The sequence below is a fragment of the Vigna unguiculata genome, chromosome 11 (genome assembly GCF_004118075.2).
Source record: "Vigna unguiculata cultivar IT97K-499-35 chromosome 11, ASM411807v1, whole genome shotgun sequence".
In the NCBI taxonomy this organism is placed as follows: Eukaryota; Viridiplantae; Streptophyta; class Magnoliopsida; order Fabales; family Fabaceae; genus Vigna; species Vigna unguiculata.
In genome coordinates this window covers 38,504,132-38,574,684 of record NC_040289.1, presented here as the reverse complement: position 1 = coordinate 38,574,684, position 70,553 = coordinate 38,504,132, and the positions used below count along the sequence as shown (strand labels likewise).

Genomic DNA, 70,553 nt, shown 5'->3' with positions numbered 1-70,553 from the left:
AGCGAGAGGACCGTGGTTGCAGAAACCGTATTCCTCTTCCGCTTTCGCGAGAAGCGTCTTGAAGATCGGATGATTGAGGTAGGTGGCGCGCACGATGAACCTCCTCCGGCTGGGCCCCACGCACACCGCCACGTGTCCCGCCGGAACGTCCGACGCCGCCAGCCGCGCCTTCCTCCGCCACCGGAGAAGCATTTGCCGCACGCGCACAATGCGCCGGATTTTGCTGCAGTTCCCGGTCGTCGACGGCGACATTCTCTAACAGTCTAAAGAAAGAACAAATAAACAGAACGGAACGTAGCCGAGTTTGAGTGCGTTTTGTTTTGGAATTTGGATTTTGAAAGTTTGAAGAGTTGCGTTGAGTAGGTAGGTGGAGTGGTAGATGTGAAGGAGCGCGTGGGGTATATATGGTTTGGGCAATTCGAAATGCCAATAAAGTTTGAGATAATTACGAGATTGTGCCTGTTGCCTCCGTCGCAGTCAAGCCCATGTGGAACCCAGTGGGGTGAGTCATGTGGGCTTGGCCTAAGCCCACTAGCCCTGCTTTCTTATCTTGCATTGCAATTTTTCTATGCATTGTACTAGGTCTCCTTTTAGAAAGCTAAAACTATATCTCCACTTTTTATCCCTAACACCACCTTTTTCTCTTCTCATCAACCTTTTTTGTCCAAATCAATTTTTAATTCAGTCACTTCAAACAATTTTGGAAACTAAGATTTTTAAAAATATATATATGTAATGTTGAAGTTTAAAAAGTATTGTACCTATCTAGAGACTAATAATCAAATAATAATGAAAATTATTTTTTGAGTTGTCTTGTTTTAGTGGGGTTCAAGTCACTATGTTAAAAGTGAAGATGACTGTGATGAGATGAGTCGGAGCTGAGCGATGCTTCAAAAGACAATGCAACTGTTGTGGAGATTTTTTTTAAGAGCTGTTGTCAACATAATTCGTGGCACTTTGGATCCATGTTTAATAAGAGTTGAATTCATGTTTAATACATAAAATAAGAGAAAAGAGATCAATCCCATGATACACTATACACATTCCAAAGTTGTAGTTTTTAAATTTTGATAGAAAATGAAATCCGTCTTTTATACAATATTTTGATTTTCAAATTTAAAAAATAATTAATATAATTATTTTAATCAACGAAATCATATCTTTATTACATGTTATATAGTATTTCATATTGATAATTGAGTTGAAACGTGTTAAACAGGATAAAAGAAATGGTTAAATATGTTTTTGGTCCCTCAAATTTTAGTGAATTTTGGAATTAGTCCATCTTTGAAATTTTATTCGAAATTTTATACCAATTTAGTCATTCATTTTTAGAAATGCGTAGATTTAGTCTTTCTTACTAAATTTTAAGTTTATTTGACATTTTAAACGTATTTTATGATAATATTTGAGTTAACATTGAAGCGAAAATGTGTTAAACAGTGTAAACAATTCAAATACTACCATGAAATACACTTGGAACATCGGATAAACCTAACAAAATTTGGTTAAAAAGACTAAATTCACGCATTTTTAAAAATGAAGGACTAGATTGGTCAAAAATTTTAAAGAGTGACTAATTCCAAATTTTAATAAAACTTTAGAGATCAAAAACATATTTAATCCTAAAAAAAATTCAAACATCAATTTAAAATATCAGTTAACAAGTCAAAATAATTTAACGAGTTAAATTAAGATTTTATCTATTAATTTCTAAAATTTGAAAATCAAATTTTGAGAATTTTAAGTCAAAAACAAGTTCCAATTTATCTGATGTTTCTTTAATGAAAAAAATCGCAGAAACTAGATATTGTGAATCAAAATGTCTTTTTTTTTAATTTTTTTTTTGAGTTGGAATAACAAGTAAGAACAATTAAGGCTTAACTTTGTTTGTAGTTTAAGTTACTGAACATGCTCACGTTACATGTGCTTTGCCTTAATTAATTATTATGTTTCCTCATGTCTAACATCGAGATTATGGGAACTCAAAACCTGATCTTTGTCTTCTAACTGCATTAGATCCCAACTACATAATCCTGTTGCAAAGTTTGCAGCTTTCATTATCCTACGAATTAGTCATATATTTTACTCATAATGTTGTCCATTACCAATCAAGGGCACAAAAATGGAAGTGAATGCGAATCGTTATGATTAGATTAATAGTGATAGAAACACAGTGCCTCTGGCTTTTGTGGACATCGACCAACAAGAAAACTCATTTCTCTTTGAATTGATAAATTATTTGCTTTTAGAAACCATGATTTTGATTCCAAATGGTTTAAAGTGTAATTAACAAAATAATTTAATTAACTACTCATGAAACATGAAATGGAGAGATGAAAAGAAGAATGAAAAGAAGACAAAGGCGATGAGATTCGGTGATAGCAGTGAGGTCAAATCAAATCAAATTAATAGTTAATTGCTTATTAGTAACATTAACAAAGGATTTTGAAGAAAGAGACAAACATTAGGGGACAAAATCAACTGCGATTCACTTTGTAATGTTTCATTTTCTTAATCCCATGATTTTCCTGTCCCCAGAATCGTTTTAACATAGTAATCCTGATCAGAACACCGGCATGACTGAATATTTTCGAATATATGCTGCCTCATGCATTAACAATAAACAGAAAAAAGAAAGGAGGAAACAGTGGAGAGAGAACGTTAACGTTTTGCAATTTTTTTACTAGCGTCACCACTCTAATGTCACACGATCCAAATTCTTCGGGTTTTTTTTCCATCAATTGTGTGATTTCTTTTTAAAAACACATCTTACTATTATTATTTTGTTAGTTGGGAACAATCAGTAGTTACTGGTAAAGAATAGTTGAACAAACATTAAATAAAAAGATATACTTCGTTATCATTTCATAATTATTATTTTAACGATAATAAAAATAATATTATTCTCATTACAATTATATTATTATTATCATAATATTATTGTAATTAAAATTACTGTGTTATTGCAAGATTGAAGTTCAAAGTTATTATAATAATTATAATAATAAAACTAAAACAGTATTTTGAGCGATAAGTTCAATTTAATTTACATAATTATTGTAAATTTGATTTTTCTACTTTTCTATTTCTTTTAAAAGTTAACATACAAAGTTTCAAACTACACCAATTAAGTAAAAGAAGGAATTCTTCCTCAATTTCTTTATTTTTTTTTTACCTTGTAAATATTTTGAATTAAATTCGGCATGTCAGCCAATTTTGGTAGGAGAAAACTCAGACATCTACAAGTTCGTCTGCTGTTGACTACATTAACCTCTCACCAAAACCAAATCATGGGCCTCTTAATAATGACAAATATGAATCACGGGCCTGGCTTAACTAAACTAAAAAAAAATAAAGAGTCCCTTATTCTGGTTCCTCCTGTTCTTACTGGAAAGTAGTGTTATTTCTTCGAGATGGAAAATATAGTTTGAGGCTTTGAGAATTATTCATTAAGTTGATGATAAAGACCAAGAGAAAATTCATATATAGAAGATTCTTTACTTTAATATTCGAGTGATTACAAAAATTATGGAACATTTAACTATTAAATGAGAGAATTAAGTGAGGATTTCATACAAAAATAATTTCTATCTTCAAACTTTCTAGTATTAATAAGGCCTAAATAAATGTATATTGTCCTCTTTTGAGTTTAAAACGTCATCACGATTTTGACATTAACTAAACGATTTAGAGAAAAATGTGTATTCCAATTGTTAATAACCTCGAGTTTTAAAGAAATATAAGACTATTGATGTACCTGAACAAGTTACGTAAAAAACGAATAAACGTTTATATTGAAATCACTACAAGAATTCGTCTTCTAAATCTTATGAAGAATCATCTTCGTTTTTAAAATTAATTTTTCATTCTCCCTAATTGATTTAGGACTAAAAAAACAATTTAAAATATAATTTCGGATATGACAATCAATACATAAACAAACTAATTAACTAGAACAAAAAAATATATATATGATAATAAATGGCTTCTGGATATTTGTAAGCATGCACCAACCGAATATATGATAACCCCATCCTACCCTACTCTTGTACTCAAACGTATAACTAAATAATACAAATATCTTAACAAATTGGGTATTGCCTAAACAAACCAATTCCAAAGTCAAATTTGATATCACCAATGGAAGATTAAACACATATATTCGGTGTTTTACAATTGCTTAAACTGAAACTCTCAATCGTTCCCGCTATACACCACCATTGGAGAAGAAAGGAGAAGCTCTTACACATAAAAGAGATTGAGGCAGCATTGTATTTTTAAAAATTAGAGGCTGCATGGGAGATCACGAGGGTGAATGAAGAATGAGCATAAAGAAGAGCAGGCATTCCATGCCGCTGAGTAATATATAGAGCTTAGCAGAAGTGTGTGATAGACTCTTACATAATATAAGTAATTCTGTACTTAAGGTTATACCCATCAAGCATATTAAATCTAGACAATATTTAGTGAAGAAATAAAATCTCATTCGAAACTTTGCAGGACTGAATTCCTTGTGCAATACGTAGAAATGATGAGATAATCCATTCAGTTACCTTTCATTCAGAGTTAAGGAGATTGTGAAGGAATCTAACTAACAATACGATTTTATTGCTACTCGCCGGAAATTTATTTGAGGAATCCACAAATTCACACCCATAGTGAATAAAACAACAGCACTTAGAATTTTAACTTCTAAACCACACAAATATTGGTCAAGCCAGTAGACTTCGGGTTGTATTAGCTCGAGAACAAATGTGGAGAAAGATAACGGCAATACAAACCACCATTAATAAAGCACGTGGATCAAATCAAACTACTTTGTAAATAAATATACTAGTGCGTTAGCCACCTAAATTAAAGTAGAACGTTTCACATAAGACAGCTATAACTTAACGTTCCAGAAGACCACAGAAACTATTGACTCGAACTTGAACACAAGATCATAATCGGAATTAGATGAACTATTTTACTCTTTCAACTGTATAAATTATAGAAACATACGATGTAACTACAATACCAAACATGATATGATTTAATGTGTGATACATTCCAAAAACAAGTGCACTTAGAAAAAAAATTCCCCTTTCTATATATAGACACACACACACACACACGATAAGGAAGGAGAGAACTTAGATTAAGTCTTCTGGAACAAGATCTAACAAAAGAACCAAACTCATTTCACAAACAACCATTTCAATCAATCACACCAATCAAACAAAAGCGTAATGGAAGAATACACTTTAAACTTCCATACACAGCACATGAAAAACAATGAGCGACTTAATTTAAGAATAAATTGCAAAAATTTTCAAAATGCATAACTATTAAGCAAATAAGACATGGTAAGCATTTAGCAATCTTGCAATATAAACATGTAAAAAAAAGGCATCGTATTTATTAACAAAGCAAAAATCTTGAATATTTTTATAATGCACTAAACTCAATGCTTCAATATTGTCCAAAACTTAAACCAGAAAAAAAATGGAAGAAGACATGGTACAGTTTCTTGTCATGAATTATTTCAGTTATCTACTCCATCCTCAGAAACATAACGGCCAAGGGATCTCTCTCCTTTTCAGTGATGAGCCTTCTCCTGAGCTTTTTTATGAGACTTGGCTTTTGCCTGAAAGTAAAACAAACATGACTAAAGACCACTGCCGACAAAGAAGTTCTACAGAGCACAGTGTAATCATAACACGTAGATGTCGGAGCAAGATAAAGCATTCCAAATTAAACAAATAACATGTAAAAAGAATACAGTAGAAATACAACGCAAGGCACAAAACAATGCATGCCATTGAAATTGCACAAATATTACAAAATTATATAACAAAACAATAACAAATTTCAACAATTAAGAATATAAAGCCTTTTCGAAACATGGGAAGACTACTCACAATTTATCAATATCCTACACCAAAACATCAGCAAGCCACCCAACAAATTGATTCAGTAAAAGGCCTAAATTTAAGTTAAGGCTGTAGATCTGGACTGAAATCAGAACTAGACACGAAAGAATCGGCAAGCCGGGGCTTTGATTAATCAAATCACCAACAACAAATCTGTAATCTTCATTCCAAAAACTTAAAATCACTTAAACAATAAAGTGTCTAAAATAACATAAAAAACTGATTGACCCCACTGAACACGAACGCAGTGTTTAAAATCAACATGTGAACGGCAATCCAGAATTTCAGATCAACCTAGATTCATAAATATTTTTAATGTAAATCCAATCAATGTTTTTTCTGGATCGCCGAATTTAAGTTTCAGAAATGCATACCAACCTCACTAAAAGAGGAGTCAATTATCGATTGAATTTAAAAAAAAAAAAAAAAAGAGAGAGAGATTCGCTAAATACCTTAAGGTACTTAAGCTTGATGCTTCCGTAAACAACACCGAAGGAGAAAGCGGAAGCTCTAGCGACCTACCAATGAATTAGGTTTTAGAGAAAATCAGCAAAAATGTTGTCACTGAATTTAGTAACTCGTATTCACGAGAAAAGAAGAGAAAACAGTAATTGGTACCAAAGCTAGGGTGCTGGCACCGGAATAAGGTCCTGGAGGAGGTGCCATTAGATTGAGTGATGTCGGCGCAGGTGTGGTGGAAGAGAGAAGAAATGAACGATGGAAGGTCACTACTCCGAACGCAGATGATGAAGAAAACAGTGCTTCACAATTACGATTATGGAACCCTAGCCGAGGTAGGACCGAAAAGAGAGGGTGACTAGTTCGCTCAATGGGCTGAGACTGAGTTCCTGCTCGTAGCCCAATAGGCCAACAAATCCGTAATCAGCCCAATTTGAATTCAGAGTCCAGACCAAACCCTTTATTAATAAAACACACAAAAAAATTAAAAATAAAAAAAATGTCAGAAGTGGGATTTGAACCCACGCCCTCTTTCGAAGACCAGAACTTGAGTCTGGCGCCTTAGACCACTCGGCCATCCTAACTTTTGATTATATATTACAATTATCAATATTAATTGGTATCTTTATGATTTAAAATGAAAAAAAAAAACCAATAGTGTCAAACTAGGTTGTTGATTGAGAATTGGGCTAGGTTTCTGAATTTTTTTATTGTTCTTTTCCCTTGATTTTTGCCTCTTCATTAGCAAAACAAAGTCAATGACATACAGCTTCAGCTATAAGAAACATAAGATATATAAGTTATAACCAACACAAGCCACACATAATAAATTGTTTCGATTGGTAATCATGTAATGGAAAATGCTTCGGAGAGGCAAAATCCATCTCTATACATAAAAGGATTATGCATTTGGTTTTTATTGGCTTTTGAAATAATTATTATGATTTACTGTGCTAATTTGTTTTTGATAATTTACATTTTTCAGCAAAAGAGAGGTCATCGGAGACTCTACTTCTTCTTTTTTTTCTGTTAAAATTGAATTCATTAAATTCAGAGATAGAGGGATATGAAGACAGAAGTATTAAAGAGAACAAGACAAGAAATAAGATACCCACGCTGTCCCTAATTTAAAATTTAAAGTTTAAAAGTTCAACATTTTACTTACAAACTAGATTTTCCACTACTTTTTTTTTTCTTAGAGATGCTAATAAAAGAACGGCTTAATTATCATTTTGATCCCCTAATTTGTTGGGTTGGTTCATTTTGGTCTCCTTATTATTTTTAGGTTCAATTTGGTCCTCTAATTCTTTAAAAGGTTCAATTTGGTCCCTGCCGTTAAGTCAACTTTAACACCGTCTCCGTACATGCCACGTGTCATTTTGTGGAATTTTCAATTTTTTTTTATTTTTCTTTTTAATTTTTTTTTAAATTTTTTTTTAAATTTTCTTTTAAAAAAAATTAAACTGCCACGTGTCACCTTATGGTTGTGACACGTGTAACCTTATGGTTGTGACGTAGCAGATCACGATTGTGCCACGTGTCAAACTAACATTGGTTGTTTTCAATTTAGTCCCTCTTTTTACAATTTTGATTCAATTTAGTTCCCCAATTTTTTAAAATGATTTAATTTTGTCCTCTCCAATTTGAGACCAAATTAATAATTAAGCTTAATTACAATTTATACATTCATGTTTAAATAATTTTTTACCATTTATACATCAAATCACTCCCTAAATACTCATGTTATTTCATTTGTTATATTTTTCACTTGTAATTTTTTACACTTGAAAGTTTCTATACATGTAAAAAAAAATAATAATTTGAATAGTTAGATTGAGTAATTTAATCTATAAATATAATAAAAATTATTTTAATATGTATATATAAGTTGTAATTAAGCTTAATTACTAATTTGGTATCAAATTAGAGAGGACAAAATTGAATCATCTTAAAAAATTGGGGGACTAAATTGAATCAAAATTGTAAATAGAGGGACTAAATTGAAAACAACAAATATTAGCTTGACACGTGGCACAATCGTGACCTGCCACGTGGCAGTACATTTTTTAAATAAAAAATCTCAAAGTAACACGTGTCACAACCATAAGATGACACGTGTCACAACCATAAGGTGACACGTGGCAGTTTATTTATTTATTTTTTAAAAAATTAAAAAATTAAAAAATAAATTAAAAAATAAAATAAATAAAAAATTGAAAATTCCACAAAATGACACGTGGCATGTACGGAGACGGTGTTAAAGTTGACTTAACGGCAGGGACCAAATTGAACCTTTTAAAGAATTAGAGGACCAAATTGAACCTAAAAATAATAAGGGGACCAAAGTGAACCAACCCAATAAATTAGGGGACCAAAATGATAATTAAGCCTAAAAGAACTGGATGTTTATATTATATACGGCGAACAGATTGTTTCAGCGATTCATGAAAAAAAAATTATAAAATATACTTTCATAAATGTCACAAAATTCAATCTTACAAAATTAATTTGTAAGATAAAATTTACGTTCACTTATATGATGTAAATAATATATCCAACAAAGATGAATCTTTCTAAGATAGACAATAACATATGTTATTAGGACCATGCTAAAAAATAATATCAAGCATAATTCAACCTCACAGATTACATTTATTTATATATTTTAAATTAATTTTATTTCTAATCAAGGAACTGTTTAAATTAAATTGTACATTTAAAATAATCATAAGAAAACATTATCTAAATAGATAATTAATGCTTTTTTTTTAATTCTATCACAGGAAAAATGGTAACTTAAATTTACTATGTTTATATCAACCGTGACTGTTAGAAAATGGCATTTTAAAAGTGATAGTGGTTTAAAAATAGTGAAACTCGATTATTTTAATATTAAAAGATTTTAGTATAAATAGAATTGTTATAAACGAGTTTCATTATTTTAAAACACACCATCTCTCTAGAAACCACTTTTCTAGAGTTCTCTGACTTCTCTCTAGAGGTTCTGTCTCTCTGGTCGTCTGATTGAAGAACCGAGACCGTAGGATTGATCCTCTCGACGAGCTCTTCAAATTGGACCGATCAGTTTCTCCGTTCGCGTAAGTTGAGTTTTCGCTCTTTATTTTAGTCTTTTTCTGTTTTCTGTTGCATGCAGGCCCTCCTCCGCTTGCATGCGACGTTTTAATCATCAGTATGAGTCTCTGCTGATCAGTGAGCATAACGGTATGTCCTGATCGTTCTTATGATGTTTCTATGTGTAGATAGAGCATCCTGTGGAGTTAGAGGTGTTGACGTTTTTAAGGCGTTGACGTTTATAAAGTTGTCTAAACAAGATAACAGGTAAGGGAAGCTAATTGTTTTACTTGAATTTCATCTAGAAATCATTCTGATGACTTTGAATTTGCATGATTGATTGTTGTATGAGTGTTTGAATTGTGTAATTGAGTGTATGCTTGGATTGTGCTAGATTTCTTTACTGTTGCATGTGAGAACAAATTGGGAATCTGGTATTTTCGCCTAAGCGAGTAGCTTCCGCCTGAGCGAAAACACCAAAAACTCATCCCCTATTTTTGCGCGAGATCTCGCCTAGGCGAGCCAGTCTCGCTTGAGCGAGAGTCACTCTCGTCTAAGTGAGACAACTTAGCCTGAGCGAGAATTCGCCCAGAGTTTGGGTTGTTCTCTGTTTTGAGCCTCGCTCAAGCGAGAATGACTCGCCTAAGCGAGAGAGCCTTTTTGCCTAGGCGAGACCTTCTAGCTTGGGCGAGAAACCCTGCAGTTGAGTGTTATTTCTTTGTTTCTAATGGATGAAGCTATGTTTGAATGTTAAAATATGAACTTAGTTATAATATGCATGAATTGTTATGACTGGTAATATGTGCGGTGAAATTGCATGAAGTTGGAATATGAGAAGAAGTGGTTGAACTAGGATTTCAAGGGAAATTCTAAGAGGAATGTTTTAGTGTATGTAAGGACATAAGGACTCAGTTTTGGTTGGTATCCTGATGCTCCTAGTAACCATTAAGACTCATGTAGAGTATGATGGATTACGTCGGGGGGAGTAGCAGGAGGTCCTGGTCTATGGACCCGATCCGCCATAGAGGTGATGGGACTTACCCTGGAAGTGGTTGGGTGATAACCCCTTGTGTCCAAACTCTGCAGAGTTTGGGAACCATCGCAGGTGCAAGCCACCAAGAGATCCGATGTCGCTTACATAATCCGGATATTGAGTCTAGAGTCATGTAAATGTGTTGTGGTGGTCTATACGATTCTGGTGATAATGAGAAATATTGCGTGGTTTCTGTTTATAATTGAACTGCATGATTCCTTAATCAGATTAGCTTACCCTTGCTTTTTGTGTTCCTGTCTTGTGTTGTATGTTTCCTTTTGCGATAATCACCTATTCGGTGGGAGCAGATGTGGTTGCAGTGTCAAAGGCACTTCTGGAGGATGAAGAGCCATCGTGTTAGTGTTAAAGAGGAGGTTTCCCGTGGGAGCTTTAGCAGTGGTCAGTAGTACAGAGTTTATTAGTTTAGTTTAAGTGTATAAGTGATATATTTTTATAGTCATACCTTTTGTAAGACTGTATTAATATATTGGGTACACTGGATTATCTGTTTTGGAACTATGATGAAACTCCCTATTTTTATTAGTTTTAAGCTGCTGAAATTGGGATGTTACATTTATGGTATCAGAGCAGTTCGTCCTTAGGATGTCCTGAGGGTTGTGGGTTTGTCATGTTTTTTTTTTTTTGTGTTGGAGTTCGAGTTTAGTAGAGTTTGTCTTTGAAACCGAAAGTATTAAGAACAGAAAACGTCTTGATAAAGTAATGAGGGTGCACACTCATGACTAGATCAAAGATTATTTTCCTTTCTTAATTTTATTGGTTTGAGAAAATAAGAGAGATAGAGAAAAGTTTTGGCTATCAATAGATGTTAGAGTTTTGCTTTCTGTGTCCATGTTTGTTTTGTTGCACCTCTGTGGTTTGCGTTTAGTGTTTATAGTGATAGAGGAATGCAGATTCAACGTCAACTTGACATGCTTACCTTTGTGAGGGTTGGATATAGCTTTTGAGATAACTTTTTGTCTCAAGGATATAGGTTTGTTGTATGAAGTAGATCGATGAGCGAGGAAAGTTAAGCTTTGGGTTAATAGACTGGATAAAGAGGTTAAAATTTAGCGTCAATGTTTAGACTAAGGAAGCTTCAAGGGCAGGCTCACGAGATCAAATTTCACAAGTTTTCCAAAAGGAGTTGAGTTCAAAGGTTAGAAAAATTGAAGATATCAGTGTATGCCAGCGCAACAATGTTTGGGAAAAATTAAATTGGTTCTACATCATGGCAATTCTGAGGTTCAGAGTTATCTAGATACATGCAATGTTAGGAGAAGTGTCATTAGATATAGTCGTAAGACCATATCTAGTGCTTTATTGGATTGGTGGAAGAGAAACAATTGGTAGATCCTAGGTTACAGAAACTAATGAGATTGTTTGGCATCGAGCAAGCTAATAAAGATAAAGATCGTGAAGTGTAAAAAGACGACAAATCCCTAGTGGGAGGTTAAGACATATCAGAGTTTGAGGATCAGTTAGGTAAGATGATGTTTCCTAAGTAGAAAGAGAAATAATATGTGGATGAGAATGAAGTGGCATAAAGGTTTCATATTAGGTTCAATAATCAGAAGGAGATGCTTGGATCTTTTCATTAGACAGCGGGATGTTTCAAGGAAAAATAATTCATGAGCATAAGCATTGACTTTGGGGCTGAGGTAGAGAAATCCAAGTGTGGGGAGAAGAAGTGAACCGTTAAGTTTGATCTTGTGGGAACGATAAAAGCTATAGAAGGCAGAGTACCGTAAATAATGAAAAGAGAAGAAAAATCTTAAGTAGTTAAAATGGTGTCTACGGTAGTTGGTGTTGGAATTGTTAATGCAAATTATCAAATTCAGAAGGTGGTGTTTGGGATATGAGTTTTGGTTTCGTTCGTGATCATAAAACCTTGGTGTCGTCAATATGGTAAATGAGTCATGGTTAACTGCAAGGAAGAGTTGGAGTTTGAGCTAGTAGTTTTTCTTCTATGGCGAACAAGTAAATGTTTCTTGGACGTGTGGTATGTTTCGAGGTGATCAAATGATTCAAATTCAAAGTTAACTTAAATTGTTTCCTTTACAAGGTTTGGGAGCATAAATCTCAAGGGTGACTTGGTTGTTTTCCAAGCTCATTCTGGTGGAATGTGGTATCATAGGAAGTAATGTTCCTTGTTTCAAGAAGGTGAGTAAATGGTTGTGCATCAATGTATGGAACAAGTTGAAAAGTGAAGACAGAGTGTTATCGGTATGAGTGTTTATCTAGTAAAGGCCGCGAAAAACATATGCAAGGGATCTTAGTGGTGAAGCAGTTTTAGTTATGTTATGAAGCAAATGTTAGAACAATCACCGACCAACGGTGGGATTCATTATGGCATTGATATATGAAACGTAACCAGTATCAATAGTTTTACATTGGATGGTTTTGCTAAAAGTGTGGAGTCAAGACAACAGGTGGAGGAGTCCTTAGAAAAGCAATGGTTTAATCGCAGTGTATCATCGTTAGTAATCTAGTCTAACAAAGTTTGGAAAGAGAAGTAATTATATGTTAAGATCTACGACTGTAAGTGGTTAAGATGAGTGGAAAATGTGTTAAGGGAAAGGAAGTTCTAAGAGTGACTTTAAGTAAGGTTTTACAAGCAAATTATTATCAAGGTTTCGTGACAAGTTTCTCAAGTGTGAAGAGAGTCGTCAAGACGTTGAAGAAAAACATGATCGGCGCTTTAATGATTGATTATTCTTTTGCAGTTTATTGTGGTTAAACACATCATATGTGAAAATGGTTGTTGATCAGAGTGACGCAGCGGAATAATGGTGGGATATACTTATCAATAGTGGGAAAACATAAAAAGAGGGGGTATCTTACTCTTAACCTGGTGGTTGATGTGGTAGTGAGTTCTCTAAAACAACAGATGTGTCAGTGTTATGAAGATTTGTTAAAGATGTTTAGTGATCATCAACAACTAGAAGTATGGAGTTGCATAGAGGGAAATGGATAGGAAACGAGAGAGCAAAATCAAGTTATGGTTTTGAGTTGTGCTATCACCGTAGAAGTGGAAAAGTGCTAGTATATGTTTTAAGCGGAAAGAGAATTGCAGTGGTTGGTTCGACAATGAAGAGTAAGAATTGGTGGAGAGATGGTTGAAGATTAAAGGGTTTAATAAAATGCTGAGAAAGTGTCAGAATTTGGGGTCGTTGTTGCCGCAAGTGAAGGGTCTACTCTGGAAGTGGGATAGCATTATTATGGACTTTGCTGCCCTGGTCAAAGTCAGTATGAGAAACATGATGTCATGAGGATGGTGGTGAATAGGGTGGTCAAGAATGTTATGAAGTTGTGTGTGACCAAGTCAGATGAGTGGTACCTCAAGGAAGAAACTAGATAATGAGAAGTGATAACAATCGCGTTCTAGGTTGAGATCGGTTGCAAATCTTTACATTCTGGTAAACACCTACTAGAAGTAGTGGAGAACATATGGAAGGTGGGTCAGCATATCAGGCATAAGTGGGTTGGTTAGGTGTCAATGATCATTCAAGTTTTAAGGTGGAAGGTGGAAAGTTACTTTGAAAGTAGTGACTAATCCAATCTATATTGTTAAACATATATCGCTTAGCACAGAGACAGAGTTTTCAGTCAGTTTAGCTGTTGCAATCGTTAAGTTAGTCATGTCTAGGTCGTTGTTGTAGAGAACATGAGGAGAGCATGGTTTTCTTTCTATCTGACGAGTGAATTTTCGGGGACGAAAATTTTTCTTGTTGGGGAGAATGTAAGACCCTAGAAAATGGCGTTTTAAAAGTAATAGTGGTTTAAAAATAGTGAAACTCGATTATTTTAATATTAAAAGATTTTAGTATAAATAGAATTGTTATAAACGAGTTTCATTATTTTAAAACACACCATCTCTCTAGAAACCACTTTTCTAGAGTTCTCTGACTTCTCTCTAGAGGTTCTGTCTCTCTGGTCGTCTGATTGAAGAACCGAGACCGTAGGATTGATCCTCTCGACGAGCTCTTCAAATTGGACCGATCAGTTTCTCCGTTCGTGTAAGTTGAGTTTTCGCTCTTTATTTTAGTCTTTTTCTATTTTCTGTTGCATGCAGGCCCTCCTCCGCTTGCATGCGACGTTTTAATCATCAGTATGAGTCTCTGTTGATCAGTGAGCATAACGGTATGTCCTGATCGTTCTTGTGATGTTTCTATGTGTACATAGAGCATCCTGTGGAGTTAGAGGTGTTGACGTTTTTAAGGCGTTGACGTTTATAAAGTTGTCTAAACAAGATAACAGGTAAGGGAAGCTAACTGTTTTACTTGAATTTCATCTAGAAATCACTCTGATGACTTTGAATTTGCATGATTGATTGTTGTATGAGTGCTTGAATTGTGTAATTGAGTGTATGCTTGGATTGTGCTAGATTTCTTTACTGTTGCATGTGAGAACAGATTGGAAATCTGGTATTTTCGCCTAAGCGAGCAACTTCCGCCTGAGCGAAAACACCAGAAAATCATCCCCTATTTCTGCGCGAGATCTCGCCTAGGCGAGCCAGTCTCGCTTGAGCGAGAGTCACTCTCGTCTAAGCGAGACAACTTAGCCTGAGCGAGAATTCGCCCAGAGTTTGGGTTGTTCTCTGTTTTGAGCCTCGCTCAAGCGAGAATGACTCGCCTAAGCGAGAGAGCCTTTTTGCCTAGGCGAGACCTTCTAGCTTGGGCGAGAAACCCTGCAGTTGAGTGTTATTTCTTTGTTTCTAATGGATGAAGCTATGTTTGAATGTTAAAATATGAACTTAGTTATGATATGCATGAATTGTTATGACTGGTAATATGTGCGGTGAAATTGCATGAAGTTGGAATATGAGAAGAAGTGGTTGAACTAGGATTTCAAGGGAAATTCTAAGAGGAATGTTTTAGTGTATGTAAGGACATAAGGACTCAGTTTTGGTTGGTATCCTGACGCTCCTAGTAACCATTAAGACTCATGTAGAGTATGATGGATTACGTCGGGGGGAGTAGCAGGAGGTCCTGGTCTATGGACCCGATCCGCCATAGAGGTGATGGGACTTACCCTGGGAGTGGTTGGGTGATAACCCCTTGTGTCCAAACTCTGCAGAGTTTGGGAACCATCGCAGGTGCAAGCCACCAAGAGATCCGATGTCGCTTACATAATCCGGATATTGAGTCTAGAGTCATGTAAATGTGTTGTGGTGGTCTATATGATTTTGGTGATAATGAGAAATATTGCGTGGTTTCTGTTTATAATTGAACTGCATGATTCCTTAATCAGATTAGCTTACCCTTGCTTTTTGTGTTCCTGTCTTGTGTTGTATGTTTCCTTTTGCGATGATCACCTATTCGGTGGGAGCAGATGTGGTTGCAGTGTCAAAGGCACTTCTGGAGGATGAAGAGCCATCGTGTTAGTGTTGAAGAGGAGGTTTCCCGTGGGAGCTTTAGCAGTGGTCAGTAGTACAGAGTTTATTAGTTTAGTTTAAGTGTATAAGTGATATATTTTTATAGTCATACCTTTTGTAAGACTGTATTAATATATTGAGTACACTGGATTATCTGTTTTGGAACTATGATGAAACTCCCTATTTTTATTAGTTTTAAGCTGCTGAAATTGGGATGTTACAGTAACCCTCGGTATCTTTTTCAAAATTAGATTCCTATTTTTAAGTTATTTTAAGTATAAAAAGTTATCTCTCTTTAAAATTTAATCAGGTTTTATTTGATGAATTGATCTGGTATAGGTTATACTTTTGTTGAATGGAATGATTTAACTTTAGAGAAATATTACATGTTGGAAACTATAATTAATGTAGGTTAAAGCTTTATATGAATGGATTTGTAATATAGAGTTTAATGTATGTGTAGATAATACTGGTTTTATTGAAAGTTATTTTGTTTTCTTAACTTAGTATCATGTTTATTTTGATATTTGTGTTGTGATTAACGTATTTTAAAACGTGAGAAACATATTTCGGGCAAATACAAAGGTAAATATAGATATTGTTCTGTAAATGAATTGTATATATAAGGATTTTTACTTTTTAATATTTTGAAATACTTTATGTAATATTTATTTTATAAACTCATTTGTTTGTATTTTATTATTATTATTATTATTATTATTATTATTACACATACACGTGGGCAAATTTCTGTTTTATAATTTGTTTTAGTTTAAAATAATTATTATATATTCGTCTCCGGTTTAAAAGTACATTTAATATCAATAATTTGTTCTACATAGATTTTTTGGTTGAACTTGATTTATCATAGCTTTTTTGGTTGAACTTGATTTGATATATAAGTCTATTTAAAGATTTTTTTTTTATCAGCAGCACGTTAATATTTACAAAAGTACACTCATACACTAATTTCTTTTGTGTATATAAAAATATCTATCGAGAAAAGTTTATAATTTGTAGAGTTCTGAACGTTTTAAATAGATAGTTTTCAAAAGTTAATTTGATTCAAACTACGAAACGATACAGAAAAGTAGTACAACAAAGATACTTAAATTATGAGACAGTTTTTCATTACATGCATTGTTTAGTTGATAATAAATGAATCACAAGTAAAATGATGAAAAAAATTCACTACAAGGCTCTTTTAATATAACACATTAATTAGTTAATAGTAGTGTACTGGTCGTCCCAGACTCGATTCATAAAAGTCTATAAGCCTAGGAATTTGGGCCTAATTGATATTTTATTAAGATATTCTTTGTATGAGATATTTTGGGTAAGTCGGTTATGATATTTATAACTTTTTGCCTATAAATAAGGGATTAACCCTCAGGGGGACAATTTTCTGACTTCAGTATGCTCTTAGGAAAGTTCTTACAACTTTTGTCTTCTATAAAATTATTAAACTTTTTGTCGGAACAATACACAAAATATTGTTCTTGCTAAACACCTAATCGGTTTGAAATCGAACGTCGGCAAGAACAAGTAGTATAATAATAATAATATAATAATAATTATTATTATTATTATAATACTATATGACGAAATTCTGTCATGGTTTACACAAATTATATTTCTATTTTTATTTTTAATTATAAAAGAGAAGTTAGAGATTTGACAAAATAAAAGTGAGTACAAATGTAGAAGGTGAAACCTATTATGACATCATAATTTGACGTGTTGTTTTAGGTTTTAAATTTCAAAATTAAATTATTTTACTTAAAAATATATAATTAAATTTAATACAAAAAATAAAGTGACAACTCATGAAAATAAAATAACATGATAAAAGACATAGACACAAATGCATATCATTATCGTACAATAAAAATATTATCTTCTAAGCATTTTATATTTGAAATAAAAGACCGTCTCGTGATTTATTGAGTAAGAGAAAAGATTTTGTCCTTACTTCATAATTGATGGATTACATTTTGTGTCTCATTGGTTTTCTCAGAATCAATCATAAGACAAACATAATATGTCCAATTTCATAACACGGGTTTTGGTAAATCAACCGAACCTATGCTTGTCCAGAGATATTGTAAAATCTCCCAAAATTTATGTTTGCCGATTAAACTTTCTTATAATATCCACAATTGCGCAAATATCAAGTTATGGTATAACATTTTAATCAGGATAGTGCACAGTGTAGATTCCATGGAAAGATGTCGGTGAGGCCTCATTCTTGAATCATTGATTTTGACTTCCAGATGATAAATTGAACAATCTAGATTAACTAACTCCGAACGCCATAAAAAATTAGAACAGATTCATGACATAATGATCATTCTTTACAAAAAGAAAGTCTGAACAGTGTTTCTAAATGTCATCATAAAACAAATCATGTCCAAATAATGCTTACAATTTAATAATATATATATTATATATACTGAAATTAAATATGCTCTATAATTCAGATATAGGACAGGAATTAGAACTTGTATATGAACTTTCTGTCCGAGTTGGACAGGTAATGGGAATCAAACTTCATACCATGACAATTAAGGAAAACTTTCTGTAAATATGCGAAAATGAGTGCAATTAAACAGCAGCGAATATATAACGAACCAACCATCCAGCTGCAGGAACTCCTTCCCAAACTATTGTTTTATGTCGGAATTGGAGTTGCCATTACCATTCTGGTGGTGGTGCTGCTGCTGTTGCTGTTGATGTTGAAGATGAATGTTTTGTTGGGATGCAGTGGGAGGCTGCTGCTGCTGGAACATCAGAGGGTTCACAGAATGCTGGGGAATCAAACAGCTAGAACCATGTGAATCGCCACTCAGTTCAGCTGTAGCAAGCTTTAGTCTTTGAACCTCAGCAGTAAGGGCCTCATTTAGAGCTATTAAAAGAAAATAGAGGGTTAGGAATTAATCAGAAGCAATCAATGGATGATTCTGTTAGTTTCCAAACCAAAGCACACTAATGAAGACGTGTCACTTTCAAAAACTGTCATTCTTGCAAGAAATTTACATAATGAGCATCTATGCAAAGGAATGCAGAAGCACATTCTTATCCAGCCTGATGAGAGATCCTAAAATGTGGATTGCTTCAATAATACTCATGTTAACTTCAACAAATATGTTGTGTAAAGAGAACGTAATTGACTTGGTTATGGCTCACACAGCATTTCTCAACTGCCCCGCGAAATTTGGACATAAATAACTGAGTAGGTTACTTATCAGCAAAGAATCGGTCATCTCCTCCGCATCCTACTATATAATTCCTACATGGCATTCCTATAATTCCATTTACTTTGAAAGCACTTCAACCGAGTTGTTCACTAGAAAGACCATAATACGATGAATATAAAGCATTTCGGATTCAGTGGCCTATTATTGTTAGAAAAATGATTAGATGATGCATTTAAAATAATTAGAGCATTATTAGCACTGTATCCGAGCCATAAAGTTCCCCTAATTTGAGAAAATGTAATAAATGGATCTGAAATGAACTAATTATTATCCCGAAAAAGATAGTTGACGAAGGCTGATGAATGATTTTTATATACGACCTTGTCCAGGAATCCCCTTTAACGAGAGTGACAAGAATGAGACTCCTAACCGCTGGATAGTAAGTCATGGTATCATATCAAGAACCAACTCGCCGCCTAAGAGTTTAAACAGTTGAGTGAAAAGTCATGATATATTGTTATAAAAATATTACTAACAATAAAACCAGTCACCGGAAGTAGTAGTAACAGAATGAGATCATGTAAAGGCCTGGTCTTCATGCACAAAATTTACTGGAAGAAAATAAAATTGAGTATCTAACGTAAACTAAAACCCCAAATTAGATTGAGAATCAAATCTACCCAACAACTTGAAGGAGCTACGCGAACGACTTCTATACATCTATACACTACTGTCTATTTTATTGTCAATTGCATGTTGATTCCACTCCACAAGCCATCTGCTGAATCCTTTCACCCCTACTCTCGCACTCTTTCGCAAGAAGTATTCACAATGCACGTTGAGATGAAATATAATCTCAAATGTGAAGACTAGATCAACCAATACTACAAGTGAAAAATTAACTACTGACACCTAGCACAGATCAATAAAACAAAATAGAGAGAAAAATTGTAAAACTACGAATAAAAGAGCAGCAATACCATCTCGGAGCTTTGCTTGTTGTTCCATGGATTGAAGGCGAAACTTCAACTCGCTATTCTGGTTGGTGAGTCCAGCAGAATCTCTCTGCGTTCACATAATTAGGACGAATTGAATCAAATTAGAAAGTAAAGCCATGATGGTGACAGCACTAATCATTAAATTACCAAGAAAAACAGGTTAGGCTCCCACCTGTAAAAGAGTAAGTTGTGCAGATAGTGTGGTGGCTTCCGTCTGAAGTGTCTGAACCTTATGTTCAAGCTCTGATATGTACCGCATCTTCCGCTCTTTGGACCGTGCAGCCGATTGCCGGTTGGCCAAAATCCTGAAAATCACCCCAAAACCTAATCAATCAGTCAACTGGTGACATGGACCATTTATGTTAGTATGTTTACTAGGTAATGGTTCAACATCAACACCTTTTTGCACGCTTTGGATCGGTCAGGGCAATCTCAGCAAGTTTTTCATTGGCCATAATTTTCTTCAATTCAGGCCCACTAAACTCCCCATTTCCAAACTCCAAGCTGAAGGCCGATGAATTGCCATCAACTCCACCAGCAGGCGAAAGCAAACCAGTTCTCGGCCCCGGCGACGGTGGCAGCTTCGGCGACTCATCACCAAAGTTCAATTTCGAAATGAAACTATCCATGGACACACTCCTATAGTGCCTGGTGGTGGGTGCAATCTCCCCACCCGCACTCCTCTTCATCCCTTCCCTCTTCTCACTCCCTCCCTGCCTCACCGCACCATCCCCACTCTCATTAACACTGCTCTCAGCTTCATTATCGCTGCTGTCACCACCATTAGTCTTGGTCCCACTCGCTCTACTATCCAAATCATCACGGTTTTCAGTCCCGTTTTTGTCATCGGTTCCAGAAGAGTTCAACGCATCAAAGCTATCTAAATTCATGTAAGCAGAGAAAAGATCATCCACAACTTCCCCTTCCGGGGATTTCTTCTCCCCGGATCCCTCTACATTACTGTGGTCAACACCCCTGTCCCACGGTGTTTCTCTTTTGACCAACTGAGCAGGTTTCGCCAAAACGGGGTTTTCTCTGCCCCGGAGAGGAATAAGCGGTGGCGAAGATTGCAAAACGGTGGAAAACCCAAACGGAATATCACTGTTAGAGCGTCTGTGCGCTTTGCGAGGGGGTAAAGGTAAATTGCTGTTGGTTGAGGTGTTGAGTGTTCTGGCGAAAGGCGAGGGTGGCAAGAGAGAATGAGAAGTGACGTCACGATCTTCCATGGACACGTCAGCAGCTTCTGAGACGGACGTAGAGGAGGAGTCTCGGAAGGGGGAAGGGCTGAGAGGAGGAAGGGAATCGAGGGAGAAGAAGGAAGGTTGCGAGAGTGATCGCGTGTGGGTGGGTGTAGGGGAAATGTTGTGCGACCCCATTTGCTGCTGACGCGTCACCGGGATCTGAGAGTAGGGCGAAATGGGCGGGATCTGGTGCGGGTGCGAAGGTGGTATACCCGCGCGCTTGTTACTGTTCCCACCGTCGAACTGATGCTGATGCTGATGCCTGGCGCGCATTTGCGAGGGATTGAACTGCGGGATGCTGAGTTGCTCCATGTTCAACGGCTGCTTCAGAAACGAAGAAGAACAGTGAAGCCTCTGCATCATGTCATTGGTGGCTTCTTCATTTTCACCCATTCTGCTTCACCTTCAAATTCCACTTCCAATCAAAATCTGCAACCGCACACCACAATAACAACAATCATCATCATCACAATTGAAGTAACTGAGATAGAGTGAGTTACGAAATTATCATCATCATCGTCATCGTGATTCACTGATTCATTACCTTGGCAGTGTTCATCTAGAATAGGAAATGGTGAAGAGGCGAATTCAATTGAATTGATTAATAATAGCAGCGTCGGTCTTCGAAGTGTTAACTTTGTCTGACGGAAATGCCGAAGGAGCAGGCGCTTATCTCTCCAAGATTCACTCTCTCTCTCTCTCTCTCCAACAAGAGCAACAACGAGAAGAAAAAAAAAAGCTTTGTGTTTCTCTCTCTGCTTTCTCTCTCTACATCCACGACGATGACTACTACACGGATTTCATGACTCCTACGCGTGAATTTAATTTAATAAGCATTTCATTTCGCCCCAATTTGCATTTCGCCCGCATTTCAATTTCATTCCGACCTCATTTTGTTTTCTCATACACCAGGTTTTTCTTCCCCCTTGTCTCCGCAGCTTATTTAGCCACTCTTTACCCAATCCACGATGTCTTTTTTTCTTTTTTTTTTTTCTCCTCTCTACAGTTCGTAAAAATCTGTTTCAAGACACAAAACAACGTTCGATTGAACTCGTCTTTTAATAATCTTTCTTTTTTCCTTTCCTTTTCATTAAATTATTCAGATATTTGCCTGAATTCACGTTTTACTTAATGAGGCTGCTAAGCAACGAAAAAGGAAAGCGCGCACGGTATTGGTCAGTTTATTAAATTATCCCTTTTATTATTTTATTTAAAAAAAAATACTTTATTTCTTTTTCCGGAAAGAGTTTAATCACACTACTCTTCCTTCATTCGGGGCTTTAATTTGCAATTTTAAGATGAGATTTTGATGTTTTTTAACTTTGGTATATAATAAATCAACAAAAGTATCTAATTTGACATGGACGGGGCATAAAGATTTGTTCAGATTCTCATTCCTATGATTCTGTCTGATCTTAACAAAAATACTCTTTAAGTTTACATAACTAGTTGGGATATAAATATATGATGACAACAAGAAGAAAACAAGTTGTGTGGACACTGAAAAAAGATAAAAATTCGATGGCAAAATTTGGTATCAACATAAATCATGGGTGTAGGATTTTCTACCCTGTCCAATATCAGTGGTACAAAATTGGTAAACAGTGAGATATAAAATAGACATTGAAAAAAAGAGATATATTTGTACATCATGGGCCACACTCATGGACTGTTTAACAGCCCATTATTACTGAACTCACCTGTGGGTTCCATAACATCATCGTTGTTGCCCTAGGTTAGACGAGGATTGTTGTCAAAATTTGGATTTCTTGAACGGTGGATGAGTCTTGGCCATGGAGGTTATATATCGGGAAAATTGAAATTTTATTTTTGTGAATTTTACATACATGCAGAATTTTAAATGTTTTATCGTAAAATATAATATTTCGATAAGTTTTTAAAGTTTTTAAATTTTACAATTTTATAAAAATAATTAGATTGTTTAAAATCAAATCATTTCAAATTTTATTTTAAAAGACAACAAAGTTAAATCATTTTTATTATTAAATGTATTTATATATATTTTTAATGTTTTTAAAAGTTATTGACTTGGCTAAAACCTTAACATTATTGTATAATTAATTTTCAATTGATATTGATTAAATTCTGTTTATTAATATTTTGATAAAAAATACTTTTTTATTTAAATAATTAAAAAATAAAATGTTGATTATTTTTATTTTTCTGACTATTTGACAAATGTAAACTATAAATTATTAATTGATATATGTTAATTTTAATTGTTATTAGTGTTTATTGTGCTTCTTTATCACAGATATTAATGTTATTCTTTCTTAATAATTTATTTTATATTTTTTTTAGTGAAGATTTGGAATTTTTTAAACCAATATTAATTATAATTATGTTATTAATATCAAATGAAAAATATCTTTCAATTGACATTAATAGAAGGACAACAAAAGAAAATACTAAAAAAGACAACAAAAATAATTTTGGTGAATGTTAATATAAATAGTTGTGAACAATGTAAGTTAAAAATAAGAGGTTTTATCAATTAGAAAAAAGAATTAATATTGACAAAAACTGTAACATCCCATTTAATAGTCTATCATACTATCAAACAAAACATTATATCGTGATTAAACATAGTACATAGTGAGGTAATGGCCTTACGCCCAAAGTATAAGTATCTAGTACAGTCCTCCACGCTACTACGTCCATACCACATACATACACCAGGTAAGAGTAGGTACGAAAAACACTAAACTACACCCAAAACCTCAAAATATACAACGGGAATCTAACTACAATTGGCACTCCTTGTTAGGCTCCACTCCTACTCACGAGGGGTATCTCCATCTGGTTTCCTCTTTGCTCCCACCAAACATAGGTGATCATTGCAAAAGGTAATATGCAAAAGCAGACAACACAACAAGAAGGGTAAGCTAACAGAAAGAAACAACATCAATGCACTTCACAAATTTTAAATGTCATCTATAACATACAATTCAATCATAAATCATAGACTCAATATCCGGATTGTGTAAGAGACGTTGGAGCTCTTGGTGGCTTACGCCTGTAACGGTTCCCAAAACTCTGCAGAGTCTGGACACAAGGGGTATTCACCCGACTGTTCCCAGGGTAAGTCCCCTCCACGTCTAAGACTTGATCGAGTCTGACGACGAGGACCTCCTGCTACTCCTCACGACATAATCCATTCTACTCTATCTGAGCTTGAATGATTATTGGAGTTTCAGGATACCAACCATTATAGATTCCTTGCATCCTTACACACACTACAATTTCCACTTGGATTTTCCCCTTGAAATTCCATTCAAACTTCATCTCTTCATACTTATAAACATCCAATTAAATCATTCAATACATAAATGGTAGCATTCCAATCATACAAAGTCTAAATTGCACAAAGATGCTTTAAAACATATATTTTTACCAAGGAAAACAAGTTTGAAGCACTACTACTGCAGTACCTCTCGCTCAGGCTAGAAAGTCTAGCCTAGGCGAGGGGTTATCTCGCTCAGGCGAGACACTATCAGTGGCAAAAAGAGAACACTGGGCGAACCCTCGCTCAGGCTAGGTTGGTTCGCCCAGGCGAGATCGTTATCTCGCTCAGGCGACCCCAACTCGCCTAGACGAGACTTCGCGCAGGAACAGGGGTGCGTTTCATGGCATTTTCGCTCAGGCGAGCGTTACTCGCCTAGGCAAAAATATCAGGTCACGAATCTGTTTCTTCATACAACAAACCAGTTTTCCTTTAGCACCATTCAATTACTCATCGATTCACACAATTTCAAACGCCAAATCCATAAATCAAACATGCAATTCAAGTTTTTTCACAGATTATCTAGGAAATTTAAAGAAAGGGTTAGCTTCCCTTACCTTCCCACAACAAAGCCCAAGCAAGATCAACTTTCAACAGAAGAACGGTACCATTTCAGCACTTAAGGAGCTGAAAGGGAATTCTAGACATGAGTATATTCCCTAATTTCGACCCAGCCATTTAAAGACCCTAAATTCAGAAAGAAGGAAGGTGAACTGAGGAAATTGAAATTCAACTTACGCGTAAGGATGGATCGAACAACTTGGGGAGGAGGTTCTGTGGTGATCTCAGGTTGTGTTACTGTTGCTGAAAGAATGAAAACAAGATTTAGAGACTGAATTGGGAATCTGAACTTCTTTGGTGGTTAGAGAGAAGGAGGAGAATTTGTGCAGCAGAGAGGTATAGGTGAGTGGAGCATAATATCAATGTGTGTTGACAGAGAGAGTGCTCTTAGAAAGGGGGAAAATAAAAAAAGGTTCTCACAAAAATAAAATAATTATTTAGTATAAAGTATTAGTATTTTTTAAGAATTAACAATAGTTTTTTATATTTAAATGGATTTCGATACAAACAATGGTTTCATTGCATATAATGATTTCGGTATATATAATGGCTACACTACACATGTTTAGAAGCTTACTAAAGATAATTTAAACACCACTTTTTCTTCTCAATTATTTACATTTTTAAGTTTACAATACCTCGAATATAGCAAATTATCTTAAAGGTATTATGTTAACGAAATTAAAGTTTGAATAATAGTATAATATGTTATTCTTCGATCACCATTATTTTGATCTTAATATTATTAAGAAAATACGGTTAAAGTCAATCACCACATCCTATATTGTTTATTTTAAAATATATATATATATATATATATATATATATATATATATATATATACTTTTTTTTTGTTTATTAATATTTGAAAGATAACAAAATATTTAATCTATGTTTAACTTTAACATCAATTTTTACATGATGTAAAATTATTGAATATAGGAGAAGATAATTTGTTTAAATGATGACGTGTAATCTATAAACTCTCACGACATCTCTTATAAAAAGATCACATGTAAAAGTTAATTACATGATGAATTAATGTAATATTTTAATATTTAGTCAATAAAAAAGTTATAAGATGCTATGAATGCAAATTATTAATTTAATTCCAAAATAGGCTCCCCAATAGAAAATCAAAACATTAGGCATTAGAAAAATCAAGTTCATTTTGTGATACATGAGAAATGTAGGTTAACTTTATCACTAAAAACATTTTTTATACTATTATTTTTTAAAGTTATTTTATATAAATAATAGATTAAATACATTTTCTTTTAATAAAATTGTATCTTTACACTTTACAAAGTCATGTAAAATTGACTACGCCCACCACATTCAATAACCGGTGTCAAGACCATTCCTGTCACTACAATGGGGAAGAGAAAAAAGTTGCAGAGAGAAGAATTAATAGTTTCTTTTTTCTATTTATAAAGTGTATGCATAAAGTTGGGACATATCTCGAAACATGGAGAAAATAAAATTTTAGTAATTATTTTGGGATAAAAAAATGGAGAATGGTATCATTATTTTTATATTGAAAGATAAAATAATTAAATACAATAATTAAAATAATATAAATATACATAATAAATTTTATAATAACAAAATTGTCTTTTTTTAAATTTTTAGACAATAACTTACTATTACAAAACAAGGACTTTGAAAATTTTAAGGTCTTTATTAAAAAAAATTCAATTAAATCTTAAATTGACACTTTAATTGTTTTTTTATAACATTTTTAGATGTTTAACACTAATTTTTTTGTTGGTTTGTCTATTAATTTATACTTTCTTATGTTGTTTTTTTTTTTACTTTTTAAATGTTTAACACTACTTTTTTTGTTGGTTTGTCTGTTAATTTAAATTTTTTTATATTTAATTTTTTAGCAACATTAAAATATAGTTATTTTATTATTTAATTAGTTTTTAACTTTTATTTGTAAACATTAAATACACATGTATGATATTTATGAACATTTTTGTCCTTTAAAAAAAATAAAATTATATTAATGATTATTAGGTCAAAGTTTATTTAATATCACACTTATCTATATACTTTTATAAGATTCAATGTATATTAATTACTTTTAACCAATGTCCTTAGGATACCGGTCAACAAAACCTTAAAAAATTAAAAAAATATATTTACCGTAATTATAGTATTCTTCATCGGATAACATTCCAAAATCACACATTTTAATGACACATTAATTTTGCTACTCATAGCCAATTTTATCTTTGATTTTGGACAGAAGAAAGAATGAGAACAAATACAGGTTAAATAAAGACAAAGGTGACCTTTTTAAATGAAAATAAATTGTGTTTCCTTATTTCTAAACATGGGTTCAAATGGAGATCTCATAAAATTTAGAAAAAAAAAAGTGAATTTATGTTATATAAGTGAGATAAATCTATTTTATAAGTCAATTTTATAATAATTAAATTTAAATTATGCTGATATGATATTAAAATACATGCTCACAAATACATGTTAATAAAATTATATGACATCTAATATCATACACAAATAATTAATTTTACACATAAAATGTTTAAATATTATATGAAAATACATTTTTTATTTTTATTTTATGTTAATTTATTTTACAAAAAAATATAACTAATTCCATCTGCTATAGAAATCTACTTTAACACCTCTATTACAAGTAAAACAAAATTTATTTTAATTGATTTGGTGATATGAATTAGATCTAAAATGAATATTGGATCATCGTAATTAATTAAGAAGGAAGATATAGATGGCACGTGTGAGAAAAAGAAAACCGGACGGCAAAGTACAAGGATGATAACTGTAGAATTTCGCGAAGAATAAAATAAAAATTGATTTGAATGTTTGAAAAATGGAGGAAGAAAGAATGAGTCGGCAGTGAAGGAGAAAGGAGAAGACGATGGGTTGATAAGTGTACAGTGTAATTCAAGCCATAGTAATCATGAAACCAATCGTCGGCACCAAATCCTTCTTAATCATTAACCTTTATGCTGCCTTTTGGTAAGTGCCCAGATTCATTCCAAACACCACCAAAATCATTTCACTCAGATTTATAATGCCATTGAACCATCCATTCCATTGCCAATAATTTTTTTCTTGCCACGTTGTTTTACTGGAAATTTCACTTTTGAATCGTAATTTGATTCTTTTGATATATGTTACAAAATAATTATATAATTTATAATAATTTCATCTCTTAATAATTATTAGTGTCGAACACTTGTCATTTTGACAAAAATTATAATAATTAGTTAGAACATAACTTTTTTTACTTATATATGTAATTCAAACATCACGATTCAATTATGCTCGATTCCCATTAGTCAAGACGCATATTGATTCACTTAGTCTTTGTTACAAGACAATTGATATCACCTATAATACTCTCCTTTTCGATAATTGCTTTATTAAAAATTTTATTTTTGAAGTGTGACTTGATTTAAATAAACTAATACATATAACTCCTTTTAATCCCTGAAATTTATAAGTATCACTCAAAATTTAATGAAAGCATGTAATATATTTTTTCATTTATATAAAATTTCCTCACTTGAAATGTTATTTACTTATGTAAGAACACATGATAAAGAATAAATTCCTTTACGGATACTATATAAGCATATATAATTTAATATTGATCAAACAAATTATTTGAATGATTGTTATTAGTCATAAGATGTAAAATATGAGATAATTATAGTACCACCATCTAAAACGGCTATGCAATCTTTATGATTACTAAAAGGTATTTATGTAAACCATTGCTATGTTTATAATTTTTCCACTCATTCTTATTTTTCTTTATTTTATAATATATTTTTTCTATTTTTTCCTTTTGCCAAACGGAATATTAATGCAAAAATCACAAATTAGTTAAATATGAACAATGTTAAACGGTAACGTAGACGGTTTACATCTTAACATCATGTACAATTTTTTAAAGAAAAAATGTTAATGATAAGAACTATTATAATAAAAAAAAAGACATTTTTCTTTTATTCAAACACCTTTGTTGGCGACATAGTTAAGTGGTAGATGTGAATCAATTAGAAATCAGGTAATAACAATCATGGCCGCAGAGTTAGAAAATAATAATTAATGCTTTTTAAGCCATTATATGGTGGTAGAGTTTAGTTGAAATAATCACTGGAGTCATCACGTTTTAAAACTAATTTATTTATATATTTTATTAATATTTATAGTTATATCTAAAACTGACATTTTTTTTAAACTTTAGAAAATAATTTCAAATAGCCATCATAAAATAATTTTTATATTAAACCTTTTTCCTATCATTAGTTACTCATTTAACTTTTTGATAATGTAAATTTTATTTTATTTTTTTAAAATATTTTTTTAGTCCTCTAAATCTTATTAAAATTCAAGTTTCCTAGTTTTTATTTGGTTTAATTTAATCTTTTTAATCTTATAAAATGGTTCAATTAATTTTTATTAGATTGACGCTAGATTTTCATTAAAATTAATATTATCAAATCACTTTATTTAGAAAGAAAATATATAATTGAACCAGTTGAAAGAAATAAATGACTAAATTAAATCAAATAAAAATGAGAGATTTAATTAAATTTTTCATGAAAATTAGATATCAAATTAAGATTTTAACCTTTTCTTTCATTTTTTTTTTTGGTATTTAGTCTTTGTAATTACTTTCTTTAATTTTTTTTAATCGAAAGTGAGGGAATGTAATGGAAGCAAAACACTTAGATAATCAAAATTTACAGTAACAACAACGGCATAATTTTATTTGGTTTGTAAGAAAATTTATATAAGCATTGCTAGAGATAGCTTTCACCAACCCTTCTTTTTACTATTTTTAAGAATCATAATATTCAAAAATAATAATTTATAAATTTTGAAAAAAACCCCTCCCACATCACGTGACCCTGGCCCATGCTATTAGCAATAATAATAATAACAGGGCCCGCAACTTAAACAGCCCATGCCCGAGTAAAACAAGACGAAGAATTCAAAAAGGGCCTTATCCACTTTTTAAAATCACAGGGCCCAACAATGACCCATCGCAATAACATCCATCTTATTTGAAAATGATACCTTCCTTTGTACCTCAGCAAACTAAACCTGCCATCTCAAATACGACGTCGCACTATGTGTACTTGTACCTTCTAGTTCTGATGTAGACCGAAAGAATGAGTGGCAATAATAGTAAATGATAAGATGGTTGAATTTTGTATAACCGGTTTAAATCTAAATTAAAATTAATCTTTAATTAGTTAATGTAGTACTTCTTCGTGTTTAAATTTAAAACAGATATTTTAATTATACAATTTGAGAATATTTATCTTTAGTTTTTTTCAGTACTGTTAACACATGCGTTTACATAGTTAAACATTATATATGTGTTTTTTGTACGATTTCTTACCTACTACTCTGTGTTATAATAATTAAACATTCTATTCAGATGTTTACTTGTTTTAAAAAAAATTAACAGATAAAATACAATTAAAGAAAAGATTAAAAAAGAAAATAATTTAGGACGTTCGTGTCAAACTAAGGAAAGGCTTCTGCGATGAGTTTTCACTCACCGTTCTGATGGTGCCATAGGTCAACACCGTTTCCACTTTAATCCAACACAAACATTCTTCAATCTCTCTCGTGCTTATTATATCATCGTATTCATTCGTAGTTACTATTCATTCAAGAAGAGGATCGAAAACGAAAATGAAACGAAATTGAAATTGAAATTGAAATGAAACATTGTAGCGAGATCCCTAATCCTTCCCTTCACGCACCATAGATTTTTGGTGATTCTTCACCCACGCTTCGTATCTATCTCGCATTATAAATCGACGCAGAAACCATGCTTCTGCAGAACCAATCAATGGAGGAGCTTCTCGTTCAATTTCTGAGAGCGGCATGGCTCGCTGCAACGTTACCAATCGTAATCGCGTCCTTTTCGATTCCCAATCTAAGCTTCCTCCGCCGCACCTTGATTGGCCTCGCCGGGCGAGGCAAAATCATGCAATCCTCCCAAGTAAGGCCACTTTTATGCGGTTTCCATTTTCATCCCACGCTCTCGAAATTTCTCATCACGAACGCAATTTTCTTTGTCAGCAGAAATTCACGATTCCTCAGAGGCTGTTTTTTCACTTCTACCTGGTGGCTTTTTTGTGGACCACGTTGCTGCTTGTCGCGACTTGGGCGTACGCGTACCGCATGGTGCCGGTTGTAGCGGAACCGTTTTCGTATTCTACTATCACCAGCTTCTTGACGGGTGGTTCCACCATAAGAGCCGATTCGCATAAAGTGAAGCAGGGGTATGCGGCGTGGGAAGCGGTTTCTCTGCTTTTGCTGATGGAATTTCACGTCCTCCGCCGACTCTTTGAAAGCATTCACGTCTTTGACTACAGCCCTTCTGCCCGCATGCATGTCATTGGTTATTTCACTGGATTGTTGTGAGTTTTTTTCTATTGATTTTTTTTTTTATCTGTTTCACTTGCATTTGTTTCTTTTGAAGTTTGGAAGTTGTTTTTACCGTGCTGAATTGAGAATTTCTGTGAAGTCTGTTACTTCCTTTTATACTTCGTTGGGTGAATAATTCTTAATTCTTGATTGATTGGTCTAAAATTGCAAGGGGGACTTGTAAACTTAGTCGATTCGGCCAATACAATTTCTGAAATGCATAGGTCACTGAATTATTTGTCAAGAAATATGAGTAATTCACTCTTTAAATTTATCTTTCTGACACTTTCTCCATAGGTGAAATTCAGGTGGTCTCACCAAATATGCGGTTTCCATTCCCCGTTTTGGGGCTCCCATTTCTAAATTAGTAGGACCATGCGAGTTTCATCTGATAAGAGTGTCTCAATGGAAAATGTTAGAGAACATGATGCTATCGGGTTTGACGGTTTAAAGTCTTGTTCTTAACATAAGTCATGACATGTCATGAAAATATGACATAGGTTAAAGTATAATGTTGTTTCCAGGGATATTCAAGTTTGAGTTTGGCTTTCATCATATTGCATTTCTTGAATCAAATTTTATGAGGATGAGCATGACGTAGTGCTTGGAAAATAATGTTGTAGTTGCCATTGCTCTTTGAATGTTTAGCATGAGCTGAGAGAAGTAGAACATGCATATTTAAATACTTCTTCATTATAGAAGACTTTGTTTAAAACGGTCATTTACTCTTTTCTGAACTTTTGTTGTTGTGTTACATAAACTTTGTAAAATTTATTTCCTGAAAAGATTTCCCCATTTTTATTTGGAAAAACTTGTGTCTTGTATATCTGAAGTTATAAAGATATCTTTCATATCCAATACAATATTTATGATTGTTTTAACAGAACAGGTCTAATCGACATTTGGACTGTCTGTATATTTGATGTTGTTGACAAATATAGTCTGATCGTTAAATCTTTAATTCATACATTTGATCTACCATAATGCATTGAAATAAAAACAAGTGCAAGATGTGGAAAGTAGCTGATGATTTCAATTGAGAGTGATTAATCACATTTATTTTCTCACTTGAGAATTAAGTGTTAGTTATATGCTTGGCCTAGATTGATTTGAAGTACTAGTATTACTTGTTGATGTGCAATCTAAAATAAATTCATTCTTTCTGGTTATTTGAAGTGAGAAGGTCCACACCTATGTTTTTAGAACACTATATACATGAAGACTGATTGCGTAATTTCCTGTATTTGTACCTTTTAGTTATCACTGGTTGTTCTCCAGAAGATAATAAAACAAAGAGGATTGATTTATTATTTTTCTGAAGCTAGTTTCTACATAGCAGCACCACTATCGCTGTGTGGTGATTGTGCAGTTGAGGTGTTTAACTTCGTAGCAAATCTAGTGACCGAGTTCATTGTCAAGGGCAAGAATCAGATGCAAGTAACAGAGTTAGACATCTGGCAGGTTTTAAATCCTCTTATCAGGCTTGGGTGGAAGCATTGGATTGCTGGAGCTGTTTTCTTATGGGGTTGGATTCATCAATACCATTGCCATAAGATTCTTGTATGCATCTACTTGTTAGACTGTACATTTTAGACCTCTAAGTCCTTGATTTTAAGACTTTTTTTATCTTCATGGCTTCTAATTGCTATTTATTTTCATCTCACTGATATAGAATTATACTAATGCTACCAAGTCACAATAGATGATAAATTTAGCGTCAGAAATTAAATATCTATAGTTTTCTTCATTTGCTCTGCATGTGGATCTTTGTTTGACATTTTGTAAACTATTATACAAATGATTATTTAAAATGAAATTTTGGAGTTTGAAGCAAATATGTCAATTTCGTAACGAGGTAGACTAGGTTATCTTAATATTGTTACATTCAATTATCGTGAGGCTGAGTTTTATATTGGCAGGGTTCTCTACGACATTCCGCAGAGGAAGAGGAATATGTAATTCCTCATGGTGATTGGTTTGAAATCGTCTCCTCTCCACATTATCTCTCTGAGATTGTAAGCCTCTTTCTGTCTTTTTTATATCTGTCTTTTATAACTTGTACTTATGTGACTGATATGAAAAGCCTAATATTTGATAATGATGAAGGTTATATACGCTAGTTTTGTGGTCGCAACTGGAGGATGCAACCTAACAATCTGGTTACTTTTTTCTTTTGTGGTAATATTTCTTTTGCAGTTTTTGCAAGGTTTTAATATTTTAAACAAATTATCTTCTGTTTTTTCATTTGCTTTTGGCATATTTCTTTTATAGGTGGCAAATCTGTCATTTGCAGCTGTGGAAACACATAAATGGTATCGTCAGAAATTTAAAGATTATCCAAGTAATCGATTTGCTATAATTCCATTTCTTCTGTGAGACTATGAGCAATGTGTAATTATCACAATTGATCTCAGCAAAGAACTTTACTATTTCTCAAGTTGTACTTGTTTAGATCAAGCTTTTTTAGTGTAGGTAAGCTTATACTACTGGAATTACCGAGATAACTTTTGGCTCTCTTTTTGGTGTAAAAATAAACATTCAGAGTCAGAGTCGATCCTATTTTACTTTTACCACCTAAGTAAACCCTAAATAGATATGATTTGCATTCATTATGGAGTTTTCAGAAAATTCTGGTCATGTAAAATACTCATCGGTTGCTGATAACTTTCGCGGTGACAATATTATTGGTTGAAATATTCTTTTCTATGTTTATCAAATTACAAATCTCAGGAGGACAACTTGCATAACTTTGTATACAAATATAATTTTTGATCCTGAAATAACCATGGTTAATACTGTTATGGTTGTGTGGTTAGCCAAGTTATTCTATACATCATTGTCATGGTAATTAATTACAACTAGGAATGCGAATTTAGACTTAGACAATTTTTCTTTCAATTAAAAGTTAATAGCCTTCGAACTCCCTTGATGGCATCATTAGCCCTCTTCAAAGTAAATTTATACGTGGTGGGAGTATTACTGATGATCTTATTTTGGTTGAGGAGATTGTTTATTTCATGCACAAAAGTAACAGCAATAACGGTTTTGCAGTCTTAAAAATTAATCTTGATGAAACTTATAACATGTTACAGTGGGATTTTATGTTGAGGTCAGAGATGGTATAATTGTGTTTTTTATATTTCAGACACTTATGAATTAAATGTTGACATGTCCAAAGATGAGGGCTCCTAAATAAAACGGAACATAAAAAGGAAGCGAGCAAATGGGCAAACAAATTAACTAAAATTATTCAGAAATCTCCCTTAATTAGTCCACGAAAAATTCAATGGGCTAAAAAGATAAATATTTGAACCATCGAAAAAAAGAGTTTACATGATAAAATCAATGGACTACCAAGGAGCCTGAAGCTTATATCATCTCTGAATGTTAATGCAAGTCTCAAGATCCATCGGCCAGTGCGTTTTTGCATATTTGGAAGATCATGATGCATTCTTAGGAACGGTATTCTCATGCATACAGATTTATGCCCCAAAACACAGCTGGTTGATTAGTTCGATATGCTTTATCTAGATTTCCAATGAGCATCAGGTCCTCTTTAGACAACTCAAAATCAAAAACCTGAAAGTTTTCTTTCAACCTCTCCACTTTTGACGATTTAGGAATGACCACAGTGTTCCTCTGAATGCCCCAGCGAAGAGCAATCTGGGCAGCAGTCTTTTTGTATTTTTCAGCCAGACCCTGAAATCAAAGAAAATGGTACAACAACCTCCTCAAATTAATCAACTCCGTGAAACTGTTTTTATACACAATTGGTAGTTTGTTAATAACATTGTGCTCGGAAACTAGTATTCACCACTTACTTTGAAAACTTGGTCATCCAAACATGAAACTGTACCAAACCATTCAGAATTTGCAGCACCACCTCCTAATGGAGTGTGTGCAGTGACACAAATCCCATGCTTCTGACAAAACTTGACGAGAGATTCGCGCTGGAAGTATGGATGAGTTTCAATCTGATTTACAGCAGGTTTTATCTTGGAATATGCTAAGCAATCTCTTGTCAGAAAGATATCATAGTTGCTGCAAATAACATTTTTGTAAGAATGCAATTTCAATAAAAAGAATCAAGCATTTCTCTAGTTAATACTATGAACATCTAGACCATTAAATCAAACACAGATGGGTTATCCAATACATTCCTCTTTCATCATGGTACAAAAGTCTAACAGAAATCAATTTAAATAAAGTCTTATTAATCTAGCTAAGGGTTACCTGAAATATGAGACAAGGGTGAACAAAGCAGAACGATGGAGATCCAAAAATCAGATTCATATCACAGCATATAAAGATGGATAATGCAAAGAGACTTGGCTGCAAGTCTTTAATCATCCACCAACAATATAAACTTTCAAGCAGGAGCAGGAAAGTGCATTTAAAATCATGCGACTAAGAACTAATGAGAGGCTGTGAAGATATCAATCTTTCTGAACTTGACAAGGATCTTTGTTTTATCTTTCTTCATTCTGGATTTTACTGTTTCTATATAACTGGACAAAACTTGCCCATAAAGGCTAGTAATTTTATTTTGGGGGCATCTACTAGAACATAGCAAAATTCTTTTGCATAACCAAATTGCACCTGATCCCTATGCTGCGAACTAAACCGGATGAAACAAGATCCTCCATCGCATGCCAGGTAGTTTCCAGGGATATGGTGGTATCTATATCCAGGACTCCATCATCATCCAAAGTACTAGAAGTATTACCAACCCCTGAATGTGTGCAATATGCGAAAATTATATTAGAAGGCATTCAAATGTGCATGAAAGCACTGGTAAAAATCCCAAACAAAATACCATGATTTGAGCTAATTTTGTAAAGTAGCCAGCTACACTATCACAGAATAACAAAGCAGAAGCAATCATATATATGTCTGAACTGGTTTGTATGGAATTGAAGCTCATCTGTGTTTTCAGTGTAATGTTCAAACACTGATGACTCCTTTAACAGTGATGGTTATAGTTGTAACCATCATACACAGAAAGATAAATTAAAGGAAAAGGACATACCAGTATGCCTTACGGCAACAGGAAAATGAACAAGATACAAGTCTAGATATGTTAACTGAAGCTTCTTGAGACTGTCTTTACATGCCTCAGGAACGTGTCCATGATCGGAATTCCAAAGCTAAAAGCACATTCAAAAGCAAAGGGTAAGACTGTAATTATCTGAATCAGAACAATTATCATTACCATACAAATCACGAACATGAATTACTACGAAACTAACTAACCTTGGTGGTAATGAAAAGGTCCTCCCTCTTCACAAGGCCACTATCAAGAGCCTCCTTAAGCGCCTCTCCAACTTCTGCTTCGTTCTTGTAATCAGCTGCAACAACGCATCCAAATCTCGTCAACCACCTTATGCTAATCCACGCATCACTACGTAAACGCATCAACTAAAACTTATGTTTTGACATTAATTAATCAACAGGTTTTGGTAAAAGGGATAAAAGGAGAATATTCAGAAGAAAAAAAAAAGTAACTTTTAATCATTATCCATTTTGGGAACGACTAATCGTTTTAATAATTTAAACTGCACATAAAGAACATCGCCCGCGTGCATTTTGGATTCGATTTGAACGCTGTTCATACCGTAAAAAAATGCCTAAGAAGGTAGAAGATTCGAAAGTAGATTAAGAAGCGCAAGAAATATGCCAAATTTGGAACACTAGAATACCAGCGCAATCGAAATGGCGATAACCAATTTTGATGGAATTGAGAATAATTTCTTTGATTGCTTTTCCTTCCATGCGCCACACACCCAGTCCAATGATGGGCATCTTGAAGCCACTGTTGAGCGTAATTGCCATGATTTTCTTCTCTTCCTGCTCCACTCACCTCTGCTACAACTACTTCATGCATTTTACTGTGATCTCTTATGCTACAAGTTTGGGCCACAATGCGGGTAAAAGCCCAAGCCTATTATGATAGTGGAAAAGCACGATGTTATGACAACTGGACTGAACCGGTTAAATTCGGGTCGGGTTATATTTTACCGGTCCAGTTGGGGGCACGGAAAGTAATTAACCAACTATAAAATAATGGAAAAGGTTCCTTCCCCTCCACACTGTACGGTAACAGAGATCGGAACGTGGAACTTCTCTGTGGGGAAATCGGAATATCTCACTTCTCAGATCAGATCTATTCGACGTCGTTGCAGTGATTATGGCTTCCTTCAGCGGCGATGAGACAGCACCGTTTTTCGGCTTCCTTGGGGCCGCAGCTGCTCTCGTCTTCTCCTGTAATTCAATCCCTATTTTCTCAATTAGATCTATGTTCGTAGTAGTTACATGATCTCTTTCGAGATTGAATTTATTACGAAAATTTATTTCCCTGTGCGCAATTTGATCCCTGCATGGAAGAAAAAAAAAGGCAGACAGTATATGTTATTGTTGGTTGATTCAGTTGTTCTTTGGTAGTTTCTGCGGTTCAATTGTTTTGTTGGATTCAATTGCGTAGCTGCAAATCGTAGATTTAGTTTGGCATATAGGCACTGATTTTTTTCTCGTGGATATAGGTTGATGACTGATACCGAATAGTTTTGGTTAGAATTTTCGTTGCTTTGGTTGGGTCTCAGTGGACAAAATTAGTCTATTGAAATTGCTTCACGTTGTTTTTTATTGCTGAAATTGATTGGTAGAAGAGCTTGAATGGTTGTGTAATTAAACATAGAAAGAGGAATTGTGAGGTTTTTTGTTAGTTCTTCATTCTCTTTAGATTTATCTTACTTAGAGTTGTTTGAAATGACGGAGGAAGGTATGGGAGCTGCCTATGGCACAGCAAAGAGTGGTGTGGGCGTGGCTTCGATGGGTGTGATGAGACCGGAGCTGGTGATGAAGTCTATTGTTCCTGTTGTTATGGCTGGAGTTTTGGGTATTTATGGTCTTATTATTGCTGTTATCATCAGTACTGGCATTAATCCCAAGGCCAAATCTTATTACCTCTTTGATGGTTATGCACATCTCTCCTCTGGTCTTGCCTGTGGGCTGGCTGGGCTCTCTGCTGGCATGGCTATTGGTATTGTTGGTGATGCTGGTGTTAGGTATGATTCTTCTGCCTTGGTATTTGATCTTATGATTAATGTGGAAATTCATTTGATCATCATTTTTATTCAACCTATTTTGATCATATTCTGAAGTCTATAGATTTCAGGGTGATACTTAATGCAATCGCTATGCTTTCAATCAATGGACATGTTATCATGTTATCCTTGATGAAATGTATATTTTGCTGTTAGTTTGATACAGGGATATAGCTTTTGTAATGAATCCTATTAAAATTATTGCTTTAAACAATTAATCTTCTTCTGCAGAGCCAATGCACAGCAGCCAAAGCTTTTCGTTGGAATGATTCTCATCCTCATTTTTGCTGAAGCTCTTGCCCTGTATGGTCTCATTGTTGGTATCATCTTGTCTTCTCGTGCTGGTCAGTCTAGAGCTGATTAAGAAAGATGTGCTGCAAAATATTCTTTGATCTCCCTTCTCTGCTTTAACCTTCTTATTATGAGGGCGAGGGGGTAAATTGTTAATTGTGGAGGTTAGTGATGTTGGAACGGCACTTTCAGGATTTACCACATACTTATGTGAAAGCAGTAGCTGCACCAGTCATTTTTGTGTTTGTATAAGTGTAGTCTTCTTTGCTTAATAAAGCTTCTTAAGCTTCTTTTTTCCCTGTGCCATATAATCTTAGTATTAAATTTTTTGTGCTACTGCCATTGTAATTTATTTGTATTAATGAGTCTTTTAATATCGGATGCTAGTGTGTCTAAACGTTGCCTTGTGTTTTGATCAATTAGTTGTATAATCTGAATCCACATGGATGTTCTCAATAAACGACCATTTTGAGCACTCTAATATTATTTTGAATCCTGTTATTGTCGAGTCAGGAACGAAATGTGAAATGAACTTGATTAAGTTGAATAGGCGAACTTGTCAGTGTACTAATTTTGAATGTGGTATTATTTTTCCCTACTAGAAATAAGAGTTTTGTTATTTGTAGATTAAAGTCAGATTATATGTATCTTCTTTACATACTTATTTTTAAATTTAACTGTGTTTTTTTTTCATTTAAATATGTTATGTTAAATTGTCGTACAAACAAATAAACCAATAATATAAAGGTAAAAAACTGAAGAATGGTATGAATTATCGGAGAGAAGCAGTGATCTTGAGAAATCAGATTGAATTGATGTTTCAACGTGCTTCCTCGCTTCACCTCTTCAAAATCATTAAGAGTCTTCATTTAACCTCCTCTTTCTGAACCTCTCACTCGTACATGACTTACGCGGCGCTACGAGATCCATGAGTAAGGTTAGGATATTTTTTTTTATAACAACGCACTCTAGTCACGTGTAGCGAATTTGATATGATATTTTTCTCTACTTCTGAACTGTCAACGTTGATCACAGACTCCTTGGCTGCCATTTCTTGTCAAGAGTAGTATGCTTGTATTATTTGCCCTTTTCAGTAATTTTACATTCAATTGATCTTTGTACGTTTAGCTCAAATGTAAATAAAACCTTACTTTGTAGACAAATTAAACATATTGTCCGATTTATCCATTCGCTTCGTTTCATAGTTGTTTGTGGTTGCTACTGTTACTTCCTTCGCTTGAGCCTGATTGAACATAAATTATGTTATATACTGTCAATTATTGTTGTACTGTATGTCCCATCGGTCAATCGGCCAAAGCCAATCCTCAAGCCCATCGGTCAAGGTTGGAAAAACTCGTACATAAAAGACTATCGATCGAACGGCCTGGTAAATAAATTGCGTAGGACCATCGGTCAATCGGTTCTACAAACAAACCACATAGCATCGTTAAAAGAATATCGGTTAAACGGCCTGGTGAACAAACTGTAGGACCATCGGTCAAACGGTTAAATAAATAAGTCAAAAGCCAACCACGTTCAGGCCCATCGGTCTATCGGTAACACCTAAACGAGTTACTCTGATCCCTAAGGGCACATCGGTCGATCGGACAAGCACGAGCAGCACCTAAACATAACAAAGGACAATTAGTAAATCAACCATCGGTTGACCAATCTCTTTAGACTCGTGTAGTCCTTTACATGCGTCCGTCGGTCGATCAGCCATACACGAATCGTTCACGTTAAAAACAAGGCACAACTAATCCAGTCAAGCGGCCATCGGTCGCACGGTCGAACAACCAGTCAATCGGGTTAATTAACGTTAAACGAGTCAGTAATCTTGATTAAAGGATCATTGGGCTGTAATTAAGGAACCCTAATCACAGGCCCACACCGAAAACTATAAATAGGGCCCAAAGGTAGGTTGGTGGGGATCTTAAATTCGCATTTATTATGGCAGTCACACTGATATTCCGATCGGTCCTTTACTGACTTAAGCATCGGAGCCCTTTAGACAGGTACCCCGATCATCGTCCCAACCGATCGAGCTAAGGAGTGGATTTTCCTGGAGAAGTTACAGCAGAGTGGAGTAAGCGTGAAGAGGTGAAGAGGTTCTTTAGTAGACTCTTGATCTCTACCCTCGAAACAATTGTCAATACTGAGACAACTTACTTCACTTTGTTTGATTATTTCTGTTAGGTTTGGAATAATAAAAGAAACGCATCAATAAGAAAACACATGCACTAATATTTACTTTCCATTTGCTTATTTCTTCCTGCTCTTCAATTTTGAGATAGTCATATCAGACTCATTATCATTTTCCCTAGACGTTTAAAATTTTACGTAACTTCTTAGTCCTAATTGAAGTTTGAAACTCCTCAAGAGTAATGGTTTATTTTATGTTGAACAAAAAATACTATTCAAATGCTCAAACGTTTTACTGTATACATTAAAAAGAAGCAAAGTCTTATCATTATTATCGGGATTCACTTCAATATTTCCAAAATCTATTGAAATTATCTCTTACTCCATGATCATTTTTGACTATATTTATTGTTTTGAACAACTACAAATGTTTTTTTCAAATAAAGTCTATGCGTTAATGATTTTGTAATATACAATAATTCAAGCTTTATTCACATTATTGTAGTGGTTTAATTTTCATGAATTTCCTTATTATCTTTCCATCAACACATAAAGATTATGACACTTTTAATTTTTTTTTTCTCATGTCACTTTTCTCTTCTTGTGATAAGATGACCTATTAATCTTATCCTTTATTGCTTCAATATAATCTCATATCAAGATAACTATCATTTTGATCCTCCATTATACAAAATTATAGTTTCCAAAGAATTCCTCCAAATTAGACTTTGTAATCGTTTTCCAATTCTTAATTTTCTTGCTATCTCTATAAACTACACTAATTGTTGAGTTCAAAAGATTATATGACGGAAATTACTGAGTTCAAAATAAAAAAATTATTTGACACCACCATTTGATAACTTTAATAAAAGTAAAGTGATCTTAATAAAAATAACCTTTGTATAAAAAAAAAACGAAAGATAATGAAAAATAATATTAAATAAGCATAGAAAAAAAAATACTTATATAATAAAAGGAAAATACTATTTTACCTTGACTTTGGAGCTACTGGCTTACTGGAATAAATTATGTTTTTGAAGAGTTAAAAACAAAAATTTGACGGTCAAAGGTTGCTTGGTGAGTACGGTCCCATCAGAGTTCAAATGGGAAGTAACCAAAACCAACAAGTGAGAGATGGATATGAGAAGGTTCTTGGTGTGGCTCCAAATAAACCACGGCGAGAATAAGAATAAGAATGCTTAGTTTATTAACACACACTTTTTGGTTGCTGGCTAACACTCACTCACTCTGTGTCTTCCAAATTGTGGTGGTGAAGTGAGTGCTGAATCCTAATGGCTCTGACATGGTCTCACACCATCTCTCCGTCGCTTCACCTTCCTCGATCTCTCTCAGTAAGTTCATTCACCCAACCAACCTTTTCCTTTCTCACCTTTCTGCATTCTCCACTCACTATCAATGCCCTTTCCTTCCATTTTACCAGACCAGAGACACTAGGACCTTCAGGGTTTCCTGCGTCACCGATCAAGATCCCAAGGTATTACTATTCCTTCCATTTCTAGTTTCCACTTCTCATCCTCTTTGTCACGCGCTGGATAATGCATTTTTCAATGTTTCAAATCAAATGCTGTAAAATTTATGTTTACATTTCAGCTTTTTGTTTAGTGTATACAAATTATTTTAAATGATTAGGAGGATTCACGCAGTTCAACATTCAATTAAAGTGAAGACAACCCCTTATCCGCAAATTTACTGCCAATCACAGAAAATTTTGTTGACCTAAGAGTTTGGGTTTCACATTATCACCTAAGAGTGCTTTTGCAGGGAACTAAGATGATCATATCTATAACTGGAGCAACAGGTTTTATTGGTAGAAGGTTGGTGCAAAGACTGCACGCAGGTTATGCCGCCCTCTAGCTTAATGCGCACATTTGTTTATGTTTTATGATATAAAATGCGGCATTTGTACATCTAGATTTGGGCCATTTTTATTCCTGCATAAATTTTACTCTAAAATGCATTGTGGTTGTATTTTCCTAGTGTTCTCTTGTACATCTATATTGCACACAGTGATCCTCTTGTTTTGCAAAATATGAACTAAACGAGCATAAATAGTTGCATACTCTGTGATGATGAATCCGTATAACCCCTGGATTTTGTTGGACTCTTGGTTGGCTATTTTTTATTAATTAAATTCTAAGCTTCTGTGGGTGTATGTGTAAACATTTAAGCTAATTTGCTTCTCAAATAACAATATTTGCAGACAATCACAGTGTTCATGTCTTGACGAGATCTAAATCTAAAGCAGAAACAATTTTTCCGGGTAAGAAGGTAATAAATTAATGCTATGAATGTGCACTAACACTCACACTTTACAAAAGAATACCGACAAACTTATTTACAGCTGCAAACCTTTCCAAGAGACCAAAGTAACACATCAACTTCAATTTTTAAATTCTAAGTAATATATATTTGTTGGTTTCAATTCATTCATAATTTGAACTCTTCCAGTTTTATTTTTCTCATAGTGGTAGAGAAAAATAACAATTTTCTGCACAACCTGACTCTGTCAGACATATACTATACGTTGGATTAACTGGTTAATTTTGCCTTGGTATCTACAGCAAAAGACTTTCCAGGAATCAAGATTGCACAAGAGCCAGAATGGAAAGATAGCATTCAGGGCTCAACGGGGGTTGTGAATTTGGCTGGACTACCCATAAGTACCCGATGGTCTCCTGAGGTTATTACCGTTCTTATTACTTCCACTACTTTAATGATTTAGTCTTTAACTTACACCTATTTGGAGTGGTTATTAAGACATATTAGGTATCTTTCTAGTGATGTTTTGATAAAGTCTCTGTTTAGGCTAATTGGATTTCTAGTTGTGCTGGAAAGGCCTCATTTTCATCTGTTCTAAATTTTATTGGAATAAGAAAATTTACATACAACATTTTTATATCCAAAATTCTTAATTTATAAATAATATATTGATGTATATTTCAGAAACTTTTTCTAAATTGGGCACTGATGTAAGTTGAAAACTGTTGGACATTATTTTTAGAGGAACTAACTGACTATACATACACATACACTGTCTATTTTTCCGTCTCTTCCTCTAACCTTCATTTTTGTGCTGGTAAAATTAGCACATGCACAATTCCAAGGGAGTAACATATATTTTAATGCTGCAGATAAAGAAGGAAATCAAGCAGAGCAGGATTAGAGTGACCTCAAAGGTAAGCATACATTTCCCATTGACAAAAATGAAAACAAATATATTCTTTATTATTTTCTCTTGGTAAAAATATGTTCCTCCACATATTTTTCTGTCATTTGCATAAATTATTGCTAATTCTTCTGACCTATTTATTTCGTAGCAAAGGTTGTAGAATTGATAAACAGTGCACCAGATGAAATTCGACCTAAAGTTCTTGTTAGTGCAACAGCTGTTGGTTATTATGGTATGTATGTTTGTACGCAAAAAATGATTCAATAATGCATTGGTTGTTTAATGCATTGGCTGGCAAATGTAATTATTTTGGAGCACGTGTTATATTCACTGACTGCTTAATAACTATGCATTATTTTGCATGCACAGCAAGTTTTTTCATTTTACTTCCACTTTAATACGTTCAGGTACCAATGAGACACAAGTCTTTGATGAACGAAGTCCATCAGGAAATGATTATTTGGCTGAGGTAAGGAAATAAATACATGTTTTTGTTACTACTGTAAGAAAGATAAGATATTAAATTGTGATGAGAAAATAGAAATTAAAAAACTTCTTTGCTTTGTGAATGGATGGAATATTTAAGATATTGATCTTTCTTATTTAACATTTCATATGATGACGGTTTTAATCTCTTAGCTTTCTGTTTTTCTACTTGGTTTATTTTTTCTACATAGTTGATGGTGTTTAAGAATATTGGTCATAATTGATATATCTTATAAATAGCTTTTGTCTATTTTTCCTGAAAGTGTGTTTATGATCATTCAGTTCTTCGAATCCAATATTTTCGAGTTAACGAAAGGTATTAAAACTACTCTGACTTTGGTTTTGGGCGTTTGAGTCATTTGAAAACCAACATTTATTATTTTGTTGAAAGTGCAAAAAGAACCCAGTTTCTTCTTTGAAATTTGATCTCGAACTTTTTATTGTGTCTAGTACAAAAGATACTAGTTAAATGAAGGCATTGATTATGAAAAATAGGAGCTACTTCTGTCTAACTTTCTGTCCATCTAGATGTTATTCAAAAATATGGAACCATGTTCAACTGTAGCTTCTAGATTGCACTGACCAAGAATTCCCCTTCTGTACAGGTTTGTAGGGAGTGGGAATCCACAGCCCTAAAGGTAAACGGAGATGTTAGACTGACTCTAATTCGCATTGGTGTTGTTCTTGGTAAAGATGGTGGAGCACTAGGTTTGACTTCTAAAGTGCAAATTATGGACTTAAATATATAGTATTTGATATCCTATGCTATTACTGTCCACTTATGCCCTTAGGCTTATATTGGTGATTCTATTAAATATGATCTTGAAACAAAATATATTTTGTAATACAAGTATTTTTCTTGTTTAATGTCATGAAGAAATTATATCTGATAAAAAAACTATTGAAAATTCACGATATTGTTGGTTTTAACTGATAATAACATCTCTGTCTCTGCAGCTAAAATGATACCTCTCTTCAACTTGTTTGCTGGTGGACCTCTCGGTTCTGGAAAACAATGGTATTTCACTCAGTTTCTTTCTCTTGTAAGAGATGTACTGCGTAGTATTTTTAGCTCATTCTAAGACACTGTCGATAAAGCAAAATAGCCCTTTTTACAGCTTGATTGCTGCCAATAAGATGTTTAGTTTGTATTAATTTCATGGTAGATGTCATAGTTAAGTACACGGACAATTATATTTTGACACTAAATTTTTTTTACACCTATTTGATACTACCTTTCCCTACTTTTGACTTCCTCTTTTTCTTTACAAATACAAAACTAAATTTTTTTTACACCTATTTGATACTACCTTTCCCTACTTTTGACTTCCTCTTTTTCTTTACAAATACAAAAGTTTACTTTTTTCAATGACTATCGTACCTCTACATGAGTATAAAATGATGTCTAATAATATTTTTCCTTCATTTTATTCTTTGGTGCAGGTTCTCCTGGATTCACTTGGATGACATTGTCAATTTGATATATGAAGCGCTATCAAATCCATCTTACAAAGGTGAATTATTCACTCCCATATCCCAAAACGAATTTATCAAAATTCTTCAAAAAAGAATGCAAATGAGATTACCCATTTTCCTCTTACTACACTAATACCTCCAACCACAATTACACGGTTAAATTACATTACTCCTTTTGAGATACCCCTAGCCACTCTAGACATTTTCAAGACAAAGTATTTTCTGTTTGGTTTGTTGCTTTATCGTGAATGGTGTTTGTTTAGGTGTTATCAATGGAACTGCACCAAATCCTGTGCGATTGGCAGAATTGTGTGACCAGTTGGGACATGTCTTGGCTCGCCCCTCATGGCTGCCGGTACCTGATTTTGCACTCAAGGCTGTCCTTGGAGAAGGTGCTTCTGTGGTAAGGAATAATCTGTTCTCACTCTACTTAACTGCTGCCATTTAACTTATTCTCTTTGTAGGTTTTAGAAGGGCAGAAAGTGCTTCCTACTGAAGCTAAGAAGTTGGGTTTCACCTTCAAATATTCTTACGTCAAGGATGCCCTTAAAGCAATTCTTTCTTGAACCAGTTTTTGCCTACTCAGTAACTGCCATATTCTTTATTCTTTTCAATCATGCATGCATCCATTCACCGGTATACGTTTGAAAATGTGGTTGTGCTTGCATTGTAGTCAATATTATTTTTTTGGTAATGTATCACAACGTGTATTATAGCATATTTTCTCTTATATTTTTTGTCAAGCACATTTCATTGCATTTTCTCCACAAATTGTTAAAACATTTTTTAATTCCTTCAAATTATTATTTTTTAGCCATTCGAAAAACAGTAGCTTTGAAAAATTTATTTCTCTTACCTTTTTCTCTGCATAATTTTTTAATAAAAAGCAGTCTGTGACGAATGAAATCCTATCCTATCTGTGATTAATGTCATTTTAAAATAATTAAACCTTATGCTGTTTTTGAAACGTTCTTTTTAAAGCTGGCCCCTTCAGTTAAAAAGAAAAACAGAACTAGAGCTTATATATTTTATAACACTTCTTTCCAGAATGACAGAGATCTTAAACTAATTAGAAAATATAATTGAAATAAAGCAAGAGAAACAATTAGGTCCCCAATTTGGGTCCCGTTTTTAAGTAGTTGATAGATTGATTTGTCGAACTAAATTCATTTCTACAACGTTTTATCGCAATTATCCAATTACATATCCTAATGTGTCATAAGTTTAGATAAATATATTTAAAGTAATACTAATGATAGAATCTGATTAATTAGTAGTGTCAATTTACACTGATAGTTTATAACTATCAATCAAATTCATTTTGTAATTGCCAATTCATTCAAATTATATGATTATCTTAATATATGAATAATATTTATTCTATACAATAAGTGAATGAAGCACTCTTATCATTTACCACCTCGTGGATGAAAATACAACTGATTTGCCAAGCACGTATAATAATTAGGAAGAAAAAAAGATTGTAAAATACTTTATTATCCTAATCAATGTTTGTGGAAGTTTTAACACTGCTCGTTAATGGGATATCGCCGTTAGTGCCATGAAGTCCTTTGGGTTTAGGGTTCCTTCTCCAGAAATGACCGAAAGAGCCTTCAATTTCCTCAAGAGTCTTCCCACGTGTTTCGGGTAGCATTGTGTAGTGAAAAATCCACGCAGCAACAGCGACGGCGGCGAAGAGAAAAAAAGCTCCACCAGTGGTAATGGCCTTACAGAGGGACAGAAAAGTCATTGAGATCACCCCACTCGTCACCCTATTCACAATGGCCCCAATAGCCACGCCCTGAGCGCGCAACCTAAGCGGAAAAATCTCCGAGCTATACACCCACGTGATGGGCCCAGACCCAATCGAGAAAGTAGCTACATAGGCCAACACCGAAGCGATGCTCAGCCCAATGGCCCACGTCAGCGTCGAACTAGAATGGCCCACCACGGTGAGACTCACAGCCAGTGTCACGAGCGACAATATCAGCCCACTGACGCTGCACAAAAGCAACACGCGCCGCCCGGCCCGGTCCAACAAAAACGTGGCAACCAAAATGGAAACGGTTTTCACGAACCCAACCGCCACCGTCGCGAGGAGAAGGTAGTTATCGGATTTGATTCCGGCGCTCTGGAAGATTCTCGGGCTGTACAAAACGACGGCGTCGATGCCCGTGGCTTGCGCGAAGAAGTGAATCCCGAGCGACGCGATGAAGATGTGGAGAACCGGGCGCGTGGGGTGGAGGAAAAGCTCTTTCCATACACCTTGCCCGTGACTCTGCTTGTTCACCAATACGACGTCTTCGTCGCAGTCCTGAGGGATCCCAGCCGTCTCTTTTATGTCGGCTAGCCTTAGCCGAGCCTCTTCCTCGGAGTCGGAGATTTTGTACAGAATTTTTTTGGCTTCGCCTAATCGACCTTGCGCCACGAGCCACCTCGGTGACTCCGGCATCACTAACACTACCACCGCTAGAAACATGGCCGGAATGGCTCCCACTCCAAGCATGAGCCGCCATCCCAGCCGAAGCGACAGCTTCGAAAATCCATAGTTTGAAATGTATCCTATTAGAATCCCTCCGTTTAGGAATATCTGAAAAACCAAAAGTAGTTACATTCAATAGTTGCGCACATAGTTTATTTCTAATTTGATAAAACAATTTAAAAAACCAGTTCAATATTTCATAACAAAACTGAGCGTAACTTTGGAATTGAAAATTTGAAGTACTTATTTATGCAGCTTTCAACACAGTAGGTGAAGTAACAGAAAGATGATTGGAAGGAGAGAGAAATAGGAACCTCTGGCAAGGAAGTGAGGAGGCCGCGGGAGGAGGTAGGGGAGATTTCGGAGGTGTAGACCGGAGCGATGAGGAAGGCGAAGCCGATGCCAACGCCGGCGAAGAAGCGGCCAAACATGAGAAAGGCGTAGTTAGGGGAGAATCCCATGAGGATTGCTCCGGCGAAGAAGATGATGCCGGCGAGTGCAATGGTGTAGCGCCGACCTATCCAGTCGGAGGTTCTGCCGGCGATGAAAGAACCGACCGGCGAGTAGAGGTTGATGATACCATTCAGGATTTCGATTTTCACATCCGATACTCTAAGATCTCGTTGTATGTACAACGCTGCTCCACTCATCACTCCAATATCTGTAATAGTTAAAATTCACGCTTATTTTTAACAAAAACATGGATCGATTAAACATAATATAACCTAGCAGTGTAATACTGACCATAACCAAGTAAGATAGAAGTCATGGAAGCTAAAACGGCACAAGCTAAAGCAAACTTGTTTCTTTTGGGTTTGTTTTGAAGATCAAAATCTTGTTTCATAGATGGAGGTTCGTCCACAGCCATGTTTGTTTTGAGGATTATGCAGTTTTTGGAGAAGAAGAATGACCATATATAATTGGAATTAGGAAGAAGCACGTTCCTTGTCGTTATCTTATCTCACACTTACGCCATTTTCTATGACTCTTCACTCTCTACTCAAACAACGTGCAATAATTTGCTACTAGTGAAACAACACGACTCACTTATCTAGTGCACTCTGCACTAGTTAAAATCTCACTTTTAAAAGCATTTTAAACATTAAAAAAATAAAATAATAAATGTGAAATATGTAAAAAAAAATGTGTTGATGTCAAAACAATACTCTAATATCTTATAAATTAGTAAAATATAATTATTTATTAAATTTTTAAAAATTAATTGTTATTTTAGAATTTTTTTATAAAATAGTTTATCTCAAATTTTTTTTATTTATCTACAGTTATTCTCTCATTTTTAATATATTTTATTTTATTTTTAATAATATAATTTTATCTTATATATTAATTTAATAATATTATAATATCATTATTTACTAATATAATATCATGTATATTTAAAAGATGTGTAGAACCGTGATATTTTATAAATTAGTTATGATATTTGTAGTAAAAAATTACAGGTTTATTTTAAAAACTTTAATTCTGGAAATCTCTTTTTTAAATTAAACAGTTAATATAATAAGTTTAATTTATTTAAAAATTTAGTTTTAAAACTCGCATTAAAATTTTCGCGCAGTTTCCTTTTTATTTGCTTTTAATCTAGATCATGTATATCAAGTTATTCATGGTCATTATCTAAAAAAATCTGCTCCATTATCTGCTGAATATTCGTGAAAACATATTGTATATTTTTTTATAGAGTTAGTATCCATAACCTAATCATATGAAATAAATTCCACAGTCCATATATTACCTAATAATATAAAAATTATGATATTACATATTTTTAAACTAGCAACTAGCAACAGAACACAATTGATGTCTCTGTTATTCAAATACGTTATGATATTACATATTTTTAAATCTGTTTGTAGAAAAAAAAAAATCATGTTCTCATTTCAAAAATTGACCGTTAGTAAAGACACGAGGAGTAATGAGGTTCACTGAAACTGCAGCCATATTACCAATTGCAAAGCTGGAATGAAACATCACAAATGACAAGACAAGTAATAAGGTTCACATATATGAGCACTATCATTTACAAATGTGTCACTTTTTTTTCTTTCTTTTTCTTTCACTCTACTACGGTGTCAACTAAAGTTAAAGTTTTCCTCAATGCAGTAGCAGATTTTTAAAATAATATTTTAAGAGTATTACATGTATAAAAATTTAAAAATGACAAATAATATAAAATACATTAAAGTTTTAAAAAAATATTTTATTTATTATATGAAAAAAAAAACTGAGATTCCCTTACATTAACCGGGTCGCACTAGTGAGATGCAACTTCATTCAACATTAAACTTTTGTTTGAATTAAGTAAATTTGAGAGGTTGAGAAAACACATAAATATAAGGAGACGAGAATGAAAAATTAAATTGTTTTGATCGATGGAAAGTAAGAGAAAATGAGTATAAAAATTGGAGTTGATTTGATTGATATAATAGAAAAAAATTGAATGTATTTTCAAAATAATTTGTAAATTAAATTAAAAGTAACTTGATATAAAAATAAATTTTTAAATATAAATAAAAATTAAAATATATTTTTTTTATAAATTTTAATACATAAAGAAGTAATATTTTTAAAAAAATACTATATTACATATTAAATTTAAAATTAATTAGTTATTTATTTATTTATTTATAAAGTATAATTATTCAAAAATATTAATAAAAAATAATCAATTGTTCAATTTATTGTTATCTTCAATTTCTTCACATTTTTCCGCAAATTCGAAAAAAAAAATTGAGATTTAAATTATTTTCTCAATTTGTGTGATTATTTGTTTGGCTAACTTGACATACTCACATTTCCTTCTGTTTAAAAAAACTGAAGCTAAAAAGGATTCTAAACATTATAATTTGTATAAGTATGTAATACTTTTAATAAACATGTTAACACTTCTGTATTTTAGTCTCACATTTTGTTCATATTAAAATACGACGAGTGATTAAATGGGTTGCTAGTTTTTTGTGTGATGATTATGTGGAACGTTAAAAATTGAATTATATAAATATAAATATGTTTATAAATTAAAACTGTACGAATGTTATGACTATATCAAAGCTTGTAGTATTTAATGAGAGTGGATTTAAAATATAAATGTCTTTTCTTTTTTTAAGAAAATTAAAAGTAAACTAGTCTCCTCTTTTGTGAAAACGAAAATGAAAAGTCAAATTAACCATGTCATATTTATCTAATATTTAAATATTATATTTGTGAATTGTACATTAAAGATAAATGATAAAATAAATATATATTAAATATCATTATTTTTTCTTGATTTGTTTTAGTCCTGTATGTTTTTTACTTCATACAGGTTGTTCTTAATAATTAGTTCAATCAAAGTTTTCAATTTTTAAATATAAATAATAAGACATTTTTTCATTAAAAATTGATAGATTTTATTATTGAATCTGAAAGAAACTTTCTATTTTTTTTACTAATTGAAGAACTTTAAAGGAGAACGAAATTGTGTATTTATTTTTCTCCCTTTAAAACGAGTGCATGTGACAATTAGGTATTATTTTGGATTGATTATTTTCCAAAGATCCTTGATAAGATTTTATTTAAAATATCTATGAAATCACGTATAGATAAGTTATAAATACATTTTTTTCTTCATTTATCTACATTAATTTAATTTATATATATAAATATATATATATATATATATATATATATATTATAAATAAAAAATGTTTATTTAAATGTAAACTCAATTATTAAATTTTAATTAATAATTATAATTCTTTGTTTATTGTGTGAAGTTAATTATAACTGCCCAAAAAAATGAATCTCAACCACTGAAATAAAATCCCTTCTTGTAAAACCCGTGATGAAAATTCCATGCAGAGCATTTTCAAGGACCTGATAAACAGTATCAGAAGTGAGATTAAGATAATAATTAATGAGGTATTTGTTTCGTGTGCATTTAGTTTTTTTCTTAGTTTTTTTTTTTTTAAGTACAGATCCATCTATTTTTATTGTCTTTTTTAGGAATATTTGTTCGTCTTAAATACTTATTTATATGGTATGATCAAAATTTCACTGTTTAAGTATACAATACAGCAATTTTTTGAGTAATTCAGTAGAAAATACTTGTTTTTATTAATTTGTAGTCATGTTTTTCTTTCAAGTAGTATACCAATTATAACTAAATAGTATTTATAATATTATATTCAAATTTAGTTTTTCAAATAATCTAGTAAGTTAAAACATAATAGATTCATTCACGGATGAGACATATTACATCGTTTCGTGTTAGAATAGTTTAAGTGTGAGTCAAAAGTTTTACATTGAATAAAATAGACAAAGTTAAACACTATATAAGAATAAAGATATAAAGATTCATAACATTATTGCCTTAAGATTTTGGTGTAAAAATGATGTCAAATGTCTTATATGTGTAAGACTAATGTCATATATATATATATATATATATATATATATATATATATATATATATATATATATATATATATATAAGTACAATCTCTCAATGACTATAATCCATATATGAAAAAATATATGTATAACTTATTAGTGGTATCAGAGCCGATGATTCGGGTGACTCAGCGCATAACAATAACACAAAAATGGGTCACCGTATCCTTAAGAAGAAATTGTTAAAAATAATCCAAGTATAAGTCACAAGTCTCACAAAATTTTAATATAAAAATAATATTAAATATCTTGTATATATATATATATATAATACAAATGTCATATATAGATTTTTCAATAACTATAACCATTAATATGGAAAAAATATAACACATCACTTCCGATATACTTAATTTCGGATATACTTCATTCTGATAAGGGATGAAAAAAAAGAAATGCTTACGCATATGTGAGTATAAATTATATATATTACATGAATATTTTTAAGGCTACACGTATATATATATAAATATATATATATATATATATATAATATAATATAATAGATAGTTTGATTTTGTAAGGTCATGAAATAAAATATAAATTGATTTTCTAGTAATAATATAGATTTAACTTTTTATAGGCTCAACAGTTTTAATAATTAAGAAAAATAAAATAAATACATAAATGATTTTAATATATTATAAATTGCTTAATATAGAAATAATTTTAAAATAGTATTTATATTTACCCATCAAATGAGTGATATGTTAAACTTTACAAAATCTTTAAGTATTCTAATGAAAGTTTTGAGTGAAATAATTTTCTTATAAATATCTATATCTCATTTACTTTTTTAAAACACCTACTTTTTAAAAGAAAAGTATGACCTAACTTTAATATGATGTATACATATGATATAAAAAAAATTTATGATTACTCAAATTTCTTTAATTAGTTTTCGATCAAGTAAAACTTTTAATTATTGTGACCAAAAAAAATTTCGGACACCTTTAAATTAATGTAATGAGATTAATAATAATAATAATAAAAAAGTTATAATACTCAAACTAAATTGAGGTCTTTAAAATTAGAACTTTACATGTTCATTACTTTATAAAAAAGTATTTAGATATTTTATGAGCTTATATTCTTTATATTCTTACCATGAATATGTGTTATAATCAAACAAAGATAGTTTGTAGCCACAAATAAATAAATTATTACCATGAATATGTATTATAATTAAACAAAGATAGTTTAATCACAAATAGATAAATTAATAAATAAGTTTTAAATCTAACTCAATTTTACAAAATTTTAAATACTATAAATTCATTTTATCTTTATTAAAAGTGAAATGTTTAAAATAAATTTATAAAAAAACAAAAATACTTAAAAGATCATCCTAAAATGCAATGGTAACTACACTTAAATAGAAAAAATAAAACAAAATATCTCCTTAAGGGAATGTTTGTCAATTTTTCAAAACCATTTTAAAGTACAAGACAGGCTCACTTACCTGAATTCTCAACATAATGGCATTACTCACTTTTTATGGGAATTGCATTTCCTTTTTGAATAACTTCCAGAGATATCAAGAAAAGAAAATTATGAGTGAGCACCCGTAGTTTCAAAACAATAAATTTACGTAAATTGTGTAATTCACTATTGATTATAAAAAAGTAAATAAATTTTAAAAAAGCACAATAATAGACAAATCAGACTAAATAAGAATGACTTTTAATATAGAAATTGTGTTAAAATTATACGATTTTCGTTTAATAAAATTTAAATTATATTGGAACAATGTGGTGAAGCGGCTGGTTCAAAATTGTTAAAGTATGATACGAATTCTAAATAAGTTCGTATTAAAAATCACTCTCAAAACATAAACGTTTTATTAAAAATAATACGAATTCATAGCAGAGTTTACTCTTAACTCTGGTAGTAGTGGAATTGTTTCCTATGTGAGAGAGAACATCGATACATCCGTGTCTTTTTGAAACATATTTTTTAACAATTAAATTTTGATAATTATTTTTTACAATTTAAGATTGTATTTTTTAAATAATTTTTCATTTTTTTATTTTTCTATATTTTTCTATATTATGTAAAAGTAAGTTACCAAAATTTAATTATTAAAATATTATTGTTATTTAAGAAATGCAATTCTCACTCTATCTCTCTTTCTGATCAAACTTTCTGGTTTGAGTGAAGAGTGAAGACAAATCAAAGAAACCACTCAGCACCAAAAAATAGCTGGATGTAATTTGTGAATGATTATGTAACATTATTTATTACTATTAATATTCTATAAATTACTGAGTATTATTAAGGGAAATGTACTAAGTTGAAGATATTTAAATTCAATTCATGTACGTTATGCTGTTATGACTTTCATTTAAATAAAAAAACAACTAAATAAGTTAACACTAAGTCATTTTAATATAGTATGATTTCGTTTTCAATACCAAAATCGTGCTTCCTGCAGTTTCATTAAAAGAAACTCGTGTGGTTATGAAATTATGTCTATTTAGCACGACTTACTTATAATTATAAATTTTTAAAATTTAATTTAATCATTACACAAAAATCAATACCAAATTCCTCGTTTATGCCAATTTACCTGGAAAACATGCGTCGATGTATCACACAAGAAAACTAGGGCACTGTCACAGTTTTGACACAGAGTCTGAGGAATTTAAGAGTTATGCTTTTCGCGATGGTGTGGGTTTAAGGAATCATGGTATTTTCATGCGGAGCTGTTTTTAGAGGATATACGTTTATGTTTGTTGTTTTTTGTTTTTTTTTCTTTTTCTTTCATCTATATACTTGATCAACAGGACTCATTCTTTTCTTTTTGTGGGATACTGATGCTGTTATATGATTTTTTGGAATTTTCTTGTAGTTTTGTTCATAAACCCTAAACCTATTATCGTTTAACTTTATTACCATAGCTTTTCCCAAAGAAAATAGTAAATCTGAAGGAGATATAATAAATTGCAATCCGTATTAGAGATGATCATCTTTGAATGGAGTAAAATAGCAGTGAATCTATGCTTTCTTTATATCACTCAAGAAACAAGTCATCCACTGTAGTTTGGTTTATAACTACCAAACTAAAGCCAAAAAATAAAAAACATATTAAAAGCATATTTATTTATTACAAAACACAAATTACAAAAGTCAAAATACCTTTTTTATCTCAGAACTTATTTATTCGAATTTCGCACCTTTCTCATTTTAGATGTATAAACAATCTTCAAGACTTGAAGTTAAAACACGAAGAAGCTGCATGTGTTGTGTGTAGCAATTATCACGAAATAGATTATCATACTAGCTATACCTTAAGAAACCGGCAATTACTAGCTTTACTCGAAATACGATTATTTGGCTTGCCGTTGATCTCTATAAAGAGATAGAAATAAAAATAGTTGAGAAATAAAACTTCAGCAACCAGAGAAACAAAGAACAAGAACAAGTCCACCACGGTTATGTCAAATAGTCTATATTGATCTACACTGCCTCGTGGCACAATTCGATCGTCTCAGTGTAATATACAAAAGTACGTATGACGACTTCCTTCAAAGTTAGGGAGAGAAATTAAAGTAGTTTACAATGAAACAAAAACACAACACACCTTGCACCAAGAGAAGAGAAAAAATTTAACTCGTTAAATGATACACCAAAATGATAAAAAAAAAAACAAGACAACCGCCCAAAGTGGCTTAATCAATAACCCACATCTCTTATCTCAATGAAGCTGCAATCCTCACGTTTCTATGGTTGAAAGAATGCAGAACAAGTTGAAAGAGTGTGATCAATCAGAAACGCTGATAAAATGTCTCTAACACTGTACACGCGTGGGCCAAAAAATAAAAAGGACTATAAAAGAGATGGTGAGCTATTTTTCCAGGAAAAAGATGATCTCCGCCCTGTGATTTGGGGTGAGAAGCTAAGCCCAAACATCTCCTTGAGGGCCTTGCCCCTCTCCCAAAACCTCACTAACTTGGCAACTATTGTAGCACTTTGCATTACGTGGTTCATATCATTTTCGCTCCACAAACGGTTCACTAGTTGCATTCTCCTGCGCTTTGAATCCAATGAAATGCCCCACTCCTCGTACAGCCTTATTCTCTCCTTATCGGAAAGCCTCCTCTGCATAAGCTTCACAAGCATTCCTCTTTCTCGCCGAAGTGCTTTCACGCTGTATCCCCAACCAAGCACATACATCAAAAGAAATACACTAGTTAACAAGTTAACCTCCATGGTGCAAGGAAAAGCAATAAACTAAATCAACCATAAGTGAATCAAATCAACAAAACAGGCAATAGCTTTTTGTAGGGGACGATGAGTCAATATAGGTGGATAAATAATCATATGATCCATGTTCAATGTAGAAATTTCTTCGTTAGTCGTAGAGGCCAATATGTCCATTTGGATTCCGAATAATAGAAGAAACTGAAACACATGCAGAAGTGACAGAAAGAGAAAACAGAACCTTGAAGCTAGTGTGATTGTCTGACTATTTCTCACAGACTGGTTTCCATCAGAAAACGTTTCTTTTAGGAAGGATAATCTTCTAAGTTCTACCTCCATGTAAATGGAATCTGTTGGATCACCCCTGAATAAAAGAAAGAAGTAGGTCCTGTGGGTCAATGGTACACAGCATGATTGCCACAGTTCAATTATCTCCTTTTGCTGTCTCGTGAATTGCAGAGACCAATCTAAAGGAGTTCCAGGCGTCTCTAACATCGGATCCACACCTACATCTTTCACGTTCCTCTTTCTTCCTGCCTCGGGGTCCTACAGTAAACAGTCTCCCATACTTAGGAAGAGACAACTAAAAGATGTGTATAGTTAGGAAAATATCGACTTATTCTCACCTGGCCATCAACAAGCTGCTTCTCATATTCTTGTTTGACCATTTCTTTCATCCCAGCAACAAAAGTCTGGATGCTAGCAATATCCTCATCAGCAGATGTTCTGATGCTGCTCGCTCTAAGATCATCCACAGAAAGACTTCCCATGGAAGACTGAGAACCATTTCTTAACAATTTTATAGAACCATCATAATTTAATGGAGGAAACTTTCTCCGCAAACCATCTGGCCTTCCAGGGAATCCTTTATCATATCCATTGGCTGGAGTCCTCTGTATTTCTCCCATTGAATCCGGCGAACCAGTCATGTGATACTCCGTACAACTCCAGCTTCTAGTTAATTGAAGATTCCTACAATTTGACATATTTTCTGACATGCCCTGTGGAGATTGTTCATCAGGGGAAGGACATACGAGAGAATCAATGGTTGACTGTACATCATGCAGCCTCTGCTCCAGAAGTGTTGAATTTTCTTGGATCTGACTGTCTCCAGCATCTTCATTCAAATGTGAAGATATTTCCTGGCTTATTCCACTGTCCTCTCCAGATATTGCTGAAGTTAAGTCCCCATTGTCAACACATCGAACTTCCTTGCAGTAATCTTCAGTGTCTTCTGTACAAGAAAAAATAGCTTAGAAATGATTGGATCTGATGCGGTTCCACCAAAGAATATCATTATTATCAAACTATGTACTCTGCAGGCAAAGATACGCAAGGACCTACCATCAGGATTACTTCCACTGTCTCCATCATTATAATGAGGGTTGTTGAATTCTCTGATGTGTGTATTAGGACGATGAGGACCACAAATGCTCGATGACTCTGATACAGAACAGTCATCATCCCACAGATCTTCCCCTTCCTGCACATTAAGATTGATGATTAATAATGCTGGCCTCAACAATGCAATCCCAATTTAAAGGAACGACATCAAACATGTAATAAGTTAGGAAATAGAAACTACTTTCTCAGATATCTGCTCCTTTCCGACCATGCGCAGCAAATCTTCAACCCTTGATTGAGCAAGGTCACGTTGCTTAGTTAGCTCCCTAATTTCCTTCTCCATCTGAATAATTAAAATTCCTATCATGAACATGCAATGAGCAAAGAAAACACAGAAATATGTAACATGCATGAACCTGAAAAGTATTTCATTTAATATCAATACAACTATGTCAAAGATATCGAATTTTTCCCCAAAAAACAAGGCTATTAACCTATATAAAATGGCTAAGTTGTGTTTCTAGGGAGAGTGTGACACACGTTGAACAGTGTCTCTAACCGCCAACGAAACATGAACAGTAAGATGCATTGAAGAAAACCCCTGCTCTATCCAAAAAAAAAAAAAAACTGAGGCAAACAAGTCCATTTGAGGTCTATTCTAAGGTGTTCCTATCCTTCTTATAGATAGGATACATAAATTCACAGGGGCGGTATTGGTCACGAACACAAGTAGCCAGAAAGAGGTTAATACACAAGACAAGCCCACAATCAATACAAACATTATAGCACAAGAATTCAAACAGTAAATTATACAACCTTCTCTATCTGGAGATCTTTCTTTCTCAACAATGTTGCATAATCACAATTGGTGGTAACCGGACCAGGAGTTTTCAACTCACTCTCCAATCTAGCCACCTCTTTCTGCAAATGCTTGACCAAGGCCTTATCAGACATCACGACATTAACCTGTGCTTTAGTGGTAACTTCTTTTGCACAACAAGCAAAAAGAAGTGTGTTTCTGGTTTGCTCAACATGACTTCGTGCAGGGCTCAAAGTGCAAATGATAGCCGTCCTAGCATTTCCACCCAAGCAAGGCTGCAGTATACGTGTCAACTTGGAATCTCTGTAATTGATGTGTCCATGTCTTCCGTTACTGCATTATTCACATCAAGTCAATGAATTTATTAAACAGTTATGGGATAGCTCCTGCATCAAAGTTTTGAACATACAAAAGATTTCTAGTGCTAAGATACCTCTAATTAGCCAGAGGTACAAAATTATCTGCCTTCTTTTCTCTCACAATTTATTGACGATGGAATGATAATCATAAAATATTAACTAGATTTCATCTCTCTAACTGAAGAGTTTCATATATATATATATATATATAAATTAACTAAAGAGGCTACCCTAATTCTTTATATATAGAAACGCTATCCTACTATGATATCATAATAGTCTCAGATGGGTCAGTTTCATCCATATAGAAAACTAGGCAACCTTATGGCCAGAAGGTTATAAAGAAAAACTAGAATAATATGATTAAGCAATAATAAAATTAAAAGACACGGGAAAAGGTGAAATTAAATAAATTTGACGTAGATTTTTTAATTATATTAGAAACTGCATAAATAAGGAAAGCACCATAAACTGAGGAGTGAGTAGACAACCTAAGCTTGCGAATAACAGTTCCAAGAGTAAGTAAACTCCGGTTTATATGGCAACCTTCTTTTAGTCTCATCCCAGCTGATGATGCCTGAGAGGCACGCTCACTCCCTGCCAAATCAACAAAATTCTGCAGAGAAACAAAAAGAAATTAAACAATTATAAAATCTTTGATAATGACCGAAATAGGAGGGGAATTTTAAAGAATGTAAAACATACCACACTAGCTACTAGGGTGGCTGAGTTGCCTTTGCCTATGAATTCCCTGGCAGAACTTTCCATTGTCTGAAATGTTGCAACTCCGTAAATGGAAGTCTATCAGTAAAAAGTATTGAGCACAATATTTTAAGCATGCAAGGGGAAGGCACATACCAATCTGATAATTTGGTGAGATCTAGAACTCTTCTCATTGAGGTATGTCTCCCCCACCTGTCTCTGAGCTGCAAGAATAAAGTAAGCAATACAATAATGCCTACTATTGACTACCCTGAAACAATAAAACTATGCAAAGTCTTTTGCTTTTACCTTCACTGAAGGCTATAAGCTCTTTTAAATGCCCCCAGTCTCGAAGAGTCTCCTCTGTGAGTTTCTCTAAAATGGGGCCTCTCTGATTTGAAAATAATGAATCATTAAAACAACAGTTGATTATGCGATATTTTTTTTTATTACACTTTTATCCAATATAAAGGCATTATTCACCTCTGGATCATCACGTAACCTAAGTGGAGTGTTGTCCGTACTGAGGAGGTCTCGAACAATTTCATTGTAAATTTCAATTGCTGAGAACTTCAATATAAATGCTCTTTCTTCATGCTAAAAAAGTTAAAATTATATTGTCAACAGCACTTAATAATAATATTATAGGCTCTGGTGGAGAATGATAGCCAAGAATTAAACCAGAATATATATCAATATAATAGTATATTTACCCTCTTTATATAGTCAAAAATATCAGCAACAGCGTATTCGGTTATTCCAACCATCGTATATGTCTTCCCACTACTTGTTTGCCCATATGCAAAAATACTCGCTGAAAGAATATATAATACGTATATTAATCAAAATGGGCAATGAGTATAAGAAACTAGCCATCATGACAATTATACTCACAGTTAATTCCACCAACAACTGAAAGAGCAACTTCTTTGGCTCCTTCCTCGTATACCTGCCTTGTGGCACAATCACCCCGAAATACTTTGTCTATCACCAAAGATAAAAGCCGATCAAAAAAAAAAATCACCAATGATAAAAAAAGAAAAGTTTAGAAAAACTCCGCCCATAATCAATGGATCTCCAGTTCGATGTCTTTATTAAAAATTAAAACTTGTAAAGGCTATATCATACGACAAAAATAGGCAAAATGCAATTTAAGCATAGTAATACTATATTTAAAAATTAAAGTTTAAAGAAAATTGAGATTGACAGTTAGCAAGTGGTGCTAATTCATCCACCAAATGTTTGCATCAAAGTTAATTATTTTCCAAAGTCGGATCACGCAGATTAGGAAAAAAGTCCATTACCGCAGCAATGAGTCGAGGCAATGCAATCCTAAACTAATCGAAATGTAAAAATAACTAAATGTCTTTCTTCAGGTTAGGGAAAGAGATCCTGTGGCGTTTAGGACTATATATTTACCAAATCTAACCCGCGTTAAGTCCTCAGTACTTTGTTAATGTCAAGTATAAACCTGAAACTGAATAACTCAGTTTCAATGGCAATAAAAATTTCAAATAATAAAGCAAATTTGCTTACCAAATGTGTAGGCACTTGGAAATGTGGATCCCTCACGAAGTGTGTTCCGATACAAGATGGTAGTATCATTAATGCATTCCCAGTCTGCTAATTCATTAGCAGAAATCTCCTTCTCATTCAGAGGCCTCAGCCTTATTGACACAAGAATCTTCTCTTCGCGGCCACTCACTCCTTGCATCTTCTCCCATTTCAGCAGCTCTTCTCCAGCGATAGCTCCCATGTCTCGCTTTGCCCAATGTTTTCTCCGACCCAATTAACAAGTTAATCAGACCTCATAAAAAGCCCATGACTCCTAAAAGTGGACAAGTGGGGTGGTTGATTATTAAAGCTATTCTTTCTTTCCCAAGATGCAAGCATTTAAAAGAAAAGAACCGAGAGTTTACAAAAAATACTAAGCCCTTAACTAAATGCAAGAAGATAATCACAATTCATAATCATGAAATGACCAAACTCAGAAAAGATAGCCACCCGTTAATTTCGGTTGATAAATAAATACTCGATAACAGCAATAGCGAGCTAACTATAGATTATATTTATATCCAACTAAGACAATACAGAATGCTAACTAATTACGCTTTAATCATCAGTAAACTATCGGCAGTTGGCAACATATCACGACCTAAAAGACTTCTGTTTAAAGAGAGATGATCAATCATGGTTTTAGTTTAGTCCGATTAAAGGACACACGGGTCTTTTACTTTTATTCTTTGGTACAAAGCTTCACAGGGAGACAAGAATAAAGAAGAAGGAGCGAGGGAAAAGAAAAATTAAAAAGAAAAAAGAGCTGGCTGGGGCCAAACAAAGCATAAAAAGCGAGGTTCCCTTTTTTATTAATCCTTCCTTCAACAATGAACCAATTGTAATCTAACAATAGAAAACTTTCAACAGCAGCGACCCCGACAACGCTTGAGAACAAAGTAACAGAGTTTTACATAATAATAAATATGAAATTGACCCTGAACTGGTAGTTTTGCACAGCACAACACACAACCTGGTCCCCAACCAACAGGATAACAGGGCCATCCTTCCTTTTCAGTTTTTTTTTTTAATCCTTCTCTTTATTTTCACTTCTGGCCAATTAACAAAACCATCACAAACACTCACTCTCTCACTCTCTCACTCATTCTCATACACATCATATTTTGCAAACCAAGGGATTTTCACCTCTCAACCTCTCCGTCCTTTTCGCCACCCCGTAACAACGCTAACCTAATTCACATTCACAGCACAACTTATCTTACTTACGAATCTGCAACAACCTCTACTATTTTTTGGAGCTGCTTTATCTGTGATCGCAATTCAGAAATAGGATACGAACCGAAATAGAAACAATTTATCATCTCCGCTTCTATCAAACAAATGCCACGTTGATTCACAACAAAGTGCTCCAAATCACCTCGAGTGGATATTTTGTAACTTAGCAAGTATATTCTTCTTCATCAGCCGGCACAAGCCACAACGTAGCGTTAAGTAACTATCAGATTTTGTTAAAAAATGAAAAAAAAAAAAAAAAAAAAAAAAACAGAGCGAGAATAGTAATCGAGAAGAAGAAAGAAACATACTCGGTGCGGAATAGAACAGTGTGAATCCGTAACAACTTCACTTCACGAATCACGAACCGCGATCTGAAACAGAACACAATGCGAGTTAGAGAGAGTCTCCGGTTGCTTCCTCTCTCTCTCTCTCTCTCTCTCAGAGTCTGAAGCTCACACGCATCATAGTTGAGAAAGGACCAGCGGGCGCGTAAATCTGATGCGGTGTCAATTTCTTCCATCTTTCTTTTTTTTTTTTAATTTGACTTTTAGTTTTTTTTCTTACTGTGGTGGGAAGAGAAGGTAAATGACGAATGTGTCCCTGCTTTTTGTTCATGAATTCTTGTTCCCAGTCACGTGTGGAGGGGCATTGGGGTATTTAAGAGTGAGGGTGTGAGCGGTTGTCACCCAGACGCCGCCTAGGCACGTGCGGAGTGTGGAGAAAGCGGTTGCGATTCTACCCACTAGCGTTAATGTCTTAATGACTGTGTTTGAGAAACCGTCCACACGGATAAAGATCCAATCGCGAGAATCCACACATTTGGAACTTTGTGTCTAACGGTCACTACAGTGAATAAATAAACTACTGTAGCACTGGCTCCAATTGTTTATTATTTATGAATCAGTTTTTCTATTTTATCTGTGATCACTGTTTAATTATTATAATAATAAATTTGTTTAGCACCACGAGATGGTCTTCATTTATGGCAGAAAAAGACACTCAAACCCATTATATTTGTAACGGAAAATATTTATCACGAATAAATGAAGACTTGTGTTTGAAGAATAAAAATGGTAATTAAGTTTGTTTCATATTTTTGTTTCCATAATATTATTCTTGAACTATATTTGTTGAGAATAATATGCAAGTTTAAAATAAAGCTATTTTTAATATAAGGTAAACTCTTATGATTTACTTAACAATTATTTTTCGTATTATAAATTAGATCAAAAGAATTTCTTTAACTTTTACTAAAGATGTTTTTATCTATGTGATTCTAATACCAATAAAGTCATGATATCACCTTCATGAATTATAATATATTTAAACAATACACAATTCCTCCATAAAATCAAACGCACTTTTTCATCCAAATCATCTACCCTAAGGTATTCTCAAGATTTACCTAGTTTCATTTATCTATTAAAGTCGGTTAGTCAAAATTTTAGTTTCAAACTCCCTTATTCTAATGTAAAAGCTAAATTTACACACACAAAAAACTATGATCAATGATTTGAATATACCGTTATAGTTCTTGAACTAACAAATACTTGTGCAAACTTCAATTTTGTAAACTCTATTTTCTATACATGCAAAATTTCCCAAGATCAATTGAAGAGAGGCAAAGAACACTTACTTTAAAACAAAATCTTATGAAATATATTTGCTCCGTTCTTCAGCATGAGAGGCTTTAATCTACAAAGAATGAGATGGATAAATTTTTGAGAACTTTATAGAGAATACACAAAAGATAAAGAAAAATAATACCCAACATTGATTAAAATAAATAAAGGACAATACGTTGTTCTCACATTTTCTTAATATAATACTTTTTAAAAATTATTATTATTATTTAAAGTATAGCCAACATTTATTAATAGACTTTGATAAAGTCCTCTCACAATAATTATGTTTAGATTTGGAAATCAATGGACAAAGTTAATTAAACGAAACCATAATGTAACCATTACTGAAAGACAAAAACAGATCGTGTTTTTATATATTTTTTAAAATAAAAACAAAATGGCAATGGTGTTAGATAATAACTGATTTCTTGGGTAATATTAAAAGATGCGAATGATTTTAAAACTATAAACAAAATTGCAAAAGAAAAAATAATAACAATAGTTAGATCGTATACCTAAAATAAAGTATCCCATTATTATAGATTATATTTTCCACTCCTTGGTTTTAGGAACTCTTGAAGATAAATTATTCTCTTAACTAAAAAAAAAGTACTTTCTTTTTCTTCTACGTGCATTTACACACACACACACCTATAATTTTTTCCACTGTAAAAATATGTTACTTTCCACTTCATTTTATTTCATTCCCTAAACAAAGCATATAATAAATTAATTTAAGTGCATAAAAAAGTAAAATAAAATTATAGTTATTAAAGTTAAAGATTTAATTGATATAACTTTATTAGGACTAAAATAGTAGACCTTATTCATTTAAGTATCTATAACGTGTCTTCTATAATTCTAGAGACTGAAATAACTATCAATGTCAAATTTGAATTTATTAAAAAATTATATGGGATAAGTATGATTTTAAAGACTATTATTTTTAGAAAACAACAAAGTTATCGTAATATTATTGATAAAAAAATGTTAAGGTAGGTTGATAACCATAAGCACAAGCATAGCTGTTAATTCTTATATAAATGGATTAAATATTAAAAAAGTAATTATATTCCTTTGGATTTATAACATTTCATATAAAAGTAATTATTAAGTTGAAACCGTCTACTTAAATAATATATTAAAAAAATAATTAGCAGGTAGAAAATCACACCTTGATTAGAGGAAGTTCGAATTAAGCGTGAATGTGTACAATATTCCAAGGTCAATGGTAACAATCATTGCCATTTTCTCTCTCTCTCTCTCCAAAGGACTGCTTCAAAACCTTCATAATTTTCTCCGTTTCGTGTTTGGAACTTACAACATTATCAAGCACACGAAAAAGACGTCCCTTTCAGAAAATGCCATTAATCATATAATTACAAAAAACACTCTTTTATTTGTTTGAAAATACTCAAAAGTGATAATTGAATATAATAGAGAAAGTTAAACTTTATATAAAAATAAAGACGCATAATACTATTATTTTAAGATTTTAGAGTTAAAGTGAACTTTCTTATATATAATTTTTTAATGACTATAAAACCATAGTTAATATGAAATATAACCCAACAGTGATATCAGAGAGTCTATGATTCGAAATGACTAACTGCATAACTATAATCAAAATGGGTCACTATACACTTGAGGAAAAATATATCATACGAAAAAATAAGGGATTATGCTTGAGGAAAGATTATTAGGAATAGTTTAAGTGTGAGTCAAAGTCTCACCTTAGATATAATAGACAAAGTTAAACACTATATAAAAATAAAAACTCATAACACCATTGCCTTAATATTTTAAGATTAAAATAATGTCAAATATATATGTTATATGTTTAAAAACTCATGTAATATATATATATATATATATATATATATATATATATATATATATATATATATATATATATATAATAGACAAAGTTAAACACTATATAAAAATAAGAACTCATAACACCATTGCCTTAATATTTTAAGATTAAAATAATGTCAAATATATATGTTATATGTTTAAAAACTCATGTAATATATATATATATATATATATATATATATATATATATATATATATATATATATATATATATATATAATCATAACTAATATGAAATATGACCCAACACTATTTTCATTTGAATCTCAGACTTACATTGATTATTCATTGTGTGTTTATCATGTTTCCATGTGTAAGTTTTGACGGTCCCTATACAAATCAACGAAATTTGAAAAATATGCCGCTAGCAGTTAAATTAATTTATTATGACTTGGGTTGCACGTTAGAGTTTACGTATGTATATGATAGGAACAATTTATAAAAAAAGTACACCTATGAATAAAATTGTCTTTTTATTTAAGAATAGTTTATTTGTTTTTTCTTATAAGAATATACAATCAACCAAACGATGAATAATACAACTTAATCAAGAATTTAGTATTATGTTTAAATTATAGAATATGTATTTTATATTCATTCATTTTATGAGCAATCTTCACTACTTTTTTACTTGGGTTCATTTGATTGATTTCCAATTTGATCCGCAAATTAAGTCCACCTTCCACACAAATGACAAGGAGACCACAACTACATTTGATTTAACTTGAAAAGTGAGTTTCAAAGAATTCATCATTATATTACTTAACACAATCAATTGACCTACAATTATTAAATGACATTAAGGTCCAATCAAAAAGCAACCTAAAATCTTTTAGGGTTAAAGTTTTTGGAAATCATATTTTTAATTTCATTTTTTTTATATAGTTTAATGTGTATCATTAATTTTTTCGAAGAGAAAAAAGATTGTGATATATTAAGAGCGTAACGGTCCAAACACCACAATTTGATTATGTCTCAGCCTACTTGGCTTTCGTCACAAAACAATTGATGTCACATGCAACAATCTCCCAATCAATCTCATTTGGATTGTGACTTGGTCCACCTGGCCTCCACCACGGGAACATTGTGTAACTCACAACAATTTCCTCCTCAACAATTGTTCACCAGAAATCAAACTCATGATCTTAGCTCTGATACTAATTATTAAGATTGAGCGCATATCACTCAACTAAAAATTATAGGACGCAACTCTTTTTACTTAAAAACTTAATAATCCAAACATCACCATTTAATTATATCTCAATATATTTATATGCGATAATTGATATCACATTCAACATTTTAAGATTTGGTGACATAATGAATGGGTGGAGCATAGCATGGCATTGATTATAAGCACATTGTAAAGTGGCAACAAAAGCCGAAAAAGGAGACTGCAAAAGATTGGTACGGTGTTGGATCTGCGAGAAGAGTCAAAGACAACTCTTCTATTTTGGTCTTTGGCTTCCACGCGTTTCTATGATTATATGGGCCCTTTGCGTTTTATATTGTCTCAACAATTTTCTCCTCCTCTTTAAACCAATAATTAATTCTTATTTTATTTACACGTTTACAAATAAAAGTTAAATACACTTAAACCAATGTATATATTATCTTATCGGGTTTTTGATTTATTGACCGAATTAATTTGTTTGGGGAAAGAGTCTTACATATAAATTACATATAATTAAAACTTGTGAATGTGTAGTGTGAATGCTTGAATCATATTAGAAATATGTTGTTTAGAATTTACAATGAATTTAGTTCATAAAATCCAATCATGTGAATCTTTATCTCGGTTAACACAGTTTTAATTAAGTAGAATAAGTGAAAAAATAAATATAAAAAAAGAATAAAAGTATATATTCGCGAAGGTGTGAAAAAAAGTAAAAATTTATGCCTAATCTTAAATTAACAATAAATCCAAAACTAACACCTTTTACATCAGCACATGCAAAAAAAAAAAAGTGTTTAAAGGAGAGAAGCAGAACATAACTTAGATTAAAGTTGAAAGAAATTTGCTTTAATAAAGACTGGGTTGCATGTGTTTTTGTGCGTTCGTCGTTCACGTTTTCGTCAGATGCAGGCTTTTCTCTTACATTACATTACCAAAACGTTGCAACATTTGGCAATCTTTTCTTTCAGATCTTGGAATCAATCTCGGGCTAATCGTATCATTAATTAAAAAATAAATAAAACAATAAATAATACCAAACAAATTAGGTTTATCTACTTTAATTCCAATCTCGATTATGATAATATTATTAAAATCAATTACTATATCTCAAATTATAAATATGATTCAACTTCAACAAATCTATAATAAATATTATTCCCAAACGTCTTTGAGGACCCATCATAGTCCTTTTTGGTGGGGAAATTGGGACATATACAGCACACCCAAAAATTCTTAAATGAGAAATATTTGGTTGTTGACCAAAAACCAACTGTAAAGGAGAGTATTTGTGATAACTTGTTGGTCTGATGCGAATCAATACTGCAGCATGCAGAATTGCATATCCCCAAGTAGTCATTGGAAGATTAGCTTTCATAAGTAAAGGTCGTGCAATCAATTTTAGACGTTTTATCAATGATTCTGCAAGTCCATTTTGAGTATGAACATGTGCTACTGGATGTTCAACTTCAATTCCAATTGACATACAATACTCATTAAAAGCATGAGATGTAAATTCACCAGCATTATCAAGACGAATTTTCTTAATTGGATAATCTGGGAAGTGGGCTCTTAACTTGATCAATTGTGCTAATAACTTAGCAAATGCTTGATTTCGAGTTGATAGTAAACAAATATGTGACCATCTAGTGGACGCATCAATTAATACCATGAAATATCTAAATGATCCACATGGTGGGTGTATTGGACCACAAATATCACCTTGTATTCGTTCTAAAAATGAGATTGACTCATTTCTAATTTTTTCTGGTGATGGTCTTATTATCAATTTTCCCTGCGAACATGCAGTACATGAGAAATCATTGGACTGAAGAAGCTTTTGACTTTTAAGTGGATGTCCACATGAGTTTTCAGCTATTTTTCGCATCATGATATATCCAGGATGACCCAACCGATCATGCCAAACAAGAAATTCATTCTTATTTGTAAGCTTCTGGCTTACAATAACATGCGTCTCAATCGCATTAATATATGTGTAGTACAAGCCATAAGAGAAGGCTGATAATTTCTCCAATACACATTTTTTTATTTGACTCAATTTGAGTGATATAAAGATATTCAACATCTCCTTCATTATTTGTCTCAATATGATATCCATTTAGACGAATATCCTTGAAACTTAATAAGTTTCTATTGGACTTAGGAGAATAAAATGCATTTTTAATATGCAATCTTGTACCTCTTGGCAGAAGTACTGTAGCTCTTCCAGAGCCTTCAATTATATTTGTAGTACCAGAAATAGTACTAACATTGACTTCTCGCATTACCAAAGTAGAGAAAAATTTATTACTCTTGAGAATTGTATGAGTTGTTGCACTATCAGCAAGGCACAGATCCTCATCATTGGTGTTAATGCCAATATTCATTCTTCATATAAACATAAATATCAATATTAGAGATTACTTTGT

The 70,553-nt window shown here is 32.9% G+C and overlaps 9 protein-coding genes and 1 non-coding gene across 12 annotated transcripts in view; 3 read left to right on the top strand and 7 right to left on the bottom strand.

The window, feature by feature from the left end:
- The window catches only part of LOC114169653 (indole-3-acetic acid-induced protein ARG7-like), an 817-nt gene extending 424 nt beyond the window's left edge, over positions 1–393 (bottom strand). Inside the window, exon 1 of the mRNA XM_028054902.1 lies at positions 1–393. This exon is cut by the window's left edge and continues 424 nt beyond it. Within this exon, the coding sequence (XP_027910703.1) occupies positions 1–252 (252 nt within the window). The 5' untranslated portion in view covers positions 253–393.
- A 4,986-nt stretch (positions 394–5,379) lies between these two features.
- LOC114168755 lies at positions 5,380–6,812 on the bottom strand. Its single transcript, XM_028053674.1, has 3 exons — positions 6,534–6,812; positions 6,368–6,433; positions 5,380–5,629 (listed from the first exon to the last, which is right to left on the bottom strand). Exons 1-3 carry the CDS (start codon positions 6,579–6,581, stop codon positions 5,582–5,584), a joined length of 162 nt encoding a protein of 53 aa, XP_027909475.1. The 5' UTR covers positions 6,582–6,812; the 3' UTR covers positions 5,380–5,581.
- A 62-nt stretch (positions 6,813–6,874) lies between these two features.
- TRNAL-CAA lies at positions 6,875–6,958 on the bottom strand. Its single transcript has one exon. It is a non-coding gene; the product is annotated as a tRNA-Leu (tRNA).
- Positions 6,959–18,113: 11,155 nt separating this feature from the next.
- LOC114169293 (probable transcription factor PosF21) lies at positions 18,114–22,103 on the bottom strand. Its single transcript, XM_028054378.1, has 5 exons — positions 21,834–22,103; positions 20,448–21,718; positions 20,221–20,353; positions 20,031–20,115; positions 18,114–18,758 (listed from the first exon to the last, which is right to left on the bottom strand). Exons 2-5 carry the CDS (start codon positions 21,680–21,682, stop codon positions 18,517–18,519), a joined length of 1,695 nt encoding a protein of 564 aa, XP_027910179.1. The 5' UTR covers positions 21,683–21,718; positions 21,834–22,103; the 3' UTR covers positions 18,114–18,516.
- An 8,580-nt stretch (positions 22,104–30,683) lies between these two features.
- Positions 30,684–34,311, top strand: LOC114170560 (polyprenol reductase 2). 2 transcript variants are annotated; one of them, XM_028056063.1, is made up of 6 exons: positions 30,684–31,179; positions 31,260–31,600; positions 32,933–33,167; positions 33,527–33,622; positions 33,714–33,785; positions 33,879–34,311. In XM_028056063.1, the coding sequence occupies exons 1-6, from the start codon at positions 31,006–31,008 to the stop codon at positions 33,981–33,983; spliced, it is 1,023 nt and encodes a 340-aa protein (XP_027911864.1). In that variant the 5' UTR covers positions 30,684–31,005; the 3' UTR covers positions 33,984–34,311. The 2 variants fall into 2 exon arrangements, with proteins under 2 accessions (XP_027911864.1, XP_027911865.1); XM_028056064.1 differs by having other exon boundaries at positions 30,686–31,179; positions 31,263–31,600.
- Positions 34,312–34,831: 520 nt separating this feature from the next.
- LOC114168431 (NADP-dependent D-sorbitol-6-phosphate dehydrogenase-like) lies at positions 34,832–37,511 on the bottom strand. Of its 2 annotated transcripts, none has more exons than XM_028053229.1 (6): positions 37,307–37,511; positions 36,861–37,008; positions 36,637–36,754; positions 36,207–36,339; positions 35,429–35,648; positions 34,832–35,306 (listed from the first exon to the last, which is right to left on the bottom strand). In XM_028053229.1, the coding sequence occupies exons 1-6, from the start codon at positions 37,489–37,491 to the stop codon at positions 35,076–35,078; spliced, it is 1,035 nt and encodes a 344-aa protein (XP_027909030.1). In that variant the 5' UTR covers positions 37,492–37,511; the 3' UTR covers positions 34,832–35,075. The 2 variants fall into 2 exon arrangements, with proteins under 2 accessions (XP_027909030.1, XP_027909031.1); XM_028053230.1 differs by having other exon boundaries at positions 36,861–36,955; positions 37,307–37,493.
- Positions 37,512–37,686: 175 nt separating this feature from the next.
- LOC114170508 (V-type proton ATPase 16 kDa proteolipid subunit) lies at positions 37,687–39,482 on the top strand. The gene is made up of 3 exons (XM_028055998.1): positions 37,687–37,870; positions 38,386–38,671; positions 38,942–39,482. The coding sequence occupies exons 1-3, from the start codon at positions 37,795–37,797 to the stop codon at positions 39,072–39,074; spliced, it is 495 nt and encodes a 164-aa protein (XP_027911799.1). The 5' UTR covers positions 37,687–37,794; the 3' UTR covers positions 39,075–39,482.
- A 2,747-nt stretch (positions 39,483–42,229) lies between these two features.
- Positions 42,230–47,088, top strand: LOC114169903 (epimerase family protein SDR39U1 homolog, chloroplastic). Its single transcript, XM_028055290.1, has 13 exons — positions 42,230–42,495; positions 42,585–42,638; positions 42,926–43,001; positions 43,365–43,424; positions 43,726–43,844; positions 44,296–44,340; positions 44,487–44,565; positions 44,741–44,802; positions 45,425–45,527; positions 45,777–45,837; positions 46,263–46,333; positions 46,559–46,698; positions 46,760–47,088. The coding sequence occupies exons 1-13, from the start codon at positions 42,436–42,438 to the stop codon at positions 46,859–46,861; spliced, it is 1,032 nt and encodes a 343-aa protein (XP_027911091.1). The 5' UTR covers positions 42,230–42,435; the 3' UTR covers positions 46,862–47,088.
- A 599-nt stretch (positions 47,089–47,687) lies between these two features.
- On the bottom strand, positions 47,688–49,775 carry LOC114169902 (polyol transporter 5-like). The gene is made up of 3 exons (XM_028055289.1): positions 49,522–49,775; positions 49,092–49,438; positions 47,688–48,885 (listed from the first exon to the last, which is right to left on the bottom strand). The coding sequence occupies exons 1-3, from the start codon at positions 49,643–49,645 to the stop codon at positions 47,797–47,799; spliced, it is 1,560 nt and encodes a 519-aa protein (XP_027911090.1). The 5' UTR covers positions 49,646–49,775; the 3' UTR covers positions 47,688–47,796.
- Positions 49,776–56,887: 7,112 nt separating this feature from the next.
- On the bottom strand, positions 56,888–62,785 carry LOC114169302 (kinesin-like protein KIN-7E). Its single transcript, XM_028054403.1, is given in 16 exon segments — positions 56,888–57,153; positions 57,156–57,379; positions 57,674–57,978; positions 58,059–58,666; positions 58,777–58,915; positions 59,018–59,119; positions 59,593–59,929; positions 60,447–60,571; positions 60,661–60,726; positions 60,814–60,881; positions 60,967–61,048; positions 61,141–61,254; positions 61,371–61,471; positions 61,552–61,641; positions 62,194–62,485; positions 62,767–62,785. Coding segments are annotated over 15 exon segments (2,607 nt in total). The 5' UTR covers positions 62,414–62,485; positions 62,767–62,785; the 3' UTR covers positions 56,888–57,127.
- Between the last annotated feature and the right edge of the window lie 7,768 nt (positions 62,786–70,553).

Bases quoted from the DNA above. Each gene is read 5' to 3' on its own strand.
- LOC114168755 (XM_028053674.1), bottom strand. From the start codon at position 6,581: ATGGCACCTCCTCCAGGACCTTATTCCGGTGCCAGCACCCTAGCTTTG. The intron at 6,434-6,533 runs GTACCAATTACT...ATTCATTGGTAG, and splicing joins GTGCCAGCACCCTAGCTTTG to GTCGCTAGAGCTTCCGCTTT. The intron at 5,630-6,367 runs GTATTTAGCGAA...TTTTACTTTCAG, and splicing joins TCAAGCTTAAGTACCTTAAG to GCAAAAGCCAAGTCTCATAA.
- LOC114169293 (XM_028054378.1), bottom strand. From the start codon at position 21,682: ATGGGTGAAAATGAAGAAGCCACCAATGACATGATGCAGAGGCTTCAC. The intron at 20,116-20,220 runs GTGGGAGCCTAA...ATGTGAACGCAG, and splicing joins CACAACTTACTCTTTTACAG to AGAGATTCTGCTGGACTCAC. The intron at 18,759-20,030 runs GTATTGCTGCTC...TTCTTTTAATAG, and splicing joins ACAAGCAAAGCTCCGAGATG to CTCTAAATGAGGCCCTTACT.
- LOC114170560 (XM_028056063.1), top strand. From the start codon at position 31,006: ATGCTTCTGCAGAACCAATCAATGGAGGAGCTTCTCGTTCAATTTCTG. The intron at 31,180-31,259 runs GTAAGGCCACTT...TTTCTTTGTCAG, and splicing joins AAATCATGCAATCCTCCCAA to CAGAAATTCACGATTCCTCA. The intron at 33,623-33,713 runs GTAAGCCTCTTT...ATAATGATGAAG, and splicing joins CACATTATCTCTCTGAGATT to GTTATATACGCTAGTTTTGT.
- LOC114168431 (XM_028053229.1), bottom strand. From the start codon at position 37,491: ATGCATGAAGTAGTTGTAGCAGAGGTGAGTGGAGCAGGAAGAGAAGAA. The intron at 36,340-36,636 runs GTATGTCCTTTT...GCACACATTCAG, and splicing joins TGTTGCCGTAAGGCATACTG to GGGTTGGTAATACTTCTAGT. The intron at 35,649-36,206 runs GTGCAATTTGGT...TGTTATTTGCAG, and splicing joins GTTCGCAGCATAGGGATCAG to CAACTATGATATCTTTCTGA.
- LOC114170508 (XM_028055998.1), top strand. From the start codon at position 37,795: ATGGCTTCCTTCAGCGGCGATGAGACAGCACCGTTTTTCGGCTTCCTT. The intron at 37,871-38,385 runs GTAATTCAATCC...TGACGGAGGAAG, and splicing joins AGCTGCTCTCGTCTTCTCCT to GTATGGGAGCTGCCTATGGC. The intron at 38,672-38,941 runs GTATGATTCTTC...CTTCTTCTGCAG, and splicing joins GTTGGTGATGCTGGTGTTAG to AGCCAATGCACAGCAGCCAA.
- LOC114169903 (XM_028055290.1), top strand. From the start codon at position 42,436: ATGGCTCTGACATGGTCTCACACCATCTCTCCGTCGCTTCACCTTCCT. The intron at 45,528-45,776 runs GTTTGACTTCTA...CTGTCTCTGCAG, and splicing joins TAAAGATGGTGGAGCACTAG to CTAAAATGATACCTCTCTTC. The intron at 46,334-46,558 runs GTGAATTATTCA...GTGTTTGTTTAG, and splicing joins ATCAAATCCATCTTACAAAG to GTGTTATCAATGGAACTGCA.
- LOC114169902 (XM_028055289.1), bottom strand. From the start codon at position 49,645: ATGGCTGTGGACGAACCTCCATCTATGAAACAAGATTTTGATCTTCAA. The intron at 49,439-49,521 runs GTCAGTATTACA...TAACTATTACAG, and splicing joins TTCTATCTTACTTGGTTATG to ATATTGGAGTGATGAGTGGA. The intron at 48,886-49,091 runs GTTCCTATTTCT...TTGGTTTTTCAG, and splicing joins TCCTCACTTCCTTGCCAGAG to ATATTCCTAAACGGAGGGAT.